This window comes from Taudactylus pleione, unplaced genomic scaffold (assembly GCF_031769625.1).
Source record: "Taudactylus pleione unplaced genomic scaffold, aTauple2 ptg000069l, whole genome shotgun sequence".
In the NCBI taxonomy this organism is placed as follows: Eukaryota; Metazoa; Chordata; class Amphibia; order Anura; family Myobatrachidae; genus Taudactylus; species Taudactylus pleione.
In genome coordinates this window covers 12,663,180-12,735,268 of record NW_028284471.1, presented here as the reverse complement: position 1 = coordinate 12,735,268, position 72,089 = coordinate 12,663,180, and the positions used below count along the sequence as shown (strand labels likewise).

At 46.9% G+C, this 72,089-nt stretch overlaps 1 long non-coding RNA gene across 1 annotated transcript; it reads left to right on the top strand.

Annotated features, from left to right (window-relative positions):
* The first annotated feature begins 24,925 nt into the window (after positions 1-24,925).
* Positions 24,926-25,940, top strand: LOC148534325 (uncharacterized). Its single transcript, XR_015877675.1, has 2 exons — positions 24,926-25,274; positions 25,440-25,940. It is a non-coding gene; the product is annotated as an uncharacterized LOC148534325 (long non-coding RNA).
* The last annotated feature ends 46,149 nt before the right edge of the window (positions 25,941-72,089 follow it).

Sequence of the window (72,089 nt, the reverse complement as noted above, 5' to 3'; positions counted from 1 at the left end):
CAGCATCCCGGCTGTCAGGACTGCGGCGTCGGCATCTCCACTACTGTCGGTATTCCGGCACCGGTCTTCTGGCCGGGTAGTGGCATTCCGGCGCCAGAATTTCATCAGCTGGGATGCCGGATGTAGGTATAATAACTGCATTCTTATCAATCATATCGGTGGTCAAGTGTACAATGGTGGTGTATTTGCAGGCATACAGTGAGGCATTGCAGACTCTTAGGTGGTGAGAGTCTCCTGGTCCGACCTGTCCACATGGACGCTGGGGAGAAAAGACGTGTGAAAAGGTTGCGCGTGTGCTGTAGCACGTCTCTCTTAGCAGTGCTTCGGCGCATCCTAGCAACTGCCAACTGTATCCTACCTGTACAGTGCTGCAGGGAGGCAGCACAGGAGCATTATCTTTCCAACATTACCAAGCTCTGAAAAGCTTAGCAGTAGCAATTGCATCCTAAAGGCTGCATTTTTTTGCAGGATACCTCATCGGCATCCTGGAGTGTGCGCACACCCAGTGCAAATACCGCCTTCACTCCTGTGATAAGCACAGAGTGCAGGAGGTTTGGATGATGGAAAGTCAGATTTCTATTGGTTGCACTGTCCCAGCATGACCTTAATGATATACAGTGTAGCCACCAAAGGCGTAACCGGGTCTGGTGACCCCCTTTGCACACTCTGGATATTCAACACGCGCAGGAGGCGCATCTGACCTAAAAGGAGCATGGTCTAAATAAAGGGGATGTGACCTCACAGGGGATCTGGATAACACTACTCCGGGGGCAGCCCATCATCACCGGAGATACTGGGCTGCCCGCGGAGATTGGGTGGTCTGCACTGTCGGCTCCTCTTCTATGACAAGAGACGGGTGCTGCAGCAGAATGTCACACTGCAGCACCCGGCCTCTGTCACTGCAGAGGAGCCGGCATTTTGGTGTCACCCCCTCCGAGTGGGACACCCTCATGACGCCACTTATAGTCACATTAATTAATAACTTCTCTCTGTTAATAGCAACCAACTATAGCTGATATTAAATAACCTACCAAAAACACGGTCATTGATAAATGAGTGCCTGTATATTAAGTGGGATTATAGGATTACAGTACCACTGATCTTGCATGGGGCAGCCTAGTTATAAAGCATCACAGTGTTACTTAGGGGTACATTTACTAAGAATCAAGTCTGGGAGAGTTTTTTTTTTTTTTTTCAACTTGATTAGCTTCACCTAAACTCGGGTGATTTGAAGCTCCTGAGACTCTCGAATTTACAAAGAAGGGAGTTTAGCTGAGAGTGAGATGGCCAATGGTGAAGCAGAACGAGATTTCTATGCCGAGTAGCAGGGTTTGCAGGAGATTTCTCCCCCAAGTAGCAGGATGTGCAGATTACTCACCCGAGATTGCAGCGTCTTCTCTCTGCAAAACTCTCCCGAGCAAGCAGCCTGCACATATCAGTGAGATATTTGTAAGCTGCTTGTGTTGTACCTGTTAAACAACGGGTTAGAAGTGTTGTGAAAAAAAGTGACTTAGCTCCCCCCCCCCCAAAATCTTAACAAGCCCCAGGCTTGCCAGCCTGTCCTGTTTTCTAAGATTACGGGGAACAAAATGTGTAGGGTTCCCACGTAATTTAGAAACCAACACCAGGCTGCAGGGCCAGTCCTGATTTTAAATATAGGGGGGAAAAAATTGCGTAGGGTCCCCCCTGTTTAAAACCAGCACCAGACCCAAAACGGCCGGGCTTAATGCCACAGCCCGGAGACCCTTTCACCGAGGCTCTGGGTCCAAAGCATTATCAGCCCAAGCCAGGGATCTCAGGGGAGGTGGGGACCCCCCCAAAAAAGGGGTCCCCCCTCTCACTTAACCCCAGGCTTGGTCTGAAGCCTGGGGCTCTTTCCCGCACCCCTGGAGCGTTGGGTACGGGGGTAATAAAGTGGGGAAATTTAAGTAAACTATTGTATTTTACAGTGGGACTACAGGTGCCAGCATGCCTGCCTTTTGGCACTTGTGGAACTACAAGTGCCAGCAGACGGACGGCACCTGTACCCCCACTGTAAAATAAATAGTTAAATGAAGACAAAACACACACACCGTGATTAGTAAAGCTTTATTACACACACCTACCCATTCACACATACTTACCTATGCCAGATGCTTCTGTCCCCTTCTCCAGTAGATTACGTATTGACTAGCCCTACAAAAAAGATTTCATACTCACCTATATCCTGGCGCTGGTCTCCGCAGTAATCCATGGCCTTTGTAAAACAAAAAACGAATTTACCGATCCACGCACCGGGTATCAGTATGTGTGTTGCCACACATACTGATACCTCCCGAATGCCAGCTGACGGGATTGCACAGGGTTTGCATGTCCCACAAGCCAATCAGCGGCCGCGCTGACTGTAGAGCGGCCGCTGATTGGCTCCGGCAAGTTGCGATTGCATGGTAAGACATTAGTACGCACACTATGTGTTAGCGTGCGACGGCAGTGCTATCGCAAGCCAGCCTAATGACACCCCCTTTCCCTTCACAGCACGCGTCATCTCCAGGAAGTGTATGTAATTTCAGTAACAGAGCACCATCGGACCCGCTCGCAGCACTTGTCGTTGACCATACCCCGCCGCAGGCACTGCGATCGCTGCAGTGTGAAACACAGCCAGGTGACGTGTACAATGACGCTCCATGTTAAATATACACGCCCATGAAACGTTGTTAGAACGCACAGGCACACCTGCGTTCACACATCCACATCCCCGTTTCATTGACCTTCCCGTCATCACCCACAAACGGCTCGTCCTGTCATTCAATGTTGTGAGCTGTCTAAACTTAACTTGCGATCACCTCCCTATCGCAGTGACTGGCTTGCGCACATGCACTGCAATACGTACGCATGCGCAGATAACAAAAATCGTCCAGCTGCGTGCGAACACAGCCTAGCGAGTGGGTCTGAATAAGGCCCTTTAGCTGCAACCCGCCAACAATCCAATTGTATATATAAACCAATATATCTAACATAGATAGAATATTATATATAAGGAAAAAATGATACAGAAACAACATTTTTTAGAGTAAAAAAATATATACCAAAGATATATAGATAAACCTTGTACAGAAAAAAATTACAATGAGAGCACATTACATCAGAATCTATATGCTTCAAAATTAATAAGCATACAGGACCTCATTCAGAGGCGGTCGTTAGATGCAAGCGGTCGCTCTGAATGAGGGCGGCCGCTTGCATCTTGTAGTGCCGCCTCTTGGTCGATCGCTAAGCTGTGGGTTACCACCCACAGCTCTAGCGACCGACCAGGGTGATGGTCGCGATGGTCAAGACCATCACGACCATCGGGGCTTGCGACGAGCCCCTAAGGTTGGGTCTCGGCACTCGCAAGCCCCAGGGAGCTTCCTGCTCTGATCGAGCAGGAAGCTCCCCACTGACATTACTGCTGATCTCAGTGGGGCCGCCCCCAAACGGCAAGCGTTCCTTCGGGAATGCCTCCGTTTGGCCAGCCACGACTCCCAAATGGGGCTAGCTGTCACTCACCATCGACAGCTCACCCCCTTTGGTGCGAGACCCCTAGCGGCGGAGCGCCGTCGCTAGCCAGGTCTCGCGCATGCGCATGTCGGAGCCGGCTCCGACGTGCGCATGCCCAGTGGGGGAACATCGACCCGGTTGCGAGCGCTCAGTGCTTGCGACCAGGTCTGAATGACCCCCACCTTTCCAATTGATCTTATTGTTTAGATGCTTAGGACTAATGGTGTCCAAACGTAAGATCCATTGTGATTCCTTAATAAACAGACTCTTTGCTCTATCACCCCCACGAAGTGAGGGGGTATATGGTCAATAATTAAATATTTCAGAGGCCAAAGTGTGACCTCGTTCATTAAAGTGTTTAATGACCGGCTGGATACTATCGATGTTTCAGAACCAGTGTTTAGGACTAAACAATGTTTTGTATCCAATGTTAAAAACATTGATACTTCCAATGTTTTCAGTTGATGTCCCTCCCGCACAGTGCAGAACAAACATTGACATTATGGGCCTGATTCAGAAAGGATCGCAGTTGCTAATACACACGCAATCGGACGATTGTTGTGTTCTGCATATGCGTATGCATCACAGTGCGCAAGCGTGAATCATTCACTGCGATCGCAGAGGCTACGCAGACCCATCGCCATGTGAGTGACAGGAAGTACCGTTTGAGGGTGGTGATTGGTTGAGTGAACGCAGGCGTGCCAGTGCATTTCACCGTTGTTGCATGGGTGTGCATAAATTATCCACAGCGATACCATATGCAGCATGAGGCCTCATACAGTGCGCTGAAAGTTAGCAATTCCTGAATGAGGCCTGACCTGCCGTAACTGTGCGTATGGGTCCGATGTTACATTTCACTATGTTGCTAAAATGTGATGATGTAAGGGGAAGTGGGCGTCCTTATGTTAAGCTGCGATCTCAATGCAAATGTAATTATTTGCATATCACCGCTGATATTAGCAACTGCGTTGTATGCGTATTAGCAGAATAGCGATCCTTGCACTGCAGCTGTACAGGAGGGGTGGTTACCTCTCCTTAGGTATGGACATCGAACAACAAGAGATATAGGGCCTGATTCAGACCCACTCGCGAGCGGCTGTCCGCTCGCAAATGGGTCGATGTTCTGGACTGAGCATGCGCGCGACGGAGGGAGCTCCGTCGTGCGCATGCGCCAGACGCGACGAGCGAAGGAAAGTCCTTCGCTCGTTGTGTCTGATCAACGGGGGCGTGCTGTCGATGTTGATTGACAGCACGCCCCCTTTGGTAGGCGTGCCGGGGGCGTGCCTCCCTGCCGGGGGCGTTCCCATGGGAACGCCTCCCGTCAGAAGCCGGCCCACTGACATCACTAGTGATGTCAGTGGGAGTGATTTTGGCTCTGATAGAGCCAAAATCACTCCGGAGCTTGCGGTTGAAAACCTCAACCGCAGGCTCCGGCTCGCAGTTTCGATGGTCGCGATGGTCAAGACCATCGCGGCCATCAAACTGCACGCTCGTATAGCCTGTGGGTGGTGACCCACAGCTATACGAGCGTCCAGGAGGACGCTCCATTTTCATGGAGGCCGGCCCTCATTCAGAGCGTGCGCTCTGCTCAGAGCGTACGGCTCTGAATGAGGGCCATGGTAAGAACTTACCTTTGTTATCTCTGTTTCTACGAAGTCCTTAGGGTCCACAGGGATACCTTGGGGTATTGGCATGGGCTTGTCCATGGGCACCGCACAGTTAAAGCTGTCATCCCAGGATGCACTGGGCCCCCTCCTATACCCCGCCCCCAGGCCAAGGCACCTCAGGTTTAGTAGCAAGCCATAGGCCGGAAGGAGGAGAAAAAGGAAGAACAACATCTGGAACACACAGGAATCACAGTCTCACAGAAAAAAAGACAGAAACGGGTGACCAGAATAACACCCTACAGAAGCACAGGGCATCAGGGCGGGCGCCCTGTGGATCCTAAGGACTTCGTAGAAACAGAGATAACAAAGGTAAGTTCTTACCATATCTCTTGTTTTCTACTCCAGGGTCCTTAGGTATCCACAGGCATACCTTGGGGATGTCCCAAACCAGTATCCTTCAAGGGTGGGGACGCTCCTGTGCAGGAAGGAGAACCTGCCGCCCGAAGGAAGCATCCTGAGAAGCAAATGTGTCAAAGGCGTAATGCCTGACAAAAGCATTGACAGATGACCACGTGGCTGCCTTGCAAAGCTAAACAGCTGAGGCGCCACGGTGAGCTGCCCACGAAGGACCCACAGACCTCGTAGAATGCGCCTTCACAGAGGGTGGCACTGGCAGATTCTCTTGAGCGTAAGCCTCAGAGATCACCAGGTGAATCCACCACGCCAAAGACTGCTTATTGGCACACCAACCCCTCCTTTGAAAGTCATACAGGACAAAGAGTCAGATTTTCGTAAAGAAGTAGTACGGTCCACATAAATCCGCAGCGCCCGTTCCACATCCAATGAGGCCTCACTGGCCGAGAGATCCAAGGAATTAAATGCAGGGACCACAATTTTCTCATTACTATGGAAACTAGACACCACTTTAGGAAGGAAACCAGGGTGGGTCCGAAGAACCGCCAGGTCTGAATGAAAAATCAGGAGAGAGCCACCAGATCCGACACTCTTCTGGCCGAAGCAATAGCCAGAAGGAACACTGTCTTTGTTGTAAGCCATTTCAAATCCACCGAACCAAAAGGTTCGAATGGAGGACCTTGGAGCGCCCTCAGAACCACAGCCAAATCCCAAGGAGCCACCGGAGGGACAAAGGGAGGCTGGATGCGAAGGACACCCTGCACAAAGGTGTGGATATCAGGCAACATAGAAATCATACGCTGAAACCAAACCGACAGGGCAGAGACATACACCTTCAGTGAGGTGAGGCGTAGACCTAGATCCAAGCCCGCCTGTAGGAAAGCCAGCACTCTGGGTATCCGAAACCCCTGAGGATCGTAGCCTCTAGGGCGACACCACTCAAAATAAGTATGCCACACCCTGTGGTAAATTCTAGCCGAAGCAGAAGAGGGAGAAACCCTTAGACCCCTTAGAGTCTCAAGAGCCACTCAGGTTAGGGTAGAGGCAAGGACCTTGAGACAACAGGCTCGGGCATTGAGGCAACAGCAATGGAGTGTCGATGGACAGACACTGAAGATCCGAGTACCAATTCCATCTGGGCCATGCAGGAGCCACCAGCAGGATCTTGCCTCCTTCCTGTTTGAACTTTCAAAGTACACGAGGCAGAAGGGAGAACGGAGGAAAGAGGTACGCGAACTGGAAGGTCAATCGTACCGACAGAGCGTCCACCAGAAGAGCCCCTATGTCTCTTGTTCGGGATCCGTATGCCCACAGCTTGCTGTTGTTTCTGGAGGCCATTAGGTCTATTTTGGGAAGGCCCCACTTGTCCACCAGGAGTTGAAACACCTCCTGGTGAAGAAACCATTCCCCCGGATGTACATCGTGATGGCTGAGGAAGTCCGCTTCCCAGTTGAGCACTCCCGGTATGATCTCAGCCGAAATGGCTGGGAGATTGCCTTCCGCCCAAGTCAGAATGCGGGGTACCTCCCTTAGCGCCGCTTGACTTCGAATTCCACCTTGACGGTTTAGGTAAGCCACCATGGTGGCGTTGTCTGATTGAACCTGCACGGGTTTCCCCTGCAGGAAAAGCCTTGCTTGTTGCAGCGCTCTGAACACTGGGCCTGATTCAGACCCGCTCGTAAGCGCATAGTGCACGCAAGAAGGGTCGTTGGTGGTCCAGTGCGCACACGAGCCCCGGAGCGAGCGCAAAAAGCACTCGCTCCGTGGCTCACTACAAAAGGGGCAGCTGTCGATGTTGATCGACAGCTCGCCCCGTTTTGTAGGCGGCCCCACTGACATCACCAGTGATGTCAGTGAGAGAGCTTCCGGCTCTATTAGAGCCAGAAGCTCTCTGGTGCTTGCGGCCACGAGACCCTACCACAAGGGTCTCGTCGCAAGCCTGCGATGGTCAAGAGCATCGTGACCATCATCCTGGCCGCTCGCAATAGCTGTAGGCGGTCACCCACAGCTATGCGAGTGGCCAGGAGGCCGCAACTAAAAAAAACAGCTCCCACCCTGAGTCAGAGAGCGCTCACTTTTTGCGAGCGCCTCTGAATCAGGCCCACTGCACGAACCTCCAATATATTGATTTCCTCTGACGTCCACCGGCCCTGAAAGACGTGCCCATCACAGCGCCCCAGCCCCGAAGGTAGCCATCCATTGTTAGAAGGACCCAATCCGAAATCCAAAACGGACGTCCCCTGCTGAGATGGGACTTCTGTAACCACCAGGTCAGGGACAGGCGCACCTCTGGAGAGAGCCTGATCATCTGTGTCTTTATCCGACGGGGAATTCTGTCCCATCTGGAGAGGATCAACATCTGCAGAGGCCTGGAATGGAACTGGGCATACTCCACCATGTCTAATGTTGACACCATGGAACCCAGTAACCTCATTGCTGAGAGAAGAGACACTCGGCGACTCTTTAGACCATTGCGTATCCTGGACTGCAACAGGGCTATCTTTTCTTCCATCAAGAAGATCCTCTGCTGCTGAGAGTCCAACAATACTCCGAGATGGACCATCCCGAGAAGGAATTCGAGGATTTCTGCCAATTCACTAGCCATCCGTGAGCCTGCAACACTGATATTGTCAGTTGCAAAGGACCTGTGGCACCGTGCCAACAACAGAAGGTTGTCCAAATAAGGTAACAGGTGAACCCCCTGCAACCGCAGAAAGGCCAAACTGTAGAGCTTGAAACTGGTAATGGTGGCCCAACACCGCAAATCTGAGGTAACGCTGATGAGCCCTGGCAATGGGGATATGTAGGTAAGCATCCTGAATATCCAGGGACACCATAACATCCCCAGGCTGCATAGCTAAAACAATAGAATGCAGAGTCTCCATTCGGAACCGAGGGACCCATAAAAACTTGTTCAGGGACTTGAGGCTGAGGATAGGTCGGAATGATACATTTGGTTTTTGAACCAGAAAGAGGTTGGAGTAATATCCCGTCCCCCTTAGGGGAAACAGAACAGGCACTATGACTCCCATATGGAGCATAGAGCGCACCATCTCCTGGATCGCTAGAGCCTTCATTGGATCTGAAGGAAGGCCTGCTGCCGAGAACTGAGGAGGAGGCCGTCTGCGGAAGGAGAGGGCATATCCCTGAGATACCACCTCCCTTACCCTAGTGTCTGTGGTGGTCTGAAACCAGCACTGGGCATATTGCAGAAGTCGGCCTCCCACCTTCGGGTCCTCCAAGGGGAAGCCCAGCTCGTCAGGCTGAGGGCTTGTCGTCTGGCTTGACGGCCAAGCCTGTTTCTAGGGTTTGGCGGTCTTTTTGGGGCCAGAAGGTCTCGGGAAGGACTGCACCTTAGATTTGCCCTGTGGGCGATAGGGACGAAAGGACGGGTTCTTAGACCCTGACAGAGTCGGGGCCGAAGGCAGACATGCCGATTTCGCTGCCACCAGCGTGTCCACAATTTTGTCCAAAGCAGAATCTGACCATTATAAGGTAAGCCTTCCAAACCCTTTTTGGATTCAGCATATGCCCTCCAAGAACGTAACCATAAGGAGCAGCGAGTGGACACTGCCGCCGCAGAAATCCTAGAAGTCAGAAGACTAAGGGCCTGATTAAGAGCCGGACGCTCTGACCAGAGCGCTCGCTCTGAATCAGGGCCCTCCTACATGAAAATGGAGCGGCCTTATGGATGCTCGTATAGCTGTGGGTTACCACCCACAGCTTATGCGAGCGTCCATGATGATGGTCGCGATGGTCAAGACCATCGCGACCATCGGGCTTGCGATGGAGACCCTGCGGTAGGGTCTCGCTGCCGCAAGCCCTGGAGTGATTTTGGCTCTATCAGAGCCAAAATCACTCCCACTGACATCACTAGTGATGTCAGTGGGCCCGGCTTCAGACGGTAGGCGTTCCCATGGGAACGCCTCCGTCTGGCAGCCACGCCCCCTTTTGTGGGCGTGCTCTCAATCAACTTCGACAGCACGCCCCCTTTGGTGCGAGACCCGGAGCGACGGAGAGCCCGTCGCTATCCGGGTCTCGCACATGCGCACGACGGAGCTCCCTCCGTCGTGCGCATGCGCAGTGGGGCAACATCGACCTGCTTGCGAGCATCCTGCGCTCGCGAGTGGGTCTGAATGACCCCCTAAGGGCCTGATTCAGAGCCCTCGCTCTGAATCAGGCGGCCGCTTTATTTTGACAAACCCGGCCTCCTGGCCGCTCGCTAAGCTGTGGGTGAACACCCACAGCTTTTGCGAGTGGCCAGGTGATGGTCACGATGGTCGCGACCATCGGGCTTGCGACGAGACCCTTGTGGAAGGATCTCATCTGCAGCAAGCCGCGGTGAACTTCCGGCTCTAATAGAGCCGGATGCTCACTACTGAGATCACTCGTGATGTCAGTAGAGCCACCCCCAAACGGCAGGCGTTCCTTCGGGAATGCCTCCGTTTGGCCAGCCACCCCCCCCCCCCCCCGCCTACAAAACATTTGTAGCAAGCCCCGGAGCGAGAGAATTTCTCTCGCTCCGGGGCTTGCGCACTGCCCGCCCATCGACCCGCTTGCGAGTGGGTCTGAATCAGGCCCTAAGATCCAAGGCTGCTTTGTTAATGTACGTAGCAGAATCCCGGAGATTACACAGTAACACAACCTGTTCCCTGGTAACTTCCAAAGCAAATGATGCTTCCAATGCGTCTGCCCATCCTTCCATAGCCTGGGCCACCCAGCAGACTGCCATAGCTGGCCTGAATGCTACTCCAGCGAGGGAATAGATGGATTTAAGGCACAGGGTCTCATTCAGACCCGCTCGCGAGCGCAGGACGCTCGCAAGCGGGTCGATGTTACCCAAATGCGCATGCGCACGATGGAGGGAGCTCCGTCGCGCACATGCGCGAGACCCGGACAGCGACAGCCAAGCTGTCGCTCCGGGTCTCGCACCAAAGGGGGCGTGCTGTCGATGTTGATTGACAGCACGCCCACTTTGGTGGGCGTGCCGGGGGCGTTGCCACCAGACAGAGGCGTTCCCATGGGAACGCCTGCCGTCTGAAGCCGGCCCCACTGACATCAGTAGTGATGTCAGTGGGAGTGATTTTGGCTCTGATAGAGCCAAAATCACTCCAGGGCTTGCGGCAGCGAGACCCTACCGCAGGGTCTGTCGCAAGCCCGATGGTCGTGATGGTCTTGACCATCGCGACCATCATCATGGATGCTCGCATAAGCTGTGGGTGGTAACCCACAGCTATGCGAGCGTCCATAAGGCCGCTCCAAGTTGAGGTAGGAGGGCCCTGATTCAGAGCGAGCGCTCTGGTCAGAGCGTCCTGCTCTGAATCAGGCCCACAGTTCCACCTTATGGTCTGTAGCGTCTGTCAGAGAAGACATTGGCCCTCATTCAGAGCCGTACGCTCTGAGCAGAGCGCACGCTCTGAATGGGGGCCGCCCTCCATAAAAATGGAGCATCCTCCTGGACGCTCGTATAGCTGTGGGTCACCACCCACAGCCTATACGAGCGTGCAGTTTGATGGCCGCGATGGTCTTGACCATCGCAACTGCGAGCCGGAGCCTGCGGTTGAGGTTTTCAACCGCTAGCTCCGGAGTGATTTTGACTCTATCAGAGCCAAAATCACTCCCACTGACATCACTAGTGATGTCAGTGGGCCGGCTTCTGACGGGAGGCGTTCCCGTGGGAACGCCCCCGTCAGGGAGGCACGCCCACCAAAGGGGGCGTGCTGTCAATCACCATCGACAGCACGCCCCCTTTGATCAGACACAACGAGCGAAGGACTTTCCTTCGCTCGTCGCGTCTGGCGCATGCGCACGACGGAGCTCCTTCCGTCGTGCGCATGCTCAGTGCAGAACATCGACCCACTTGCGAGCGGACAGCCGCTCGCGAATGGGTCTGAATCAGGCCCATTGATGGCATAGGTAGAGTCGCGCTCTTTACTAAGCGCGTCACATGAGAATCCACCTGAGGGGGAGATTCCCATTTAGTGAAATAATCCTCCGCAAAGGGGTATGCACGTGCCAGACATTTTTGAGACTGAAACCTCTTACCTGGAAATTTCCACGCCTCACCAAGTGATCCACTAGCTGACCAGATAGAGGAAAAACTGCTGCAGCACCCCTAAATTCCTTAAAATAAGCATGTGCAGGTGCTACAGGTAGGTTGTTGTCAGTAACCACCCGTATGAGACCTGGAATATATATTTTGGACTTAACCTCCGCCCCTAATTGAGGAGCGTCAGTGTCCGACAAATCCAAAAGTTCGCCATCATCAGACGACCCGTCATCATTATCTAGTTGTGTAGATGGAAATGAAAGTAGCGGTCTTTTAGTAGGTGTTGGGTCCTGCTCTGCAATATTCTGCTCCGTAGCAGACACAGGGCCTGATTCAGGGCCGCTCGTTCGCTCCGAGCGATGTTTGCTCAACTGCGCATGCGTACGGATCGTTATACGCATGCGCAAACCAGTCAGTGCGGTCGAAATTCATGTGCTCGCAAAATAGCGAATGCCTGATAATTTGAGTGACAGAATGAGGCGTATGTGGGTGGTAACAGGGGAAGGTGCTTGAAAACGGGGAGTGGAGATCCGAACGCAGGCGTGCTTAAAGGTCAAAACGGGCGTTTTATGGGTGTGCATAATTAAAACAGCAGCGTCACTGACCACGTCACTGGGTTATTTTATATCCAGAACTGCTCGCAAGATTGTGGTAGCAAAAACCAACCACAAGAATAGCGAGCAGTTCATACGCTGGTCGATGTACTCGATTAATCTAATAAATAGCGGACATGACGTAGGATGCGAGCGGCCAGGGGGCGTATTGATCCAAAAAACGACCGCAAGTTTTGTTCGCTCGTTCAGACCTAGAGGCGTGAACAGACCGCAAAGAGTGAACGGTTCATTTGAATAGCTACCCTTATTTTCTGGACGAGCGAGCGCTAATTGCGTCCGGCTCTGAATCAGGCCCACAGAGTATGCTCAAACAGGTTCCCCCGGAGGAAGAACCTACTGAGGGGGACACTGAGCCACCACCATCTGTCCCGGACCCCCTAATACGGGAGAAGGGACAACCGCCTGCTGTGCAAACCCTAATTGGGAAAAAACACAGGGGGGCTGTTAACCTATTCACAAGGATATTCAAGGCTTGTGCAAAGGAAGCCCATGGGGGTTCCTGTGAGGTGCTGGGTACAGCAGAGGTACCAGGAAGGGTCAAACATGTAGTACATATACCAACCTGAAGTACCATCCCATCACCCACACCTGCTCTACACCTAGAGCAGGAAAACAGGAGAGGTGCACCCAGAGACACAGAGGCCCTGATTCAGAGACTGACGCTCTGAAAGAGCGCTCGCTCTGAATCAGGGCGTTTTTTTTTTTTTTGTGCTTCCTCCTGGCCGCTCACATAGCGAGCTTGCAGCCACGAGACTCTACCACAAGGGTCTCGTCGCAAGCCCGATGGTCGCGATGGTCTTGACCATGGCTAGCTGGAACCCCCAAGAGCCTGCCAAGTTCCCCGGATCGCTACCGGAGGTCAGCGTCGGTGGGGGTGTCAGATTGGCAGAACGGACGTCCGCTGGACTGTCCGAGCTTCCACTCTTAAAGTTCTTTCCAGCTCTTCAGGGGCTGTGAAACCGACCCGAGTCCTGCCGGGCACCAACTGAAACTGAGGTGCCTTGGCCTCGGGGCAGGGTATAGGCCCCCAGTGCATCCTGGGATGACAGCTTTAACTGTGTGGTGCCCATGGACAAGCCCATGCCAATACCCCAAGGTATCCCTGTGGACCCTAAGGACCCTGGAGTAGAAATAGATGGTTGTTAACCATCAATGTTTTTGATCCGATAGATGTTTTTACATTCAATCGTAGCCTTCCGATGTTTGTCACCATCAAAAGGTAATCATCTGATGCTGTTCCGATGGTGTCTTTTTTTCTAGCTATGCTTCTCCCCTTGCCCTTTCCTGGCTGCTGTGTGCAGTGTCAGCATCAAAGAATCTTCATGCTGGGTTCATTGGAGGCTACTTCAGAGACGTGACCCTCAGTCCCTCCCTCCCCTCTTTAGGCTGCTGCTAGCTCTGATTGGCTCTCACTGACTCAGGGAGCCAATCAGTGTGCAGCTCTCACCCTGCAGCAAAAGTCACTCACACAGCAGCACAGACACACACATACTCTTATGGTGCATACACATGGTACGACTTTTATATCGTTCACTTTTTTGCAGTCACCAACCTGACAATGAACAACGATGTGCGTTCCTGCATGAACGATAATATCTATGGTCTTTCATGCATGCATGCATACACACGGAGCAATCAGCCAGCGATATGATATCGCTGGCTGATCATCCTGCACTCACCCTGGTGTGCTGGATGATTGATATCGATCATCCAGCACACCACCAACTTACCAGCGACTATAGCGACCCGCGATTAACGATCGTGGGTCCCTATAGGAACCTGCTTGATATCGAGCAGGTTAGCCAGCATGAACGGCCGATGGACGGTATCGTCCATACGTGCCTGCGCATCGCTGTTCATTGTTGGGACCAAAAAATTAACGATTTGAACAATAACGATATGCACAATATCGTTATCGTTCGAATTGTGCATATAAATCACTACGTGTGTACGCATCATTAGTCCCGGGTGCTGCTGCTGCTGCACTGTGTCAGCTGTGACACAGCAGCAGCAGGGGCAGTGTCTCTCCGTCCTCCGAGTCCTCTCTGCCTGGCTCAGCTGGATGTAATGTAACACACTAGGGATGGGAATCATTTGTTGTTTCATCGGAAACATCGGGCAGATGGTTCCAATGTTTGATGTTTAACCCTGCGATGTTTAGGATCCAATGTTCCATTACCATCGCTAGATTTCTCCCCTGATGTTTTTCCCTGCTTTCCAATGATTTTTTTTTTTTTTGTGACACTGGGCCTGATTCAGAGCCGAACGCTCTTGGAGAGCGCATGCTCTGAATCAGGGCGTCCCTTTTTTTTTTTTTTAAAGACGGCCTCCTGGCCGTTTGCATAGCTGTGGGTGACCACCCACAGCTTATGCGAGCGGCCAGGTGATGGTCAAGACCATCGCGACCATCGGGCTTGTGACGAGACCCTTGTGGTAGGGTCTCGTGGCCGCAAGCCCCAGTGGACTTCCTGCACCAAAAGAGCAGGAAGTCCACTTACTGACATCACGAGTGATGTCAGTAGGGACGCCCACAAACGGCAGGCTTTCCTGCAGGAACGCCTCTGTTTGCCCAGCCACCCCCCCCTGTCGGTCTCCAAAACAGGGCAAGCTGTCAATCACCATCGATAGCTGCCCCGCTTTGGTGAAACCCCCGCTTTGGTGCAAGACCCGCTGCGGGGGTTTCTAGTTTTTTCTGGGGGGAAGTCGGGAGTGTCGCAGGGTCCATGAGGCTTGCCTGCCTTTCCAGGGGGCCGGGAGTGGCACCCAAAAATCGTGAGGCTCCCGGCCAAATCGGGAGGGTAGGCAAGCCTGCATTCCTGTCCACAGCCCACTGCCACTGGTGCGGCTTTCAGTGAACACTGGTTGGCTGCTGGGGTGTCTGGCTGCTGCAGCTCTTGGTAAGAAGCAGAGAAATGTTTCATGAAAGTTTTATTAGACAAGGCATCACTTTCATTTCTTCAATAACAAGTTTATTACCACAAAACATGTTTTACTTCTAATGGTGCATACACACGGTCAGATTTTTCCTTCAGATCTGAACGATAACGATTTAAAAATCGTTCAGTCGTTCATATCTGAAGGAAAATCTGACATATCTGACATGCCTGAACGATGGACGATGAACGATGCGCGTTCCCGTTTGTCAGATAACGATATCTGACATCTGATGTGTTTGCAGTCAGACTTGGACGATTCCATTCATTTTAATGCAGTAAAAAATCATTCAATCGTTCAAAACTTTTGTTAAATCGTTCATCTGACAAATCTGACCGTGTGTATGCTCCATAAAAATGCATTCATCCTTGTAATTTTTGCACCACTTTTGTGTATACATATATATACTGTTTGCCTCCATGAAGATAGACATTGTATAATAATTATTTTAAAAGTCTTAGAGGGGTATTCAATATGGGAGCGAAAAGTCCATGCTGGACTTTTCGCTCCACATCGGAGCTTTTCCTGGGATAAAGTATCGGGCGCTCGCCCGCTATATCCCCGTATTTAATTAAAAAGCTACGAAAACAGGAACCGGCGAAATAGGATTGGCCAAAAAAAAACTGGATTTACCTGGAATAAATTGTAGGACCCCCCTAAAGCTGTCAAAACATGGGGGATCACTATGGGTACCCCGTTTTAGCCTGCGAATGAAAGTCGGGGTTTTAAATAGCTGCGGCAGGTGTTTTTTTTCCGACATTGAAGAAGTGATGCAGAAGAGCACTTAGGTTATTATTTTTCGGTTTTTTAAGTGGTCACATCAAATTTGGGGTACATGAAAATGGGTACTAGCATATTTTTAAGTCCCTAAAGTGTTTTTATTTCAAATTTTGCAAAAATGCACCTGCCGCTAATAGCCTATTCTAGAAAGCATCTGCCGCATACTAGCAGAATAGCCCAGAACCTATTTCCTTATTTTTAAACACTTTTTTTTTTTTTTTCACCCCAAATTTTTTTTATTAATTTTTTGGGGTGTCCCTATTTTTTTTTTTTTTAACTTTTTTTGACACAGTTATTTTTTAAATGTCATTCCCAGGGGTGCAGGCTATTTTTTTTAAGCCTGCACCCCTAAACCCCAATTCTGCACTTTTTTTCGCCACCTATTCAGTGGTGAAAAGTTATCCCCGTTTTTTTTCAAAGACTTTTCGAACCTGCGAAAAGTCTTTGAAGTTGAATAATGGGATAATTGAAATCGGAGAAAATGACGTCATCTGCGATAATTTATCGCTGATTCCGTAATTTACGCTCCAAATTGAATACCCCCGCTAGTCTATTAATGTACAAAGTTTGCTTACAAAAATACAGAAACATCGGTTAACATCGGTTCCAGAGAACCAATGTTTTTATCTAAATTATGTTTTGTATTCAATGTTAAAAACATCGGTACTTCCACACTTTTCTTTCGATGTCCCATAAACACACTGACTCGACTGCAGCGAGCAACCTCCTATGTCGCTTGTGTTTGGCATGCTGGAAATGGGCCGGGCTGTCACTGTATAAATCTGTTACTATGTATATATAAAAGCGTACTGAATACCTGCCGCCCAATCCCCAAAGCACATAGAGATCACAGACAGTGATAGTATGTATGCTTTTGCTACGGAGCGGGCTCTGCCCCTGATCCCATCCCCCCCCCCCAATTACGTCCCTTACCATCCGCGCTGCCGGGAAACTTGCGCATGCGCACATCAAATAAATAGTTTTTACCATCGAATTCTTTTGATGCGATGGCTAGTTACCATCGCATCGAAAGATTCAATGGTGGAAGCCCAGCCATCATTTGATGGTGAGCTTCCAAAGCCATCCCTACCTGTCCTCCTGATCTATGCGTGTCACGTTGCCTGTGAGACCGCCCCCATCGCGTGACGTCAGAGGGGGAACTGGCCGCTTCCCTCTACAGTACAAATATTCCCGTGACTTCCGCCCGCGCTTTACTGTCGTGAGGAAGAGAAGCTACTCTCGTGCTCAGCTACCCGGAAGTGACGTACAATCTCGGAAGCGGCGCCTGGTGTGCGAGGAGGAGACCCGGCCGTGTTGGAGCCTGTGCTGGGGAGACTGACATGGATGTGATCCGCCGCCGGCCTCCATCAAGTCGGACAAGTAAGCCTATTGTGGTGGGGCGGGAGATGAAGACAAGCCGCGGGTGACAAGCCGGCGGCTGCGGTACGGAGTTGATGCTGATCGGCTATCACACTGTAACTAATGTACAGTGGCATCCAGCTGAAGAGAATGGTACAATTCCTGAACATGATTGCAGTAACACACTCCACCTTATACCAGTCCCTGCCCGCGTACATAGTTATGTAACATTACACACTAACCGTTACTGACAAGTGTATACAATATATGTAACTGTTCACCTGTCTCTATCATTGGTCATAGGATATTATGCTGCACAAATTACTCCATGCTCATTAATTACTGAGCCCCACAAGGAGTAGGGTTAGGACTAGACTACAGCGCAGATGGACCTGTGATGTCACTCCCACGTGACCCTGTCTGAAAGAGGGAGGGGCGGGGATGCTAACGGGGGACCAAAACTGTCCCCTCGAAGGCTCGCCACGCTTCGGGCACGGTGGCTCACTGCGCTCGCCACAATTATTTATTCCCCCTCTATGCCCTAGTGCAGGGGTTCCCAACCACGGTCCTCAAGGCACACTAACAGTCCAGGTTTTAGGTATAGCCATACGTCAGCACAAGTGACTAAATTAGTACCGTATATACTCGAGTATAAGCCGAGTTTTTCAGCACAAAAAATGTGCTGAAAAAGTCCCCCTCGGCTTATACTCGAGTCAAGTGTAGCGCTGACCGGACGGAGTTCGGTCAGCGCTACACACTGCCAAACACATAGCCGCCGGAGCCGGCAGCTATGTGTTTGCTGTAATCAGCAGCCGCTGAGAGTCTGTCAGACTCTCAGCGGCTGCTGCTGCTCCCACTGCGGGAGCCATCTTCCAGCTCCCGCAGTGGGTGATGGGAGACACGTCGTCATGACGACGTCTCTCCCATGCAAAGCGGCCGGAGGAGCGGACAGCGGCGGGACCAGGAGCGGACAGCGGCGGGACCATGAGCGGGAGTTTCAGGTAAGTGTTTATTTATTTTTTTTATTGTTATCACGTCTCTCTCTACAAGGGGGGGGGGGGGACTGCAGGGGGCACAACCAGGGGGCATTATCAGGGGACGATTACTACAGGGGGCACTTAAAGGGGGGAACTACCAGGGGGGGATTACTACAGGGGGCACTAAAAGGGGGGATTACTACAGGGGGCACTACCAGGGGGGATTACTACTGGGGATACAACCAGGGGGAATTACTACTGGGGGCACTACCAGCTGTTGCCATTTCCCACACTAGGCTTATACTCGAGTCAGTAAGTTTTCCCAGTTTTTTGGGGTAAAAGTAGGTACCTCGGCTTATATTCGGGTCGACTTATACTCGAGTATATACGGTACATCAGTTATTTTGATTTAATCATCTGTGCACAATCATGGATATCACTAAAACCAGGACTGGTAGTGTGCCTTGAGGACCGAGGTCGGGAATCGCTGTCCTAGTGCATGGTAATGCAGGAGCGGTCTAGCCTCCTGCAGCGGTCACGTGGTGGATATGTCACAGAGGTCCTTTCTCCAACTACGACATAGCAGCAACCCAAGGAGTAGATCTACTAAATAAATATGCTTTATGCCCAATATTGCCTTCTGTCATTTACTAAGAATCAATATCCTTCCATTAAAGTTAAGAAACACTGTTGTACTGATTACCTGTCTGCAAACAAGTGCATATAGTCTATTATATATGGCAGTGTAGTTATATCCGCTATATGATATGGGGAAATATTGTCCTACACAGATCACTTTATTAGCACTAACCAATGGAATGATATAAAGGTTCATATCTGCAGTACTGAAATTAACTGACCTGAATCACAGATCTGATACATTTGCACAGTGCTAGATATGTCGCCCGTTTACTTGAACAGGCAATATATCTATTACCACTTTCAGACATACGACCCAGGAATTTCCCTGCTCAGACCCAGGTTTTTCACCTCGACAATAGCCCGGGTTTTTGCTTGAGACCCCCTTTCACACTACACCTGAGACCGGGGAAATTCCAGGGTCGAATACGCTCACACCTAGGTCCGCCCTGGAATTTGATGTGGTTTTAAAGGGGATACATATTTTTTTTTTGTTCACAGTAATGACGTAATATAAAAATTTGCATTTTTACAGTAAATACCAGTTTATTTCCATTTTTTTTTTTTTAGTGAACACCAATAAGTTTACATTATAAGAAAATTGTGACTATAGCCTCTAGAAGATTGCGATCTATACAAAGACAAAATTTTCACATAAAAAAAAGTTAAGCCAAAAAATAATACACACTTAAATTCCAGGTGCATGGAGCAGCCAATGAGAAGGTTTTCTAAAAACCTGGGTTGGATGCATTCACACTAGAGGCTACCTAGGTTTCACCCGGGAAAACCCCTGTTATAAAGCAGGGTCATGGACCCGGGGCGTTTCTCTTCGACGCAACGAAATACAGGCTGTAGATAGAAATATGGTTCTAAACAAACAGAATTTAAAACTTCTCTCATCTATAATATTGTATAGAGAGATGAACGTGTTTTCCAAAATATGTTTGCTGTGTGCCCAGACAGGAGTACTCACTCCAGGGTGTCTACTCCAATATAATAAAAATAACCAATGGTCTGGCACTTCAAATAGCTGACTGTAGCTGCTGCCGGTGCCCTCACTTGGTAAAATGTATATGGCAAAAGGTTTGTCACTCGGAATAGTAAACAGAAATTCTCCGTCTGAGACATGATGTAAACGCATCCTGATATGTTGCCATCACCAAGGTTACCACTAGTAAACAAACATTAATGTTATGTACAAATGCATCACAACAAAGCCATACATCTATCTCTATAAGACACAATAGAGGCACTGGTTTTTATATGTAATTGTTTTTTTAATATACATTTCATTTTTATGCACTTATTCTTGAACTATATTTTAAACACATTTTGCCATGGTTTTCCTTTTTAGTCATATATTTAACATATTCAATAAAGGTAAATTTTTGTTTAATGTGCACCATATACAAACTTCTTTCCCTCTCCTTGTATATTTTGCTGTTTAGATTTTACCTTTGTACCATTTCAGGTTATTCACTGGACGTAAATTTCTTAAGGTGCCTACACAATAGACATCGTCCAGCGATTGCAAACACGCGATATAGCGCATATTTTACCCCGTATTAAGGGCTGAGGACTCTTACAAAAAAATAAAATAAAAAAAACAAAAAACTGATCCCTGGGGACGCGGTGTGCCGCTGCCATTTCCTGTCGGGGATTGGCCACGGCACAGCGCGTCTCCGGTGACACGGGCCAGTCGCCCTGCATGCATTGCTAACAGTACCGCTGTCAACCAAATAGGCGCTGGTCATGAGCCAATTAAAGCTCACAGTCCGCGAACTTCGATTTACTCGCGCGCGACAGCAGCGCTATTTTCAAGGGCTGCACTGAGTGGCGCAGGGGGCCAGGGAGCAGGTGAGGTCTGCTATAAGGCCACTGAGGCTGCTGGGGAAGGGGGATGCGTCCCCCCTAAAACTTAGTATGGTGTGGCGTGTCATAATGCTGTATGTTTCCTGCCTGTAGGGTGTTGTACCAATTATTTACAATTGGCAGTGTTATATTTTCAGTAGAAACTTTCTTTCCCTCCTAGAATTACTGCACTTCTCATTCCAGCAGCTACTCTAATGAACATTGAGGTTTTTGGATACCTGAAAGAAAATGATTTGCTTCATCCATTGGCAGTGGTACAAGCGGAAACCAGTGTCTTCAAACAGCTTGGATATTATAGATGGCTTTGTGGTGGACATTACAGGAGTTTATCAGGATACAGTGCTGCAGACTATTGAGCCTATGAAGCTACCAGACAAGACGCTTACTGACGACTATCCAGAGGCAATGATATCCTGTATTCATTGTAAGTAATTGGCTTGCTTTAATATCTTAATAGGTTACATCCAACAATACAAACTATATTTTCATTCTCTATAAAACTACTTTGGCTTTATGCTGTGAGGTGCTGTGACGTAAGGTGCCGTGCGACATGTCATCCTACAGTATGGTGCTTTGTGGTTATCACTCTCATATCCTTTTTTCTTTTTCTTTAATGTCTTCTTTTCTCTCAAATGTTGCGATTCGATGGGTCCGGTCTATGCAGCAGTGAGTCTCTATAGCAGTGTTAGTCTGCATTCCCAGTAGTTGGTTCCAGAACTGAGTTCCGCTACGAACGGTTGCAGACCTTCACGGCTAAGACTCCAGTTCTGTATATCTTCGTCATGCTGAGAGATGCTGTGAGGTGCTGTGCTGTGTGGTGTTGTGTCGTAAGGTGCCGTGCGACATGTCATCCTACAGTATGGTGCTTTGTGGTTATCACTCTCATATCCTTCTTTCTTTTTCTTTAATGTCTTCTTTTCTCTCAAATGTTGCGATTCGATGGTTCCGGTCTATGCAGCAGTGAGTCTCTATAGCAGTGTTAGTCTGCGTTCCCAGTAGTTGGTTCCAGGACTGAGTTCCGCTACGAACGGTTGCAGATCTTCACGGCTAAGACTCCAGTTCTGTATATCTTCGTCATGCTGAGAGATGCTGTGAGGTGCTGTGCTGTGTGGTGTTGTGCCGTAAGGTGCCGTGCGACATGTCATCCTACAGTATGGTGCTTTGTGGTTATCACTCTCATATCCTTCTTTCTTTTTCTTTAATGTCTTCTTTTCTCTCAAATGTTGCGATTCGATGGTTCCGGTCTATGCAGCAGTGAGTCTCTATAGCAGTGTTAGTCTGCATTCCCAGTAGTTGGTTCCAGAACTGAGTTCCGCTACGAACGGTTGCAGACCCTCACGGCTAAGACTCCAGTTCTGTATATCTTCGTCATGCTGAGAGATGCTGTGAGGTGCTGTGCTGTGTGGTGTTGTGCCGTAAGGTGCCGTGCGACATGTCATCCTACAGTATGGTGCTTTGTGGTTATCACTCTCATATCCTTCTTTCTTTTTCTTTAATGTCTTCTTTTCTCTCAAATGTTGCGATTCGATGGTTCCGGTCTATGCAGCATTGAGTCTCTATAGCAGTGTTAGTCTGCATTCCCAGTAGTTGGTTCCAGAACTGAGTTCCGCTACGAACGGTTGCAGATCTTCACGGCTAAGACTCCAGTTCTGTATATCTTCGTCATGCTGAGAGATGCTGTGAGGTGCTGTGCTGTGTGGTGTTGTGCCGTAAGGTGCCGTGCGACATGTCATCCTACAGTATGGTGCTTTGTGGTTGTCACTCTCATATCCTTCTTTCATTTTTTTTTCATGTCTTCATAGTTTATTGTTGATTGTAACCTTTTTGTCTCTCATTGTCCCTATTTACAGTTGGCAGGTTTGTTTTGAGTATACATTTTCTTTACTTCCTAGAATTTCTGCACTTCTCACTTGAGCAGCTACTCTAATGAACATTGAGGGTTTTGGATACGTGAAAGAAAATGGTTTGCTTCAATGTTACAAGGGGAAACTGGTGTCTTCAAACATGGTGGATATTATAGACTGGTTTGTGTGTGGCCATATCAAGAGGCCATCAGGATACAGTGCTGCAGACTATTGAGTTTCTAAAGCTACCAGACAAGATTCTTACGAACTTCCATGCCCAGGTAATGCTTGTTTTAATATCCTAATAGTCTGTATTGTTTAGTTTAACCTAATTTAATTATCCTTAAAACTTAAAATGGCATCATACTGTGTGGTGCTGTTCTGTAAGGCACCGTATGGAGTGGCATTATATAGTATGGATGCTTGCTTTTAGTATCTTAATAGTATGCATTATTGCATTTAACCTAGTGTAATTGTTCTACTAACTGTTAGTATAGCATCATGCTGTGTAGTGCTGTTCCGTAAGGCACCGTATGGAGTGGCATTATATAGTTTGGATGCTTCCTGTTGAATATTTTGCTTGCTTTTAGTATCTTAATAGTATGCATTATTGCATTTAACCTAGTGTAATTGTTCTACTAACTGTTAGTATAGCATCATGCTGTGTAGTGCTGTTCTGTAAGGCACCGTATGGAGTGGCATTATATAGTATGGATGCTTCCTGTTGAATATTTTGCTTGCTTTTAGTATCTTAATAGTATGCATTATTGCATTTAACCTAGTGTAATTGTTCTACCGACTGTTAGTATAGCATCATGCTGTGTAGTGCTGTTCCGTAAGGCACCGTATGGAGTGGCATTATATAGTATGGATGCTTGCTTTTAGTATCTTAATAGTATGCATTATTGCATTTAACCTAGTGTAATTGTTCTACCGACTGTTAGTATAGCATCATGCTGTGTAGTGCTGTTCTGTAAGGCACCGTATGGAGTGGCATTATATAGTATGGATGCTTCCTGTTGAATATTTTGCTTGCTTTTAGTATCTTCATAGTTTACATTATTGCATTTAACCTAGTGTAATTGTCCTTAAAAGTTTAAATAGCATCATGCTGTGTAGTGCTGTTCCGTATGGAGTGGGATAAAGTATGGTTGTTTTTAGTTAGTATTTTTAATACTATGCATTATTGCATTTAACCTAGTTTGTGTCCTTAAAACTGTTATACAGCATGTGTGGTGCTGTTCCGTAATGGTGCGTATCCACATTGCAATTTAAATCGCACATGTATCGTGCACATTTTGGTCAAACTACCAGTGATGCGTGCGCCAGCAGGTCGGTTCCGACATCTATCATCGCCCGTACATGCTGGTCAACCTGACAATCACGTTAGGTTCCGCATGTACGGCGATGATGAATGTGTGTGCTACACTGAACGTTCAGTGTAGGCACATTACAGACATGGAAACGACATCACGATTACAATGTCGTAATCGTGCTGTCATTTCCATGTCTGGTAGTGGATACGCACCTTTAGGCAGCGTATGGAGTGGCATTATAAATTATGGTTGCTTTTAGTTATAATCGTAATAGTATATATTATTGAATTTAACCTAGTTTAATTGTCCTTAACTGTTAGTATAGCATCATGCTATGTGGTGCTGTTCCGTATGGAGTGGCATTCTATAGTATGGTTGCTTCCTGTTAGTAGCATATCCCGCTTGCTTTTAGGTAATATATTAATAGGTTACACTTAACAAATACAAACTATATTTATTGCCCCTAAAACTTAGTATGGTGTGGCGTGTCATAATGCTGTATATTTCCTGCCTGTAGGGTGTTGTACCAATTATTTACAATTGGCAGTGTTATATTTTCAGTAGAAACTTTCTTTACCTCCTAGAATTACTGCACTTCTCATTCCAGCAGCTACTCTAATGAACATTGAGGTTTTTGGATACCTTAAAGAAAATGATTTGCTTCATCCATTGGCAGTGGTACAAGCGGAAACCAGTGTCTTCAAACAGCTTGGATATTATAGATGGCTTTGTGGTGGACATTACAGGAGTTTATCAGGATACAGTGCTGCAGACTATTGAGCCTATGAAGATACCAGACAAGACGCTTACTGACGACTATCCAGAGGCAATGATATCCTGTATTCATTGTAAGTAATTGGCTTGCTTTAATATCTTAATAGGTTACATCCAACAATACAAACTATATTTTCATTCTCTATAAAACTACTTTGGCTTTATGCTGTGAGGTGCTGTGACGTAAGGTGCTGTGCGACATGTCATCCTACAGTATGGTGCTTTGTGGTTGTCACTCTCATATCCTTCTTTCATTTTTTTTTCATGTCTTCATAGTTTATTGTTGATTGTAACTTTTTTGTCTCTCATTGTCCCTATTTACAGTTGGCAGGTTTGTTTTGAGTATACATTTTCTTTACTTCCTAGAATTTCTGCACTTCTCACTTGAGCAGCTACTCTAATGAACATTGAGGGTTTTGGATACGTGAAAGAAAATGGTTTGCTTCAATGTTACAAGAGGAAACTGGTGTCTTCAATCATAGTCGTGCAGATTTCATTCTTGCAAATACATTGCAGTAGGAAGTACAAGTTTATTAGCTCACATGGGGTCATTATTTGCAGTTGTCAAGCCAATGGTTTGTAAGAATGCATTTCCTTACATAGTAAATTACATTGTGTGAAACATTTTGTGATCAACTACAACTTGTTAGGTCTGTAGATCTCTTGGCGCATGTATAGATTGATGGAGTTAAATAAAAATGGTGTATATATTGCTTGATTAAATTGTTGATGTTTGTTCTGCAGCTAAACTCTTCAGTGACCCAAAGTGATGATGAGATAACCACAATAAGTGCTGAGAAGGGAGAATGTGGATATAAAGAGAAATCTCATGAACTATGTCTTTGATGGCGCCACACATCCTGCAACATGACCAACATCAGCCTTGTTCTAATTTGTTTACGTTCAGACCTAACATCATGTTATATGTTGGATGTCACTCTGTCCGAACCGTTTAATGTCTGATATTGCTCCAAGATCATGAAAACCTCATCTGATATTGCCCTATCCCCCCCTCCCTGTGACTATACTGTGCTTCACACTTTTCTCTACATTATCCAATGAAATACCTGTATTATACTGTTCCTGTAAACTTCTATCTGTAAATGATTCTGTAATCATGTGTATAAGATGCTCTGTCTTTCTGTGACAAATTCAGAGATCTAATTTACTTCTCATTACTCTGTGTCACTCTGCAGAAAAGTGGAAATGTTTCCCTAAATAAATTATATTTGCTTTACCACAAAAGACTATGTAATTAATATTTTGCTTTATCAAGATCTTCATCGATATATGCTGTTTTTTTTTATTATTTAACAAAGTACTTCTTAAGGGTTTTCTATGCGTCTATATCCTGGCAATATAGAGACCTCATTTTTGCTGGGAGAAGAAGACTGTACCTGTAGGTAATTACTCCTGAGATGCAACATCCAGGGACCAAAGTTCTTTAGGAAGGTTGTCTAAAAATTTGAGAAATTTAATCACTTTTTACTTAATGTTTAGCACATTTTGGAGCTCCATAACACACTCAGAGGTTTCTTGTAATAAGTTTTAATATTTACTTTTTTGTTTAAATGTGTTATTTCTCTTTAAAGTGTATCCATAGTTATTCAGTTTCTCTTTTTTCTGCATTAAACAATGGTATTTCAGTGCATTCCCCCATGTAATATAGTTCATTGAAACAAGATTTAATCTAAATCAAATTTAATTCTAAACTCAGGATCCCAAAGTTAGGTCAGTTTACATATAAACTACTCTTCTTCATAAACTAATTGATTACAAAACACAATATTGTAGTCCTTTTCTTTCTCAGAAAAATCTAGCTAGCAGCACCAGTTTAATTCGTATCACACAAAACACAGATTTGTACTAATTAGGGTAATTCAATGTAAAAAACTGTTTTAAGTAAACTGTTACTAATCTTTTCTAATACCTAGATTACTAAGCAAAAATAAAGTTACTAGCAGCATAAGCCGGTCTTGGAGGACTTCAATGACTAGTGGTTTTCCATGTCTCCTTCCACTGTCATTCGTGACATCCCCTAGGGCCTTTGCAAAAATGTCAGTCACTTATGGCTACTTTTAAAAATGTGTAGCTGATGATGCTTTTGCCTTACATTAGCCACGGTTTTTGTCCTGCTACAAATGTTCTACTACAAAATGCAAGCTCATTTGGTCAGGGCCATCTGTAACTTTGGTTTTATATGCATAGGAGGTGGCTGGTTATGAATGGAAGTGTCCTGTTCCGCTTCATGTTTAATAACCTGGGGGTATATTTACAATGCTTTGGTTTTGTTTTTTGTTCGATTTTGGATAGGTTTTTTTTTTTTTTAATGAAAGGAGTTACTAAAGCCCAAAAACATAAAATGAGCACAAAATCGAACTTCAAATCCCTAAATAAATAGAATAATGATTTGAGCTTCTAAACACCATTCTATTGACTGGAAATTGATTGTGATGCCTTTAAAAGTTCCCAAAAGCATGTGGGGCAGCCTGGCTGTAGGAATGGCTGCTCAAGGATATGCTATGCTGTGCACCTACATGCGGTAACTCTTTGAAGGCCCCATAGCCAAGGTGCATACAGGTTTCCCCCACCATGGTGGGGTTCGGCCGACCTAGCCAGACGAACCAAAAAATGTTTCCCGTCTCCTCTGAGAGTGTGGTTCTCGTGTGTACCAGTCTTCCTTCACTCTTATCCTCCTCCGGGTATAAGTAGGATTGACCAGTGCATCCTGGGAGTTGAAAGCTTGAACTGCGTGGGGCCTGGATCCAGATCCATAACCTACACACCAAGGTCTCCCTGTGGACCCAATGGGCTTCGAAGAAAGAGTTAACAAAGGTAAGTTCTTACCATAACTCATTTTTCAAACACATCCTGTAATAATGAGTTAGAAGCTGAGTGGTTGGTACTTGTACTCTCTCTACCTTCTCTCTCCAAGGATTGATAAATATCCCCCTAAATGAATGAGAAACTTGCCAGAATAAATATTTACACATACTGTATAATTTTTATATCAATCATTAAATAAATTATATTTAAATTTTAAATAAATGAATACAACTGTTTAGCTGTTTAGTTTTAATTATTGATAAAAATTTTAGGATTAGGTAAAAAAAATACTGCAGACCAGTTTTTCTCCTGACAGCACCCTGCAGCAGCTAAACAAAGACGAGCTAAAAGAATAAGATCAGGACACAGGTATGAATAGCTTGCTGCTTCCTGACACAACTGATAGATGATAATGCATGTTGGATACACTTTCCCATCTGCTTGATCAACAAATGAAAGCTTAATCAGCAGTGTAGTGCCTAGTTGCTGCTGTGAGTGGATCTTCATCCCAGGAAGAAGACTACTTTTAGTAGTTTAACATAACAATTGACTGTCAAACAATCCTTTGCAAGGGGGACAAGTATGACAGCAGTCGCCCAATTGCACAATGGATCACTGACGCCATAACAAAACTCAGGGAAGTCATTGCAAAATGGCTTGCCCCGCTTGGACTCCCCTCAGGATTTGTGATTTCTGACAACGCCATCAATATTGTGAGAACATTACAGATGGGTGAATTCCAACACATCCAATGTCTTGCTCACACAATCAACTTGGTGGTGCATTTTTTTTTTTTTAAATGACACGGTCGTGCAGGAGATGCTCTCCGTGGCCCGCAAAATATCTGGACATTTTTGCAATTCAGGTGCATGTAGAAGATTGCAGCACCTGCAAGAAATGTTGAATTTCCCCTGTCACCAGATAGTTATGAGGTGGAACTCCACCCTTTTATATGCTACAGCGGATGGTGGAACAGCAAAATGCCATCCAAAGCTACACAATGAACTTGACGTAGGAAGAGGAGGGGGAATGTACCTTACTCAAGCTCAGTGGAAAATACTTTCTTTGTTGTGCAAAGTGCTAAAACCTTTCAAAGTATCCACCTGTGAAGTGAGTTCAGATACTGCCAGCTTGAGTCAGGTAATTCCCCTCATTAGACTGTTTGAAAAGCAACTTGAGAAACTGAAGGAGGAGCTGAAACAAAGCGATTCCGCTAAGCTTGTCAGATTTGTAGATCAAATCCTTTTATTTGCTTTGCCAGGATCCAAGGTTTGACAAGATCTTACAATTTTGGTGACCGTGCTGGATCCTAGGTTGAAGTCATATGTCGTGTCTTCCCAGCGGACACAGATCTGAAGAGATGTAAAGAGCGGTTGGTAAGGAAATTGTCAGCTTAAGTGACACGTGATGCAGCAAAAGCTCCTCCTTCCATTTCTCCAGCAAGTGCGGCTGCCAGGAAAAAACTAAACTTTCGGAAAAAAAAGACCCACTGGTGATGCAGATGTGTCACCACAACCAAGTTTTGACATCTGGGAGTAGATTTACTAAAGTTTGATTTTGTTTTCTGTTCGATTTGTTTTAACTTTTTTATGAAAGAACTTACTAAAGGCAAAATCGAATGTCAAATCGACATGGGTGAGGGGTGCTTTGTAGTGAGGGAAGAGGGGTGCTGTGAAGGGAGAGCCTGGTGTGCTGTGATGGGAGAACAGTAGTTAATCTACATTAAATTGATTTGTATTCAAAATAATTGGGTTTGAAAGGAAATTCTAAGGAATTAATTGGAGTGCAAATTTTCATATTGAATGCAACATTACGCTGTATGGTGGCATTATCTGCTAGGGGGCACCAGACAAGTTCTTGCCTAAGGCACCAAATTGGTTACAGCCGACAGCAATGCTGCCTCCTAATAGTTAAACAGTGCTCTCTGTGTTCATAGATAGCAGCAAGGTATTTACAGTAAGCACATTTTAATATAAGAAATTAGTGATAATAGCCTTGTCATAGGTGTTAAATTGGGTCCTATGTATCTAAATCAATATTGTATGCTATTATCTTGCTGTACTATGATATCCATTATGTCATGTTTATGAAGTTTAAACAGAATATGTTTTATATGAATATATAATCTACATTAATGTTGTTTTTTAAAGCTTACAAAATAAGAATATATGGTAGGAATTGTGTGTAATATGAGGAATAAGTAAAATTGTCCTGTGTTGATGGTCATTACAAAATGGAAAAAATTAAATATTTCCGGAGACAAATATTTAACCCTAAAATTCAGCATAGTTGACAATCACTCAATTGTGGTCTCCAATATACACCTTTTAAAACTGTATTAACGTGCATTAATAATAAATGAAGACCAATGTTTAAAAGAAAAGATATAGCTGATCCAATGATTTTTGTTTTCTCTCAACACTGCACAAGATAGTGAGATGCATTACTGGCATTTCAAAGAGTCCCCTGATAATACAATATGCAACACACAAAAAAACAAATGCATAAAAGCTGATGTTTCTATCTAAACCTGGCAACAAAATAGAGTTTCTTATCCATTGAATCGTCTGCCATTGGAATTTCAAATATACGTCCTTAGATAAAAAATATTTTATTAAAATCTTTCCAGTTTGGCCAGATATCAATTCTCATTTAGCATCAAAATGATTTCTTAATCAAAACTTAATTACAAGTCACTTATCTTTGCAAATTATTATTTTTGTGGCAGACTGTAAGAAAGAGAGTAATAATAATAATAACTGTAGCATTTTGGATGTCATTTACGAAGTGTCCATAGGAAATACTTTTGTATGTAAATGTAACCCCATGCTGCTGGGTACCTCAATGTACCTATAGGGGAAGGAGGTGGAAAAAATCTCAATGTCAAGGTAATATCTCTCAATTTCTCAAACACAATGGACCTGATTCAGACCCGCTCGCTAAGGCGCGATCGCTCGCTCTGAGTGATTTTCGCCCATCTGCGCATGCGTATAATTCGCAGTACGCGTGCGCAAGCCATTCGTTGTGATCTGATTTTGGTAGCTCGTAAGCCACTATCAGGTCGCTGCTTTGAGTGACAGATAGTGCCGCTTGTGGGTGGTAACAGGGGAAGGTGCTTGTGAACGGGGGAGTGGATGTTCGAATGCAGGCTTGTCTGGCCGCCAAAACGCCGTTTAAAGGGCGTGCATAATTAGCAAAGCAGCGTCATTGTACACATCACCTGCATGTATTTCAGCCAGCGCTGATCGCTGTGCTTGCGGCAGGCTACGGCAACCCCAAGGGCTACGAGCAGCTCCGATGGCTCACGATGGTCCCGATTAATCCTTCATTTCCCGGAGATGACGTGTGGTAGCGAGTGGCAAGGGGGTGTCTTCAGACATTTGCGAGGGCACTTTGCCGTAGCTATCCAAAACATAGTGGGTGTCCTTACGCGATGCAGTGCGAGAGCTTACTTTAAATATCTGGCTCCTTTTTGCCAGCGAGCGATCGCATCTTGCGAACGGGTCTGAATGAGCTCCAATGTCTTCACCCAAGTCATGTTTTTTCTTGAAGGTAGTATATTATTGTCACGAACCCGGGCTGACTCGCAGATACAACAATCGGGGTCAGCTGGTTGTGACGCCGGCGCACCACGGTCACTTACCCAAATACACGGTTCTTCTGCCACCACGCAAATTTTTCTGGAGTTCTGCGATCTCCGAACAGATTATTAATAAATCACATTCAATTACACACAGATGTAGTATGAGCCTCTCCAGGCACGCAAGGTCAATAAGAATCACGGAGAATATGCTAGATTAAATGTGTTCAATCCAAAAAATATTTTCAAGGATTAGTTACAAAAATATTAATAAAATGGCAAACAGATTATAATTCAAATATTTCCTAAATATAAAAGAGAAATAATTCAGAGTTCCTAAGATAACTTACACTAAAGTTCTTAGCACTGCTGATGGGGCGGGTGATTTCCCCCACAAGAATCTTCTGGTGCACTCCTCTCCCAGCATGTCCGTCTGATCCCCAATGAGTGAACATTGAATGCTGGATAGCATTCCTTTTTTAAACATCCCTAATTCTTTGTTCATACTTAAGAGGGTCTCCCTATCAGGTCAGCAGGTATTGAGGTCAATAGATTTCCAATACAGGGTTACCTTGCCAAACTAACAGGGTCCCTGCTTTAAAGAGATGTAACAATATAACTCACTCTTCGACTTCCCCGTTCCAGATCTATAGTAAATACCAGAATCCTTATCTCAGCCTCTATAGCAGAACAAGAATCTTTAGAAATAGGGCACTGGAGTAAAAGGAGGTCTGGTTCTGGGATTACGATCTAGGACACTGACTTTAGGGGTCATAAAAAGGGAGAGGTCTAGATGTTCACACATGACCTCACACTGTGAGGAATATACATTCTTTTGTTATCTGCAAGCCATCCACTTTATTTCAAATTCACCTTTTGCTAATTCCAGTCCTTGCTGACCTGCACACCGAATAGCAATTGACATATCATGTTTATACAGAAAATAAAATGACAGAACATCACACATCATACAATATCATAATTTGGGCCTATTCACCACAATTATGTCTCTGTTTACAATGTCGATATTCATTAAGTCAACATAAGAATGTCGACATGTTCATAATGTCAACAGTGACCATGCCAACGCTGATGTAATATCAACAGTTTCTTTTTACTGTGTCTATCCCTAACCCTAATGGTAACCCTAACCTTAAACATAACGCTATCTCTATCTCTAATGGTAACCCTAACCGAAATCACAAATAGAAATAAATATACCATCGGCCAAGCTTGCAAGTACTTTCCATAGACAGGAATGCAACATGGGAATTTACCAAGAATCTTGTTTTTAATCACGGGTGTAAATTAAGCAAACTCGGTCCAAATTAGAAGTTTAAGATAGCCCCCTGAGCTGCGTGTTCTGCAGAATCATCCACAGATCAGTGTGATCCATGTATGTTTCTACCTGTTTGTAAGCAAATAAATGGTTAAAATAAAATAAAAAATGATATGGGGTCCCCCCCCCTCAGAATAACCAGCACCAAGCTCTTTGAGCCGATGCTGGTTCACAAAATATAAAGGGACAAAAAACGTAGGAGTCCCCCGTATTTCATGTTCTAGCCATGGGCTCTTGGCCCTGATGCTAGTAGTAAAAATATGTGAAAAAATGGCATAGGGGTCTCTGTATTTTTACTACTAGCACCGGGCTCCACTAGCCGGGGTGTAATGCCACAGCCACAGTATCCTTTCACTGGCTCATCCAGCCAAAGCATTAACACCCCAACATAGTCAGCCTAGGCCGGGGATCCCAGAGGAGGTGGGGATCCCCCCAATACAGGGGTCCACCCACTTCTGAGTATCCCCGGCCTTGACTGAAGCCTGCGGCTATGCTCCGCACCCCTGGCTGGTGGGTACGGAGTTCATGGGGTAAATAATGTTGTAATAAATAATATTGTCTTTTACAGAGGGGTTGTGGTGCCAGCAAGCCTCCCCCTCATGATGGTACTTGTGTAACTACAAGTACCAGCATGCAGGCATTAAGTGCGCGCTGGTGCCGCTGACCTTCCTGTAAAAGAAATATTAAACAAAAGACAGGACACACACCATAGGATTTAATCTTTTATTACACATTCACTCACTCACACTCACCTGCACAGGTGCAAAAGTTTGTTTGAGAGCTATATTAATCATTTGATTGTCTCTAAAGTGTCACGGTCTGTGCAGTCCTCTCTCCCCTGTCTGGGGTGTCGCTCTCTTCCCTGGTGCTTCAGCACTCTGGTCTAGTATCAACTGAGCAATTAGTTGATGCAGCAGCTGTGAGCTGCACCTGAACTTCCTATATAGACCAGCCACACAAGTTCCCTGGTGCCAGTTCATTAAGTCAAAGACTGCCTCAGTGTCTGCACTCCGGATTATGGGCCTGATTCAGAGCTGAACGCTCTGACCAGAGCGCTCGCTCTGAATCAGGGCCCTCCTACCTGTTTTTGGAGCGTCCTCATGGACGCTCGCATAGCTGTGGGTTACCACCCACAGCTTATGCGAGCGTCCATGATGATGGTTGCGATGAGACCCTGCGGTAGGGTCTCGCTGCCGCAAGCCCAGGAGTGATTTTGGCTCTATCAGAGCCAAAGTCACTCCCACTGACATCATTACTGATGTCAGTGGGGCCGGACTCAGACGGTAGGCGTTCCCATGGGAACGCCTCCGTCTGGCCGCCACGCCCCCGGCACGCCCACCAAAGGGGGCGTGCTGTCAGTCACCATCGACAGCACGCCCCCTTTGGTGCGAGACCCCGAGCGACGTATTTGTCGTCGCTCGCCGGGTCTCGCGCATGCGCACGACGGAGCTCCCTCCGTCGTGCGCATGCACATTCGCCAAACCGACCCGCTTGCGAGCGAACTTCCCTCGCGAGCAGGTCTGAATGACCCCCTTTGCTACCAGCTAGAATTCTTTGTGTTTCCTGTTGTCTCTAAAGCCTGGTTTCTGCAACCTGATACCCTCTTGTGTCTCATGCAGGCTTGCCTACCTTCCCGATTTGGTCGGGAGCCTCCTGAATATTGGGTACCGCTCCCGACCCCCCGGAAAGGTAGGCAAGCCTCCCGGCGTCCACCAACCCTCCCGACCTCCGCCCAGAACAAACTAGAAATCCCCGCAGCGGGGGGCCAGTGACGCGATTTGCGCTGAATTGCATCATCGAGGCCCTGCTCCATAATGCCGAAAATAACGGCAGTGTGAAGAGGGGGCCGGGCCACAATGACGCAATCATGTGGCCCCGCCTCCGCCTCCAATGTGTCATAACTGTCCGGACACGCCCCCCGCTGTTAGCCAACAATCAGCTCTCTCCCGGAAGGAGGGAGCTGATTGTTGGCAAGTATGGTCTCATGTAAGTCGTCTGGAACATTTCTCTGCTTCACCAGAGCTCCACTATCCTGGACTTGTCCAGTTATTGTTTTAGCTGCTTGACAATCTGCACTTACAATCCGGGACTGTGTTGTGTTATTATCCAGTGTGTTAGTGAAGGCATATTCTTCAGAACCACTAGTGCCTTTCAGATTCTCTGCACTACTCTGCAGCATTCTAAATCAGAGCCTCCTATCATCTGCTGTCACCTGTGCATTCTGGTTAATCAAATCCTAGTGTACCTGTACTTTATAATATATTCTGGACATTTCAGTCAACACTGCTATTTATTTGTCAAACAGGACTTTGTGTATCCATTTACTTCATCCAGCATTTGTCTTCATCCTAAAGTCTGTGTCTATTCCCTGCATTATCCTGGACTGTATTACCATTGCATACCAGTTACTCAGAAATGCCTATGTGAACATTGTTACCTGTTGCTTATCTTCCTGCTTAAATATTGCACCACCCTGTATGATGATAAATCTTAAGGTGCCCATACATCTGCGACGGATTGTCGCAATGCAGGGATGCGATTGGAAACTTCCGACCGCCCATCAGAAATTTCCGATCGCCCACCATCGATGTTCAGCGATCCGTCGCCAGATCACTGACATTTGACATGTTAAATGTCCCCGATTTGACGATTGCGATCGTCAAATCGTCAAAATCCAACATGTTGGATTTCTGCGATCCTGCGATGCCGGGTTGCAGGATGGGGGAGCCGGTGACGCATAGAACGGGACTGAGGAGCCCGTTAACCCTGCGTAAAATGAAAAAATTAACGAAAATCATTTACTAAAATCGTTCATTTACTAAATCGTTGTGTGTGTATGCAGCTTAAGCTATACAGAAATAATTGCAATAGTAAACTCAATTATTCCTGTGTAATTCCTTACAATATTGAACCCTTGATCATAAGGGTTAAAAGGGCATATTCAATTGGGCACGAGGTAAAAAATCTTGCGCCACTCGCTTTCAATTTTAGAATACCACGGGTATGCACGCTCCAGATCCCCGCGGTATCCAATTTAAAAAAAAGTGGTTGTGGGGTTTTCAGCTCTGAAAACCCTGCGCTGCGTTTAAAAAAAAAAAACAATTCTGCACTTAGCTGCCCGGGGGTCTCCGCGGCTCCCGGGGCCTTTTATTTAGTCTCTCATGTTCTTTATTAGAGAGGAGCTCTTGAACACTTAAACTCTGTTACACCACGTGGGAGTCTTATCACAGACTCACATTACACATTAAAGCCCTCCTGGGTTTTACTGGCATGTTCTCAATCAGACATATGTATCACATTTAGACAAGGTAAGAAGTAGCAAGGCAGGCCGCAGGACCGATGCAGCATTTCTCTTATGGCTTTATCAAGGCCCTTAAGCCCAGATCACACTCCTACCAATGCTGCAGGATACACATATCCTTCTATAGGAGAAAGTGTAATGTTGGGTAAATATTATATATCACATTCCAGCCCTAATTAATGAGGATTAAAGTGTGAGAACATTGATTATATTGAATATACAAGGAATTCATACTCACTATGAGGCATGCTTGCCTACCCTCTCGATTTGGCCGGGAGCCTCCCGATTTTCAGGTGCCGCTCCCGGCCCCCCGGAAAGGCAGGCAAGCCTCCCGGAAGCCGGCATCCCTCCCTACTCCCCCGCAGAGTTAATATCAAAACCCCCGCAGCGGGTTCCGCCCCGGCTCCGACCCCAAATGCGATGTCATGGCTGGGCACGCCCCCCGCTGTTAGCCGACAATCAGCTCCCTCCCGGAAGGAGGGAACTGATTGTCGGCAAGTATGCTATCAGGGTAATAGCAATTTGGGACAACTACTTATTAACAATCTATGAATAACAACTGTGTTTAAAAATAGATATGCTCATGGTATAATAATTAGTGGGTTCCTACATATTGAACTCAAAAACATATAGATCCTTGTCATTCGTAGGGGCATATTCAATTGGGTGCGAGTAAAGCAAACAAATGGCACCTGCGAGGTTTTTCCTGCAGGTGCGGGTTACTTGCTATTCAATTTGCTGCGTTTTTTTTTTTTTTTTTTCTATTTTGCGCTTCGGGAGATTTTTGTACTCTGACCTCCAGAGCAGGTGTGATTTTTTTTTTTCTCTAATATCTGTCATTTTAGGAAAAAACAGTGGGACTTGTTCTGGGACCCTGGTGGCACCGCGCCTAATGACTAATTAAGCTTTTGGAAGTTTCCAATTAGCTTAATTAGTCAGTAATTGCTCACCTTCTGAACTGTTGTCTTCTGCATCCAGTGTCGGGGCCCAGTCTCCTGCAGCAGTGGTGAGTATGTAGTGTGTGTGCATAAGTGTGTGTGTGTGACCCCTGGTGTATGTGTCCCCCCCCCCCCCCCCAGTGTCAGTGGGCTCCTGGAGAATGGGCGCCTGGAGAACTACATCTCCCAGCAGCCCCCAGGACTCCCAGCAGCCCTCTATCCAGTGAGACGATAGAGGGGAGACCCCCGGGCAGGTAAGTGCAGAATTTTTTTTTTCAGCTCTGAAAACCCGCGCCAACTTTTTTTTAAATTGGATACCGCGGGTATTGGGAGCGCACATACCAAAATTGGGGGCGAGGGGCGCAAGATTTTTTACCTCGCTAAACCTCGCGCCCAATTGAATATGTCCCTTATGATCAAGGGTTCAACATTGTAAGGAATTACACAGGAATAATTGAGTTTACTATTGCAATTATTTCTGTATAGCTGTCAACTTTGAGCACAGTCTAATAAATACTGGCTCATCTATCAAATACATAGAGCCGTATTCAATTTGAGTGGACCGACGATACTTTTTCGCCTCACCGGACTTTTTGCCTACTTCGCCTGTTTTGCAGGCGGAAATGTATCGCACGCGTGCCCGCGTATCGCCGTATTCAATTTGAAAGTAGTCGAAAACGGGACCCGGTGAAACTTAAACAAGCGGAAAGTACTGTCAGATTTGGGGAAATCATCCTGACAACCCCCCAAAAGATGCTCTGACATGGGGGTTACCTATGGTACCCCACAATTTGGCTTGCTGAAGGTATTTGTTGTTTTTAAATGGGCTCAATAGCTGCTAAATAGTGTTTTTGTATAAGTGGTGCAGAATAGTATTCAGGAGTTTTTTTTTAAGATAATAACTTATCCCAGCAAATTTGGGGTACTTGAAAATGGGGGTCAGCATATTTTAAGTTGCTAAAGTTAAGTTTAAAAAATCGTGAAAAATCCACCTGCCGCAAGCCCCTGCAATGAAAAAAACACCTGGGGCATACTTGGGGACCCCCCCAGAGTCAAGTACGATAGTTTTTAACTTTGCCCCCCAACATTTTCTTCCCCCCAAATTCAAAGTGCTTTTTTGGAGTGTTCTAAAGTGTTTTTTTTTTTTTAAATTTTGACACAGATTACCTTTGGGGGACTGTCTGAAGGCTGCAGGGGGGTTCCCGCAACGTTGCACCCCAAAACCCCAATTCTGCACTTTTTTCAACCTGCTATTCATAGGCGAAACTTTCCCGCCTATTACATTGCATTAACTTTCCGCCTAGGTGAAAAGTCTTCCAAATTGAATACGGAGTAAAATCAAAACAGGCGAAAATGACGTCATCGGCGAAAACGGCTTTTCGCCTCAAATTGAATACGGGCCCATAATCTGTCAATAAGAAGCACTATGATTATTTTTTGCCCAGTCATAGAAGGTCTAATTTATTAGTTCATGTGAGATACAGACAGAGATTATATAGATATAATAACGCCATATAACTGACGCTGATATGACATTTGGTGGAATAGCAAGGGCGCTGCAACAATTTTAAACACATTTCGTACTTTGCCACATTCTTTATATTTTCTAACGTATTTTCGCTGTTTTTTCGTTATCATTTGTATTATTATCCGAGTAACAATAAAAGTTATGTTTTAATATTGGGATTCTCTAGTGCACCACCTCTGGACACTTCACTTCTTTTCTTTGCTTCTTTGATATTCATATATCCCCTCTCTCTCTTTAATTATGGAAACAGATATTGTGGGGAATTTCAGAAATAGATATTAGGCTGGCCATACACGGTAAGATTTTTTATACGATGTGCACAATTTCAATCGATCCCAATGATCAATCGTGCACATCGTGTGTGGTTTGGCATGCTGTACGACGGCGATGCACGTGCCTGCCATCGTACATCGGAATCTCAGATCTCATGGAAAAACCATAAGATCTGCGATCTGTCATGCTGTTAAATAGGTAAATGAAGCATCTTGTAAGATGCATCGTTTACCATTCACAGCAGCATGCGATGCATCGGGCTGAATTTGATAACGTACCGAGGTGTCGTGCGTTTACAAATCGCCCCGTGTTTGGCCGGCATTAGACTCTATAATTCTTGTGCGACTGTTTGTTGAAACAGGCCTGGACATGCTCTCTTGTGTTTAATCTATTTAAATACAAATAATTTCAATCTCAGTTAGAGTTAGTATATGTACTTTTCATCTGATGCCAATCTGTAAACTTGGCTGATCTCCTGGTTCTTATATTCTGCTAACTCTTCCTTTGTGTTATTCATACTATAATGATTTTTTGACTAACCAATTTGTAGAAACTGTTGTTCTGCAAAGTTTTCATTAATAGTATTTAATAGCCCATTAAATAAGAGAAAAGTCCCTCAGACACTCATTGTCTAATTAATAATAAAAAAATAAAAAACTACCTCTAAAATAAATGAGAAGTCAGTACAGGTTAGCAATCATGTAGGCTAAATGCCACGATAATGTGTCTCTGTTCCTGGCAGGTAACATAGATGAGTGAAGATGCTCTAATCCATTTATAGACAGATGCTCATTAGTTTGGGGCAAGTTATTGTACAATGTAAACAGACCTTCCACTGAGCATTTGTGCTCAGATCCCAGACTTGTCACTTTATTTAGAAAGGGATTTAATGTATCTGTGCTTTATTGAGTTTGAATAAAGTGAGAAAAGCAGGAGCATAGCATTAATGGGATTCTAATGGAAGATCTGAACATTCCGCAAGGAAAACTTTAGAAACATTAAAAACCGTAATGTTTTCTTTCATTTGACCAATGAGCAGGCCCGTAGAGAGCCGGTATTTTGCAAGCTGAACAGGGGATGCTGTGAGCCCCTCAGCAAGGGACAAATAAATCCAGGGAGTGTGGTCAGTGTGATCACTTACCTCTGCATAGGCAGAGGATACTGTTGATGCTGACAGGTATGAGGGAGGGCCATACTTGCCTACTTTTGAAAAAGCATTTCAGGGAGATTATGAAAGCAGGGACTATGAGCGCGGCGGTAAAGTGGGCGTTTTCTGCTACATCTGGGAGGTGTGTCATCAAATTGATTTACATCAAAATGTAAATGAGCCCCAAAGCAATTAGTAAGTTCTACTTGTTGATGAAAACACACTGATACTTTTCAGAAAATGCATGCAGCCATAGGGGTCACTGTGCCTTATAACCAATGCAGGGAAATTATACTAATGATTCCATTTGAATGTATTTTTTTTTAACATATAACAGCTTTATAATGGGGGTAAAGTAAAATCAGGGAGATTGCTACAGTAGACTCTTCAGGGAATCAGGGAGATTGCTACTATTTCAGGGAGTCTCCCTGACAATCAGGGAGAGTTGGTAAGTATGGGGAGGGGGTTCATCTAATTACCCAGGCCCCTCCAACAAGCCTGGGCCGGGGAAATTAGTACCCACCACTCCTCCCCACTATTAATAAAATGAGGGGTGTGGTACAAAATGTTAACATTTAGAATTCCAACAGCAAAATGTCAACATGGTTTTAATGTCAGAATGTCAACATTGTGAATGTCATCAGTTGATAAAGCAGTTTTCTATAGACTGATTAAATAACCCTAACCTTCTGTCCATGTCAACATTATGAGTGTCAAAATAATGAATGTATACTGTTGCTGAGGAAGTTTGTTCTTATTAGCACTGTAAATATTTATCCAACCTGTCTATAAAAGGATTAAAACATCTATCACACAAAGAACTTCATAGTGCTGTACATAGAATTATTCTTATGAAATGTTCTTGCCCCTAGAGGTAACCACCTGAACTTTGGTACCTGGTACATTGACAGATAAATGATTTGTACAAGGTCTGAGAGATTCAAATTAAACCTCTAACAAAATATGATCAGTTCGGGTTTTGATTGCTCATTCAGATATGGGTTCTCGATTCGCGCTGAATGACGTAATCATAGACCTGCCCTCTACTTTACATGTATAGCAGGGGTGGGGTCATCATGACACGATCGAGCTTTACATGTATAGCGATGCCATGCCCCCCTACTGTGACAAGGCAGCCAACTTCACTAACGAGGGGGCAGCCAAAAAGACGGCAAGCATGCATAAATTGTTATGCAAAATACAATGCAGTTTTAATGAGTCTGCTTTAATTAATTTCCCCTGATTTCCAGCACAGACAATGCATAGTTACTTTCAGACTTTGGGGTAAACTTTTCTCTGGGCAGGCCCAGAAAAATGCCTCCTGAAAGCTGAAGAGCTCAACAGCCCTAAGCTCAACTACATCCCACCTGTTTGAAGTGTATAATATAATTCTACTTGTAATTACAATTTAGGCCCGTATTCAATTGCCGGCGAAAAGCCGCGATCGGCGGAAAAGATTCGCCGGTGACGTCATTTCGACAGGCGAGAACTTATCCTCTTTTCAATTCCAAAGACTTTTCGCCGGTGCCAAAAGTCTGCGCCTTGTAACTAGCGGAAAAGATTCGCCTTTGAATGGAGGCGGAAAAAAGTGCAGGTTTGGGGTGCAAAGTTGTGGGAATACCCCTGCAGTCTTGGGAAAGCCCCTCAAAGGTAAACTGCATCAAAAAAAGTTGAAAAAATACTTTAGATCACCCCAAAAAAGTACTTTCGTTTTGGGGGCAAAAAAAAACCAAAGTTGGGGGACAAACTTAAAAACTAGCGAAATAAACTCCAGGGCGTCCCCCAAGTATGCCCAAGCTGTTTTTTAAAAACTCACTTTAGCGATTTTTAACCATGCTTCCACCCATTTTCATGTACCGCAAATTTGCTGGGACTACCTGCTAAATGCTATTCTTCACCACTTGTGCAGAGATGCTAAATAGCACCTATTGGGACCATTCAAGTACCCCAAATACCTTCAGCAGGGCTATTCGGGGGTATCCATAGTGATCCCTCATGTCAGTGCACCTTTTGGGGGGTGTCAGGCTGATTTCCCCAAATCTGACAGCAGTTTTCGCCTATTTGAGTTTCGCTGGGATGCGTTTTCGCGTCCTTTGTAATTGAATAGGGCGAATAGCGGGGACGAACACAATACTTTTCCGGAGCCCAAACCAGCGATGACGGCAGAAAGTGTACTATGTGTCCAGGACTTTTCGCCGGCAATTGAATATGGGCCTTAATTTCCATTTTTATGCTGATTGGTGTTTTTCTTACACACATGAAGTACTGTACATATACATATAAAATAATTAATAACATAAATAAGATACATTAAGAACATACTTGCCTACCCTCCCGATTTTCCCGGGAGCCTCCCGAAAATCAGTTGTCTGCTCCCGGCCCCCTAGGAAGGCAGGCAAGTCTCCTGGCAGACGTCAACCCACACAACCCCTCTGAAGTAACACTAGAAACCCCCGCAGTGGGGTGGGGGGTGACATGATTCACGCTGAATCGCATCGTCATGGCCCGCCCCTGCTTCACACAATGCTGTTAATATCAGCATTGTGAAGAGCGGGCAGAGCCACGATGATGCGATTGCACGGTCACGCCCCATGCTCATACTTGCCGACTATCTGGCTGCTCCTTCCGGGAGGGAACAGCCAGATCGGCAGAACAGGGGGCGTGGCCGGATGGGCTGAGGGCAGTGTGCGGATGTGACATGCATGCGTCATTTTGGCCCCGCCCCCGCTACACAATGCCGAAAAAACAGGCATTGTGAAGCAGGGGGCTGGGCCAAAATGACGCGAATCGCATTACTGTCCCCCCCTGCTGCGGGGGTTTAACAGGTACTGGCGGGGGGGGAGATGGGGGATCAGCGCCAGGCGGGAGGCTTGCCTGCCTTTCCGGGGGGGGCGGGAGCTGCACCAGTTTATCGGGAGGCTCCTGCCCGAATGCTCCACCCCCAATGCTGCATCATCACAGTGCCACGCCCCCTTTTTGCCATGACATGTCCCCCGCCATGGAAGCTGGACAGAGGGAGGGAGCTGAAAGTCGACAGGTATGATTAAGAAACACATGGAACAAATAAGTGTTAAGGAGATGACAATAAAAAACCCTTTTTACATTTGGAAAGTGTGACAGTCAAGCTAAAAATGGGACAGTTGTGAGGTAACTATCAACAAATCATATGTCATAGTTATGTATATTTAAAGGCATAATATGAGATATGGTAAGAACTTACCCTTGTTATCTCTATTTCTACGAAGTCCATAGGGTTCCACAGGATACCTTGGGGTATAGGCGATGGCGGCAGATATCCAGGCACCACAGAGTTAAATTTTCAGCCTCCCAGGATGCACTGGGGTCCCTCTCCTATACCCCGCCCCCGAGCCTCAGGCCACTCAGTTTCGTTACAAGCCATAGGCCGGAGCAGGAGCAAAAAAGAGAGAGAAGACAGTCTGGAACACACAAGAATCACATTCTCACCAGAAGGAGACGGAGAAACCGGTGACCAGATCAAAGCCCATCTGCAGTACAGGTGCGACAGGGCGGGAGTCCTGTGGAACCCTATGGACTTCGTAGAAATAGAGATAACAAGGGTAAGTTCTTACCATATCTCATATTTTCTACTTCAGGGTCCATAGGGTATCCCCAGGATACCTTGGGGATGTCCCAAAGCAGTATCCTTTAAGGGTGGGGACGCTCCTGTGCTGTAAGGAGAATCCGCCACCGAAAGGAAGCATCCTGAGAGGCGAAGGTATCAAAAACATAATACCTTACAAAAATATGGACAGATGACCACGTGGCTGCCAATCACCGCTGAGGCGCCACGTCGAGCTGCCCACGAAGGACCCACAGACCTAGTGGAAGAGCTTTAATAGAGGATGGAACAGGAAGACCTGTGAATCCATCCTGCCAAAGTTAGCGTAGTGGCAGGCCAACCCTTTTTATGGAAACCAGAAAGGACAAAACCGAGAGTCTGATTTCCTAAATGGACTGGTACGGTCAACTTAAATTCTTAGCGCCCGTACCACAGCCAAATAGGCCTCACCAGCAGACAGGACTGGGGAAGTAAAGGCAAGCACTGCCCTGTTCCTAGGAAAGATGAGAAAAAGGGAGGTCTACATGACAGAGCCTCCCATTCTGAGATCCTACTGGCCAAATTAAGAGCCAGAAGGAATACAGTCCTAGCAGTAAGCCATTTGAAATCCACTGAGCCCAGTGGATCAAATGGCGGTCCTCAGAGAGCCCTAAGGACCACAGCCAAATCCCAAGGAGCCACAGGTGGAACAAAGGGATGCTGAATATAACGTACACCCTGCACAAAGGTGCGGACATCAGGAAGAGTAGCAATCCTACACTGAAACCGTACTAACAGGGCAGAAACCTGCACCTTCAGGTAAGCAAGGCGAAGACCGTTATCTAAGCCCACCTGTAGGAAAGCCAACCTCTGGATATCCGGAATACCCGAGGAGCCTAGCCGCTAGGGCGACACCTGAAAGAAAGTATACCATACCTAATGGTAAATTCTTGCAGATAAAAACTTCCGAGCTCTGTTAACTATAGAGCTGGAAAAACTCCTAGACCTTAAGAGGGCAGTCTCCACCGCCACACCGTCAAGGACAGACAACCCAGGTCTGGGTATCAGCCAGGATCCTGAGACAACAGGTCCGGGCGTAGAGGCAACAGCTTCGGAGTGTTAACTGAGAGGCTCCGAAGATCTGAGTAATAGTGCCATCTGGCCTACGCTGGAGCTATCAGCAGGAGCGTGCCTCCTTCTTGCTATTACTGGAGGAAGAAGGGATAACGGAGGGACGAGGTACACAACTTGGAAGGTCCACTGGACCTACCTACGTCTATCAGAAGAGTCTCATCTCTGAAAGGCTCCACTTGTTCACCAGAAGATTGAACACCTCCTGATAAAGAGGACATTTCCCTGAATGCACGTCTTGACGGCTGAGAAAGCCTGCTTTCCATCTGAGGATTCCTGAATGAACACTGCCGATGACGGCAGGGATATAGCCTTCCACCCAAGCCAGAATTCGGGACACCACTGTTAGTGTCGCCTGACTTCGGGAACCTCCTAGGTGGTTTACATAAGCCATCATGATGGCGTTGTCAGACTGTACCTGCACGGTATTTCCGTGGAGGACCTGTCCTGCATGCTGGAGAACTTTGAATACTGCTCAGAGTTCTCAGGTGTTTATGGGAAGCGCAAAAACTACTGGTGTCCCCCTGCCCTGGAACAAGTGTGGACCCGTCACTGCTTCCCAGCCACGGATACTGGCGTCCGTCGTCAGAAGGACCCTGTCCGCAATCCCAAAGGGGGTGCCCCTTGTTTAGGTGAGCTTTCTGCAGCCACCAGGCCAGAGAGAGACAAACCTCTGGGGAAAGCCTATTGACTTTATCCTATGGGGCAACCCATCCCATCCGGAGAGGATCAAGTTCTTTAGAGTGAAGCTGGGTACTCTCCACCATGTCGAACAGCGACACCCTGGAACTCAGGAACCACATTGCCAAGTGAATAGACACTCGGCGACTCTGCAGGCAACTGCGTACCTTTGCCTGTAATGCAGAGATCTTTTCCTCAATCACAAAGATCCTCAGATGTTGGGATATGGAGCATCCTCTGTGAAGAATCAGAGAGGACCATTTCCAGTTTATCAGTCAGCCCTAACGTAGCAACACAGATATTGTCCGTTGCATATGGCACTGAAGTATCTCTGGAGACCGTGGTAACAACAGGAGGTCACTCGGATAGGGTAACAAGCGGACCCCCTGCATCCGCAGGTGGGCTGCCATAACTACCATGACCCTGGTAAACCGTGAGGCCAGACCAAGGGGCAATGCCAGAAACTGGAAATGCTTATCGACCACTGTGAACCTGAGGAAAACACTGGTGTGCTAAGAAAAGAGGGATATTCAGGTAGTCACCCTGAATATATCCAACGACACCACAAAATTCCCAGGCTCCATTGAATGATGGAATGCAGGGTCCCCCTCCCAAACCGAGGAACCCTTAAGAATTTGTTGAAGGATTCGAGGTTGAGAATGTCCTGGTAAGACCCATTGGGTGTCTGTACCAGAAAGAGGATGGAGTAATACCTCGTTCCCCTTTGGGGCAACGGAATAGGTACTATAACTCATGCCTGGAGCATAGAGTGTAACACCCTCAAAAATTACAGGGCCTTGTCCTGAATTGACAGAAGACCTGTAACGAAAAACCGTCTGGGAGGCGTTTTTACCGGGAGGAGAGGACATACCTTCAAGAAAATACTTCTCTTACCCCAGTGTCCGTGGTGGTCAGACACCAGCACTGGGCGAACTGGAGAAGCCGGCCTCCAACTCTGGGGGCTCCCGAGAGGAGGCCCGTCCCGTGAGGCTGAAGGCTTCTAGTCCAACTTGGGAGTAGGACGTCTTGTACTCCAAGCCTGTTCTTATGGCTGAGCAGATTTCCTGGCTACTGACTGTCTTGGAAAGCTGTATTTTAGACTTACCCTGGCCTCACAGGGCCCAAAAGACAAAGCTCCAGACCCTGATGGGACTGTAGCCGATGGCAGACACGCAGACGTAGCTGCTGCCTGCAGGGCCACAATTGCGTCCAGACGAGGGCCAAACAGGACTTGTCCCGTAAAAGGCAAAGCATTCCAAATGGAATCTGCGTCCGCTTTCCAAGAGCGCAACCACAGGGAGCGGCAAGCCGCTACTGCTGCCGAGGAGATTATGGAAAGGAGTAGGCTATATGTAAGACCGTCTCATTATGAACGTGGCAAAGTCTCGGAGAATTTGCCACTATCCACCTGCTCTGCTGGAGAGCCAGTGTGCAGAGATCCAGTTACCTACTCAGTGTTCCACGGCTCTGGCCCCCCAGCACACGGCCATAGCCGGCCTGGAAGCCCCTCCAGCAAGGGAATATTGGATTTTAGATATATTTGCACCTTGCAATCTGGAACCTCCTTCAAAGAGGACCTGGAGGGCATGGGCAACGTAGCACTCCTCACTAAGCGTGTAACATGAGAATCTACCCGTAAAGGTAACTCCCATTCGGAAATGTAATTATCCGCAAAAGGGGTATGCAAAAGGTCAACCGTTTTTGAGGCTGGAACCGCTTACCCGGATTTTTCACGCCTCCTCTAAATGATCCACCTGACCAGATAGAGGAATTACAGTGGCAACACCCTTATCCTTAAAGAAGGCATATTTGGATTTAGCCACGGGGGATATGTAATAACCAAAGCCGCACGGACTGCCCGTAGAAGGCCAGGTATATAGACTTTAGACGCAGACTACGCCTCCTTTGCACTAAGGGGCTCGTGTCTGAAAAAGTCAATAATGTCACCGTCATCAGACGTCATGTCTTTACCCGTCTGAGACCCGAAAGGCCGTTTAGAAGGCCAAAATGGTGACTCCCCCTGTAAAACGTCCATCAGGTGCTATACCATTTGGACAATAAATTCACCCACACAGGCTCCTGCGAGACCTGGGGGGGGCGAAAAACAGGATACACTGGGGTACCATCAACTGTCCAGGGACCCCTGCATGTGATGAGACCACCATAAAGGCTGTAAGCATCTTAGCCAGCCGAGGGCGGTCCCCTTTTTTTTTTTTTTTTTTTGTGCAGGCACAGTGACAGAAATGGGGCGTGATATATAATACAACATGCCCTCCATAAACCCTCAGCGTCTACATATCCCTCCGCTAACTGCACATGATATCAGTACATTATAGCTGGAAGAGGATATCCTCGTTCACTTTCCGACATGAGGAGTGTGAACGGAGCGTATGTGACCTCCCACACAGAAAAACCACGTTTACTGTGAGGTAATAAACACCCTGCAACACCGCACCGCAAGGGCTGTAGCAGAAGAACAGGGATAGGAAAAGGCTGACAGTCAGAAATGAAAGTACAGGCAAACAGTGCTAGCATTTAAGTCACATACAATGCACAGATAACATCCTGCATTACAAGCACTGCGATCAACTACACAGACCAGAGCCTGGTAGGAAACAGTGCTGCATACACTGACCTTAATTGAAGGAGAGGTATGCGGGGGGACCCGGACCGCAATGGCATCTGTATCAGCTTCCAGCAGCGTTTGCCATCCCCAGCACATGTAGTGAGAAAATGGCCACCGAGGAGCAGAGAGAAGGCAGGGCCCGGGGGAGGAGCGCTGACACAGCCCGCTCAGACCGCTGTGGAATGGCACTGTGCAGCGGGGGAGACGCCGGCTGTGAGACAGGGAAGGCGTTCTCCCCTGGCGTGCTATTAACCCCTGGGACGACGCGCTGTACCGCACATGCTGCGGCCCGCTGTCCCTGGTGGTCTAGTGGAAGGCGCAGGATCAGTACCTGGCCCCACACGCAGCCGGTCCCCAGGGAGCCCCCTGCCTGGGGACCAAACAGGACTGTGTTACCGGCGGGTGCCCACCGCGGGACCCCGCCGCTTACCTTGTTCCCCGTGCATCCGGCCACAGTCCAGGTAGCCGGGGATCACCGCTAGCTGTGACCCCAGCTACCTACCAGCATCCCCGGATCAGTACCGGCGTTCTGGTACCGGCGGGGTGTAGGAGTGACAGCATGGACGTCAATACTGACTGTCCTATGCTGGAGCACTCTAGTTGTGCAGCCACAGCTGCGAAGAAATATTCAGGGGCCTTAAAAAGACCCCCCTCTGTACGGTGCGACTGGTCCGGCCAGGCGCTTACGAAAACTGAGTGGCCTGAGGCTCGGGGGCGGGGTATAGGAGAGGGACCCCAGTGCATCCTGGGAGGCTGAAAATTTAACTCTGTGGTGCCTGGATGTCTGCCGCCATCGCCTATACCCCAAGGTATCCTGTGGATACCCTATGGACCCTGAAGTAGAAAAAAGGAATACACCAATAACATCAATGTTGCACTATACCATGAAACAAAAAGTGAGATGGGCCTGCTCAGTAAAACTTGCTATCTAAAGGAGATGCAGGTATGGCACAATGTACAAGTGTTTTTGTGCACAGTGATCTATTCACATATCCACAAGAACATTTTGTCAGGCTTTGCAGATGGATGACCTCTAGCTCTATGCCACATCGCTGTCATTTCTGCAAGTTATGCAAATTGATGCACTCTGTTAAAAGCAGCCGTCTCCATTAATGCTTGGTAAAACATTTGCTCAATAGAGGCAGTGCCTAATAGATGTAGATATGAAGAGGGACAATGGGCATGGTTAAACAAGGATCACAAATGCGATTACGCACGCAATTGGCCGTTTGTTCCTTTCTGCGCAAGCGCGAACATGCCACTGCATTCGGGACTGCGATCACAGTCACTACACAGACCCATCATAGAGTGATTGACAGGAAGTACCGTTTGGGGGTGGTGGCAGGGGGGTGGTCAGCGAAACGCAGGTGTGCCAGTGCGTTTGAACGCCGTTGCATGGGCGTGCATAAATTGTCCACTGCGATGCCATACGCAGCTTGTGTACTCACAGCGTGCGATGAAGTTAGCAATTCCTGAGTAAGGTCAGAGCTTGTGCAAGTGTGCGTGAGGCTGCGATGGTACTCTATGTTACCAATGGTGTCGCAGTCTTGCTAAGGATTACGGATGTGTGTAAGGTAAGGTGGGTGTCCTTATGTTGTGCAGTGATGGCATAGCGATTGCAGTGGATTAGCATATCATCGCAGTGAGACTACATGCGTAATCATAGTTGCGATCCGTTCTAAATCAGGCCCAATGTTTTCTGTGCTTAAGAGCACATAGCTAGTATTATTATATTACGGTCACTGGCCCTCATTCAGACCCACTCGCAAGCGGGCGCACGTACGTTAGGCGTACGTACAAAAATATTTAAATTCAAGGGCTCGCTCGTATTTTCGCTCGCATCTAAAAATCCTCCCCAAACTCAGACGACCCCTCCTCTAACTAACGAGCGTGCGAAATAGCGAGCGTGCATCCCCGAAATGGCTTGAAGGGAACGCACGCACAAGTATAAACCGGAAGTGGCCATGTCAGATGTCGATTACCTGCTCCTTTATTCTGCCTACCTCCATCAATCGTATCATGCCAATCAATGTATCAATTAGCTTAATTGTTTTTTTTTTTTCAACACAATGCAAGAAACTTTACTCTTGTCCGTGTTTTTGTTTACCCGCAGACTACGTACGGCTTAAACATTTGCTTTTATTGCTCAAAAAACATGTTAGCCACAATGAAACAATTGTTCTATTGCTGTGGATCCCCGCATATTTCCCGGGGTTCATTTCTTTATTTAAATTTGCTTACGCATGTCACTGCATCAAGCCTATCATAACTCTCCAGAGATTTCTGGCCCTGTCGAACACATGACTCATACACTAACCAATAAAATTGCTCCTGTTAATTTCCAAGATACATTAGCCAATCAGAAATTTTGGGCACACTTTGTCAAAAATGTTTTTTAAGAAAAACACCATTGCCATCATGAGAGCCTCCGCATTCACCAGGCGCGAGCTGCTGGTGCTAACGGAGGTGATGGATCGGCGTATCACCAGCCAGCCTCCACCCATCACCAACCGGCAGAAGCGTTCCGCGTATGTGGAGGCACGGGCCCGCCTGCGCTCCTTCGGCTCACGCCGCAACATCGGCCAGCTGGAGCGCAGGTGGTCTGACCTGCAACGGCGAACGCCCCGCTTGCTGGCATGCTTTCGCATGCAGATAGTGGAAAGTAAGTGTTATGTATTGTGGTTTTCATGTTTGTCTTTGTGGGGCAAACTGCGTGTGCATGTTTTCATGTCTGTCCTATTTTTTCATTCTCATCATATCTGCGTGTGCATGTTTTCCCTCTATTTCTGATATATTCATTCTACTCATATTTGCATGTTTTTTGTTGGTGGTGGGTGATTTTAAAATGTTATTTGGCCAGGATTTGGCCAGAAACTAACCACAATTTGTTTGACATCTTTTAGGGGGACAGGCAAGACTACGCCGTCACCGTCCGGCCAGACGGCGGTCCCGCCCACTCTCACCCACCCCCAGCCAACACTCCACCCCAAATAATTCCCCTATTCCCCCCTCCTCCCAAGCCTTCCAAGACCCTCTCCCGGAACTGTCGGGCCTCCTTCCCCTCCGTCCCCCTTCCCCCTCTCCTCCAACCACCCCTCTTCCAATTACCCCCTCCACGGAGTCCGTGATAACCCCGCCCCGTTCTTTGGGGAATGAAGGCTCCTCCGAGGATGAAGATGGAGGGACTTCGGGATCTGCCGTTTTGGCTACCGGTATGTTTTTCTTTCGCGTTTTTTTTAACCACAAACTGTTTGTATGTAATCGTGATTTTTGGGTTGTTTTTTGGTGATTTAGCAGTTTGCCTTTACCTCTTCCTGCTGATTTCAACATACACATATCACACCTGTGGGTATTTCTACATAGGCCTTGTAATTTTTGCAGCACCCCTTTTTTTTTAATTTTGGTTTTGGAGTGATTTCGTTGTGTTTTTGTTTTTTTAATGTGGATTCCCTATTGTTTGATTAATCCACACACTTTTCTCACCCACAGAGGAACAGAGGCGTCGGCAAGAGGTCGAAGATTGTGTGGCACACATGCGCCAAAATGTAATTGGGGTGCTTGTGGCCCTTGACCGGCTGTCTGGCATCCTTCGGCAGTAGTTTTTTTTTGTTTTTATCTTTTTCTAAATAAATTGTTTATTTCTAATATACGTTCTGCCTCAATCGTTTTTTCAAAACCAAAGATAGTTAACCCTGACATAAGTAGACTGTTCCTGCAAGGTTTTGCATTTTTTTAAAAATTAGATTGGGTTTTGTATTTGTATGTAAAACACCCTCAAGAAACACATAACAGTAACAATGTCATTTCCCTTTTTGTGTGTAGTGTCAATTAGATATTTCTACATTTTACAGGTTCCTAGTTGGTGGGCAAGCTGCTTAGGCGAATCTTACAAAGCCAAATGATTGGACAGGCTTCCTTTTGGTGTGGGTTGGGAACCTGAAAACATATTTCATTTTTGCTCAACTGGCGTCAGTACTGGATTACCCCTTAGTCAAATGTAAGGTGTGTTAACCTGGTTAAACTTGCTGGTAACGTCCAAAAAAAGGACGAACATTTAACTCTCCAAACATTTATTCACAACATAACTGAGAAATCAAAGTGGTCACTCATAAAAAAAAACACACAGTGATAATCTCAAATACAACACATACCAATAAAAAAAAAACAAAAAAAAACAAATCAAGAACTGGTTGAGGAAGGACCATGCCAAAATGATTCCACAAACATGGCGTTGCGATATGGGTTCCAGAATATATTCCCACAAATGACCAGATCCAGGTTTGGTTAAGGGTAGCATGAAGTAGTGAGCGTTGTAGTGCCAAAGATTATGTGAACAAACCGAAGATGGTGAAAAAAAGAAAACAAAATTAGATGTTCGCAAACAAACACAAACACATTAGGTTTAAACACTGTTTTGTTAAAACTTACCTAAAAAATCTGGCCACCACATCATCGCGTATGGCCCCCCCACATACTGACCTCCGACCACCCTCGGGGGGGTCATCCTCAGGTAAGGCATCCTCTGGCTGCATTGGGACACCACTCCTTATGGCGATGTTGTGAAATATCCCACACAGGACGACAATTTTCGACACCATATCCGGCAAATACATGAGCTCGCCACCAGAGTGGTGGAGGCATCTGAATCGGCCTTTTAAAAGGCCGATACAGCACTCCACCACTTGCCTGGTGGCTGTAAGTGCGGAATTAAACGCACTTTGTGGGCCTGGTGTGGGAGCCAAATAAGGAGTGAGCAGCCAGGACATGCAAGGATATCCACTGTCTCCTATGGAAAAGAATTGACAACATCAGGAACACTGTGTATCAAGCTTAACATTGTTATGTACTAAAGCTCTCCACTTACCCAGAAGCCACGCATCACCAGCTTGTAGGTTGGTTAATTTGTGCCATATCCCTGATTGCCGGATGACGAAGGAGTCATGTGCACTTCCGGGTAATTTAGCATTCAGGGACAGGATCTGGAGGGAGGCATCACATACCACCATTACATTCAGGGAGTGATAGTGTTTCCTGTTTCGAAATATGGCCTCCAGCCGTGCTGGAGGCTGAAGTGGTATGTGAGTACCATCCACAACCCCTATGATGTGTGGGAAGGCAGCTATTTGGTAAAAAATTGGCCTGGGCCACACTAAGGGCACCCATATCCAAAGGCATTTGAATAAAATGATGGAGGTGCTTGAAAAGTGCCTCCATCACTGCCCTCAGGATCCGGGAAAAGGAGGATTGGGAGATGCCCGCCACTATTCCCACCGTTGTTTGAAACGATCCTGAGGCACAGAAATGTAACACCGCCATAAATTGCGTAAGTGGTGGTATTGCTGTTGGACTGTCAATTTGCCGCTCAAGATCACTTTCTATTAATGAGAGAGTGTCTATGATGATTTTGGGAGGTAGACGGTAGCGTCTTAAAACCTCATCATCGGGCATTCCAAAAAGGGTGACACGTGTTCGAAATATCTGGGGCCTTGCATGCCTACGATGCCTACGCCTGGGACGAGATTGAGGTTGGTCGGCTTCCGGGAGCATGGCCAGAACAATCTGCCCCAGATCAACCTGAAATTCAAAGATTTCAAAGTAAGGCTTTTGACCCACCCCAAAACTATATTAAAACAACTTAGCTTGATGATACCATCCATTGCTGCTTACATGCCGGGGTATTGTCATGATACGTCCAAACTGAAAATAAACACCAAAATTACTTGACACATTTCACTCTGTGCATTTTTGTTTAAAAATTTTGTGCTAGACCAAAGTTAAAATATGCCAAACACCCATTTAGCAAAACAGCAAAGCGACATTTAACACAGTACATCAAAATGGGTCGAAATGTTGGCACAAAAAGCGAAAGAGAAACCACCAAAAAGTTAGAATGATTATTAAGCTGTTAAAAATGCGCAAATTAGTTACCTAATACAAGTCACAAGAGTAACTACTAAAAATGCGCTAATTCGTTCGCTAATACAAGTGTCAAGAGTAACTACTAAAAATGCGCTAATTAGTTCGCAAATACAAGATAAAAAATGGACTTACCAAGAGCAAATATATAAGAGTCAAAATCAAAAGGTCTTTTGGGTCGAAAATAAACAAAATCTAAAATAGAAGAAATTATGGATCCAAAAATTACAAAAAATAAGAAACACAATGAAACAACAATTGAACAAAAGTTAGACTTCACAAAACTCACCAAATCAAGAAACGAGGTCCCAAAAATATAAACCAACAAAGATAACGGAAAAAAAAACCGCAAATCTAACCAACAAACGAATCTCCAACCGCCAACTCCTTTCTACGCAATCAATAAACTCCAGCCAAGATAACCTCCAACAATCCAAAAACGCCACCTCGACTTGAGACACACCAAGCCATAAATAGTGTTTCGTTTCCCGCACAAATTAAGGAGGGATCATAGGGCCGCACAATCAATGATGCGGCCGCAAAATAAGGACGCATGTATAAATACGTCACGAAAACACATTCAAATTCTGGTGTATTTCTTGTTTGGACCTCAGACATGGCGACAGACCAGGGAAAAAATGCCCAAGAGTCAGGCGGTAAGTCTTTCATGCATTTTGTATCAATGATTAATTTGAAACATAAGATTAGGCAAGTTGTGATTTTGTGAATTCTGTAAATTTACACAAATAGATGAGGAGGATGACATGGAAGAGGCTGCTGGGCCCAGTATTCCGGCCAAAGCGGCCAAAAAAAAAGGCAGCCACATTTCACAAGAAAGGAGATGGAGGTTTTGATCCAGAAGTGTGTGGACATCCTGCCACAGGCAGACAGGAATATGAGTCTAAGCCAGAAGTGGAGAATGTGGGAAGAGGTAGCCGTTGCTGTCAATAGGGTGGGTGATTATGTCCGTCTAGCCCGGGATGTCAAACGGCGGTAAGTAAACCCTTGCCCCCCCTAAAAACAAACCCCATTTTAAACCAAAGGATAATGGCTTCCATTTTTCCCCACAGATGGGGCGACTTCAAATATCGCCTAAAGCAAAAACTCGCGGACATTGCTAGGCATGCAAGGGGGACAGGTGGGGGTCCCACCCCTGTGTCATTGGAGTTGACGGATTTAGAAGAGCTGGCACAGGGGTGTGTGCAGCCTGTGGAGGTGTTTGGCGTGTCCAACATGGATACGGACATGCCAGACTTTGCGGCTCCTCATGTTGTCCCAGGTAAATCTTTGGATGTCATCAACTCTGAAATGTTATTGTGCCAATATGTAGATTGTAATGTGAGGCTTTTCTCTTTTTTCCTAACAGAGACACAGGCGGATGAGTCTGCTCCAGAGGGGAGCCTTGGCCGCCGAATTTCTGCTGGCTCTGCAGGGGAGGAACCAGTACATCCGGCTGAGGACCCTGCAGAAGCCAGTCCAGGACAATCCCCCTCGCAGGTAGTGGCCCTCCTCACAGAACTCAATTTCAAATCGGATTCCCATACGGAGATTCTGCAGAGGATGGACGCCAGTCTGCTACGGGTGGCTGAGGCCCTGGAGCAAAATGCTGCGGCCAACGTGACCATTGGTCAGGCCCTGGCGGAAAATACCAGGGCCAACATCCGCATCGCCAATGCCCTGGAGCAGCTCGTTCGCCAGCACATGGTGGAGCCGACCTCCCTTCCTGCCGGAACATCAGGATCCTCCACCTCTGGCACAACATCAGCCAATCCTCCAAATGTGCCTAGCCCTGTGCCTAGTCCAGAGGCCACAACATCTGCCTCTGGACAGGCCAGCCCGATGACATCCCGGACCCGGTCGGGCGCCCTCCCTCCCCCATCCAAACGGGTGAAAAAACGGTGACAGCAATGGTGACTTTTCCCACAATCCTTCTGTGCTTGGCTCCTATTCCTTTCTGGTCAAAACTTCCCTCTCCTTTCTTGTGAAATGTTTTTATTTTTTTGTTGTATGTTTATGTCAACAGTTATGTTGGGCCAATTTGTTTGATTTGGGAACATATCTTTGGGCAAAAAAGATGTCCCCAAAATTTTAAAAATAAGTTTTTTTGTTTGAACAATAAATTGGAAATTAAACAATGACATTGGATTGTGAAATTATTGTACAAATGGGTTACATTTAATCCTGGGCCAAAAGGCAAAAACTCGGCCAAAACAAAAGAAAAAAAAAAAAAGGGCTCTTTAAGGAACGTTTAAAAAATCATATAATTCGACAAATTCAAGAGGCACAAATAAAATGGTGCGAAACTGAAAACATGATGACATTATTGTTACAATAGGCCCTAACCACCAAATTGCTGCCCAAATAAACCCCCCCAAATGTACGCAAATTGATTGTGTCATCCTGACATTAGCAGCTCTGAGTTCCACCTGCGTACGGTTTTGTGCTATCCCAAAAAACTGATGTCAAAACACATACCAAGCCGGGTCTCAATCCAACACTAATTGCTTTTCTGCCCTCCCGCGATTAATCGCAACAACATCGTGGAGTCCCGGGACGGAGGAGAAGGCCATCGCCAATGTGGTCGAGTAATCCAGACCCTAAGCTGTGCGAGCATTTGGAAGGGAAAGAGGATCATCCAGTGACGTAGGAGTCGGTCCGTACACATTTTACACTCGCATCTGCTAATGTATGTACGCCCCAAAAACGCCTCGCCACGCCTGCGTTTTTCCATCTCCACCCTCGTCAACACCCTAAAACGCCCTGTTCTGTCAATCACATTTGACATGTCACTTCCTGTACGCTATTTTAGGAACGAGTCCAAAAAAACTCGCAATCTGCAGTACGCACATGCGCAGTGTTACACCGACGCATGCGCGGTTATTCAACATCGGAACGCAACGAGCGTACTGCTGTTAATGAGCGGCTCTGAATGAGGGCCATTATCCTTTAAATAGCACTTACATAGGACCTGATTCAGCAAGGATCGCAACTGCAAAGCTGCACGCAGGCAGCTTTGTAAAACGATCCTTGCAAGCATGCAAATGCAGCAGGAGGTGTATGACACCCCCTGCTGAATTTGCAATCCCAGCATTGCGATGGAGGTCGATGTGCTGAGATCACCATCATGACCATCGGTTCTCAATGGTCGCGATGGTGGACGGAGCCGGGCGGCCGGCCAGCTGAGTAAGCTGGCTGGCTTGTGAGCCCAGCAAACTACGTACGTTCTCGCAGTCTCTGGGCTGGCCACTCCTGGAAACTGGGGCGGATGCACCCCGTTTCCAGGAACGGCGGCCGCCCCGCCCCCGCACCGCCACTTTAATGCCTCTGCCTGTCAATCAGGCAGAGTCATTCAATGACTAGCTCGTGTGCGGTAGCAGGACCCATTCTGCACACTTGCAGAATGGGTCCTGCGCATGCGCAGATTCCCGATGATCATGAATCTGCGTTCAGCAGTGCACTTGCAGGCACTGCTGAATTAGCCCCATTGTGCGGTATCAATCGGCTAATTATTTTTTTCCATTAAGGTAAAAACAAACACACAAATACTAGGGATTATGAAGCTACTACTAAAGGTACCCACAGAAATAACGATGTGCACACGATCAGCCAATGTATACGATTTCCCTTGAAACTCTCCCCGGCAGCTCTGCACACGATTTGCATATGATTTTGGTATCCAATCTCCATATGATCTCTCCTGCATCCAGACTTTTTACAGTGCATCGTGTCCTAGATTGTCAGATCTGCCCTACTGCATGACAGATCTGACAATGCGATGTGCGACCACATCGTGATCGTGAGTGGGGACTCACGATTTACTCAGGATTTGGCCATATTTTACACGATCTGTCGTTCCAATGTGTCGGAATTGGCCAGGTCGGGTAAAATATCGCTATGTGTGTGGGCAGCTTACGTCTTTGAACAATGGAAGAAAACTTTTCGATATATGTTAGTTTGTAGATGAAACCTATACAACCATAATGTTTGACCAAGAAAAGTTGAAAAACTGGTTGGGCTGGACTGAGCGTCTTCTGGCTTGACTGTAATCTTAACCGAGTTTGCAGGTATAGTGTTCGTTTTTTTTTTCTATTTATTGCTGTGTACGAGTAATGTCATGTATAATTTGTGTACGAGAAATGTATTATTGTCTCATTGAGGTATATATTATGAATAAAATGCTGTTTTACTTTGAAATAAGACTGAATTGCATTGATATTTTCATTGTTGCTTTGGGAATTCCTAACCGAAGTTATTGGATTTTAACTGTCTCAGTCTCATCGCCCATTCTTCGCAACCATATGGTTATTCAGCAGTCCGATAATTGACTGATCTGTGACAGAGCTGCATCTTTGTATACAGTCATTTGGATTTGCGAAGCTGCTGGTGGTCCTCTCAATATAAATCCCTGTTGGCTGTGACATTTGAATACTTTCGCCCAGTCAATGTATAGCGTATATCTCTGAATCAGGCACCTGGACCCACCTAGCGTACATCAATGTGCTCAGTATTATTATTACGCTAAGTAAATTGTGATTATGTATCATCCTTATGTTCTGTTATGTGCTGGTGAACATGGTTGCACTTGTTTGTTCATTTATTTTATATTTGGTAGCCACCACCGCTGGTATTGCCTATTACATTAACTAAAACATATTTCTTTTGGGAATGGACCACAACCCATGCCAATTTTGTGACGAGTGGCTTAAATTAATAACAGGAATTATCAGACATGTGGAAAATTTATGTGGGGGGAAGTTTTTTTATTACATTGCTCAGAATGCAGCTAGAAATGCAACTGAAGCTAAATGGATTACAGATGAAGAACCAGACCACCTGTCCCTTCAGGAAGCAGCCAGATCGGCAGGGCAGGGGCTTGGCCGGCGCAAGGGGACTTGGCCGAGCAGCTCACTGTCATTTTGGCCCCAACCCCCCAAAACAATGCTGATATTACAGGCATTGTGATGCAGGGGGCGGGGCCAAAATGACACAATTCAGCATGAATTGCTCCACCCCCCACCCCCTCGGGGGTTTCTCAGGTTATCGCGGGGGGAGGCTTGTCTGCCTTTCCGGGAGCGGCACCCGATTTTCTGGAGGCTCCCAAATCAGGAGGGTAGGGAAGTATGGTCCAACTTGATATCTCACTTACAAAATCACAGTCTGCAAAATGATATTTCTGCACTGCTCTGTAACACTAAGTGCACAAGGTCTGTACTTTGGAAAGAATGTCATCATTCCACTCTGATTTGTCGCTGTGCAAATAGTTGTTCCTATACAAACACTCTACTCTCCATCTCCTAATGTTGTAATTTGACAGAAAACTATGTGCAAGTCAAGGCTCTTGGAGTCACCAAATCAAATACATGGCAAACATTTTGCATTTCATAAATGATCTACTGCATGTGCTATTTTGTTTCATGCTCTTAAATAAATATTACTATCCTCACCATGATTACATTCTGCAAGCAAGTTCACAGTTCTTATCATTCTCTTTATGCTAAGCTCTATTCCATAGCCAGTATATTTCTGTTACATGAGATAGTTAATTCCTTAACTTGTTTTTCTGCATAAATTCAAACATTTAACATTGTTGCTCAGCTGACTTACCTGGTTAGGTAAGTATGGCTTAATGCAGGTCATGACTTCAGTTAACCACCCACTGTCTGATTAGCCAGAGTTGTAGAGATGGGAGATCCACACATGCCACATTCACTGTAAAGCTTCTTGGTCTCTCTGTCCAGTTACTTCCTTGTGTAATCAAATTTCTCTTCAACTTCCTTGTTCTTTAGGATTTTTTTTTTTAAATCAAAAGAACAAATATTATCTCAATACTCAGTGATTTCTTATTGGTTTTACTTTGCTACTATAAACCCCTTAAAGGGACAATAGACTATTTAATAAGTTTCAGCTTCATCCCATATGTAACGTCTTATTTCAGTCCATGCCATGCAGTGGCTGCAGAGTTGAGGTTTTATTTCACCATAAATTTCTTCCCCACATACTTTCCTACTTTACGGACTGCTACAGGAACACATTTTCAGTGGGACGTTTGAGGTATATGTGAAGGATGAGTCCCACTTGTCCTTAGCACTGAAGGGGTTAAAAAATTTCAAGCATACATGGAAAGTAATTGCAGGGCAGCATGTTTATTTCATGTGTGTCTGGATTTACATGGCTGATCTAGTGACTCTAGTGGTCAACTCTAGTAGACAATACATATATTAGAGATGAACCGAGCCCACCTGAACTTCCGGGATCCGAGACACAGCTTGAATCTACCCGCCTGCTCCGGATCTCTATCCAAGGCTGTTGGATCGCAGTTCTGCCTCGGGTACCAATTATCAAAGTCCCATTGAATTCACTGGTCTTACCGCTGATTGGCTGAGAGAGCCATCTGTCACGCTTGCCCATAGACTTCAATGGACATAGGAGGGAAGATACTGGCCATCCCACCCACACTGACACTGCTGCCTTCTCTTTCAACACCGCCGCCCCCCTGCACTGCTGTGACAGCCGGCACCCCCCCACGCACCTCCCGCTTCCAACTACATCAGCAACCCTGCACTGTCGAGGCAGCCGGAAACACCCTCCACACTGCCGACACCGCCAGCACCCCCTCACTGCTGACACCACTGGCAACTCCGCACTGAAGACACCGATGTCACAGTAAGTGCATTATTGGTGTATCCAACCCACACTGTATCTGACCTGCATTGTAACCCGCACTGTTTCCGACCTGCACTGTATCCGACCCACACTGTATCCGATCTGCACTATAAACTGCACTGTATCCAACGCACACTGTATCCGACCCGCACTGTATCCAACCTGCACTATAAACTGCACTGTATCCAACTCACACTGTATACCGCACTGTATAAAAACCACACTGTATATCACACTGTATCTGACCTGCACTGTGTTCAACCCATACTGTATACGACTCGCACTGTATCTGTCCCACACTGTATCTGACCTACACTGTATCCCGCACTGTATCCAACCTGCACTATGAACTGCACTATATCCGACCCGCGCTGTATCCAACCCGCAGGGCCGGCTCCAGGGGTCGGAGCACCCTGTGCCGGCCCCCTCCAGAGCGCCCTATCTTCGCGCGTGGCTTCAAAATGGGGGCGTGGCCTAATTATCATAGGCCACCTCCCTATGTGACGTTATTAGGAGGCGTATCCGCCTCCAAATAACGTGAGGCTGGGGGGAGCCTCACCAACTGGGCTTCCCCCAGCCCTCTCCCGTCACTGAATGGATGACGCCCGCATGCGCGCAAGCATCCATTCACAGTCTCCGGGGTCCGGCACAGCTGTGGCAGTGGGGGGTCCCGATCCTCCTGATTTAACCACCCGTGGGCCACTTCAGCCCACAGGTGGAACAGCGGGACCGTAATGTCCCGCTGAAATCGGGATATTGGGGAGGGGTGCGCCCTCTATGGGTGGCGCCCATGTGCGACCGCTCAGGTCGAACACCCCTAGAGCCGGCCCTGACAACCCGCACTGTGGGCCTGATTCAGAGTTGGGAATAGAGTGAGTTATCTCTCTCAACTGATCATCTTGGTGAAACCATGCTGCACTGCAGGTGGGGCAGATTTAAAATGTGCAGAGAGATTTAGATTTGGGAGGGAGGTGTCCAAACTGACATCTAAAGTGTAGAGTAATTATAAAGCTGTGCAGTATTTGTGGGCTACATGTAAAAGCAGCCAGTATTTACCCCACATGCCAAAATAAATTATGTATCTAATTGCACGCCTTGCATTGCAACATGGTTTGTCCAGGTACACAGTTAAGTGCTATCTCTCTCTCTGGGCCTAATTCAGAGCCGGACGCTCTGACCAGAGCGCTCGCTCTGAATCAGTGCCCTCCTACCTAAAAATGGAGCGGCCTCCTGGCCGCTCGCATAGCTGTGGGTGACTACCCACAGCATATGCGAGCAGCCAAAAAGATGGTCACGATGGTCAAGACCATCGCGACCATCGGGCTTGCGACGAGACCCTTGTGGTAGGGTCTCGTGGGCGCAAGCCCTGGAGTGATTTTGGCTCTATCAGAGCCAAAATCACTCCCACTGACATCACTAGTGATGTCAGTGGGGCCGGACCCAGACGGTAGGCGTTCCCATGGGATCGCCTCCGTCTGGCAGCCACGCCCAACAAAGGGGGCGTGCTGTCAGTCACCATCGACAGCATGCCCCCTTTGGTGCGAGACCCGGAGCGACAGCTTGGCTGTCGCTGTCCGGGTCTTGCGCATGCGCATGACGGAGCTCCCTCCGTCGTGCGCATGCGCATTGGGGTAACATCGACCCACTTGCGAGCGGGTCTGAATGACCCCCTCTATTCCCAACTCTGAATCAGGCCCTGTGTCCGACCTGCACTGTATTTAACCCACACTGTAACCGACTCTGAGATGTCGGATACAGCCTGGCGTCCTTCTGCGTGCAGGAAATCTCTCAACTCCTGCGTCAGGGTCAGGTCTAACTTTAGTCTGCGTGTGGCTCCGATGTTAAACGAAGTTCCCGATATTTTCTATGCCTTGCGCATCAGTACGGATGATAGCGGAGGGTAAAGGGGCAGCATTACGTAGTGTTGGGCGTTTGCATCTTTGTGCTGCGATTGCAGTGTGTTAGCACATTCTCGCAGCGGCCGGGTGCGTGCGTCTGCATCTATGCCTTTCCTGCTGAATCAGGCCCTGTATCCGACCCGCACTATATCCAACCACACTGTTTCTGACCTGCACTATCAACTGCACTGTATCCAGCCCGCATTGTAGCTGACTCGCACTGTGGGCCTGATTCAGACCCGCTTGCGAGCGCTTAGCGCTCGCAAGCGGGTCGATGGTTGACCATTGCGCACGCGAAGAATGTGCGAGCCCCAGAGCGAGTGAGAAATCACTCGCTCCGGGGCTCGCTGCAAGACGGGGCAGCTGTCGATGTTGATCGACAGCTCACCCCGTTCTGTAGGCAGGTCGGGGGGTGGCTGCACAAACGGAGGCGTTCCCTTAGGAACGCCTGCCGTTTCTGGGCGGCTCTACTGACATCCACGTGATGTCAGAAGTGAACTTCCTACCACAAGGGTCTCGTCGCAAGCCCGATTGTCGCGAAGGTCTTGACCATCGCGACCATCATCCTGGCTGCTCGCAATAGCTGTGGGTGGTTACCCACAGCTATGCGAGCGGCAAGGAGGCCGCAACTAAAAAATCAGCGCCCGCCCTGATTCAGAGCGAGCGCTCGCTTTTTGCGAGTGCCTCTGAATCAGGCCCTGTATCCGACCTGCACTGTATTCAACCCACACTGAATCCCGCACTGTACTCGACCTGCACTGTATCCAACCCGCACTGTAAACTGCTCTTTATCTAACCTGCACTGTAACCGACCCACACTGTAACCGACTCACACCGTATCCAACCCACGCTGTATCCCGCACTGTATCTGACCTGCACTGCATCCAACCCACACTATATCCTGCACTGTATCTGACCTGTACTGCATCTGACTCGCACTGTAACCTGCACGGTTTCTGACCTGCAGGTACGAAATGCTGTTTTTATGGTTGGGGAACTGCTCAACAAAAAGGCTGATTGATAGGGGATTTACATGGACACAGAGTGCCAGTCATCTGTGGTCCAAAACCAAACCACGTGAGGGTGGTTTTGCAAAACCAGAACCAAAGCCAAAACACAAAAGTTAATCCAGATCCAAAACGCAGGGGTCGGCACACATCTCTAATATATATATATATATATATATATATATATATATATATATATATATTTTAGAGATGTGTGGTCCGGTTCTCTAGAAATCCAAATTCACCAGAATTTTGTGAATCCGGACAGATCCAAGTTGCAGTTCTCATCTCCGGAGGAGATCCAGACAGATCCGAGTCGCGGTTCTGATCTTCCCGCGGTAAGGAATTTGAATTTTAAATCCGAATTTAGGGATTTGGATTGCAAAAATTACTTGTTTTCAGTTATTATGCTTTTTGGTAGCAAATTTTTAGTTTCTCTAGTGGACACATTTATTAAACTATGTGGCAAAGCACTGAAACATAGAATTCTTTATTGTTGATTTATTTATATTTTTTTTGGAAGGGGTTGGAGGGCTATTTACCATAGGGAAGACTCCAAAAATTGCCTATCCCAGTTAAAGCTACCACTTTACTTCCGAGTTATGACACCTTCTTAAACTCCTTAAAAACGTCAAATTGTAGTAATTTCTCTTTTTTGAAGTACTGATTGCAATTTTTAGGCCCGTATTCAATTAGACGCGAAAAGTCGGACACTTTTCACCTGTTGTACTTTCCGCATATTCGCCTGTTTGGGAGGCGAATTCAAGGCATGCGTGTCCCCGTGATTCGCCCTATTCAATTGTCAGAGAGGCAAAAAACGCAAATAGGCAAATGCATAACAGGCGGAAAGTACTGAATAGAATGGGAGAATCAGTCTTTCCCCAAAATAAGATGCCCTGTCCCTGAAAATCATTACAGATGTGTACTATTAGCCCTAATTTTGATGAAAAATTATAGAAAACAGTATATTTTGTGGAAAACAAATAGTCCTGTCAAATTTGGGGTACTTGAAAATGGTACTTGTGTTTCTAAAATGCACTTTTAAAAAATGTGAAAAATCCACCTGCACTTGCAATCCAAAAAACACCCGCCCCATCCATACAGCCCCCCAAGAAACCTATTTCACTACTTTTTATCCTTGTCCCCCCACTTTTTTCACTTTTGCTCCAAAAATGACGTCTTTTTTGAAGTGTTCTGAGCTTTTTGTTTTTATTTTTTGGGATGATTTGTCCTTTGGGGGTGTTCAAAGGGTTCTGAATCAATTCCCCACATTTGCACCCCAAAATAGAGATTCTGCACTTTTTTACGCTTGCCATTCATTGGAGAAACTTTTCCGCCTATTCCATTGCATTGAGTTTCCGCTTAGGCGAAAAAATCCTGGAATTGAATTTGGAGATAAGACATAAAACAAAAGAAAAGTGGCAACAGGCGAAACTTTTTCTCCGATTCCGGCTTTTCATGTCTAATTGAATATGAGCCTTAGGGCCTGATTCAGAGCCGCTCGTAAGCGGCCGCTCGTTCGCTCCGAGCGATGTTTGCCCAACTGTGCATGCGTACGGATCGTTATACGCATGCGCGAACCAGTCAGTGCGGTCTAAATTCATGTGCTCACAAAATAGCGAATCCCTGAAAATTTGAGTGACAGAAAGAGGCGTATGTGGGTGGTAACAGGGGAAGGTGCTTGAAAACGGGGAGTGGAGATCCGAACGCAGGCGTGCTTAAAGGTCAAAACGGGCGTTTTATGGGTGTGCATAATTAATACAGCAGCGTCATTGACCACGTCACTGGGTTATTTTATAGCCAGAACTGCTCGCAAGATTGTGGTAGCAAAAACCAACCACAAGAATAGCGAGCAGTTCATACGCTGGTCGATGTACTCGATTAATCTAATAAATAGCGGACATGACGTAGGATGCGAGCGGCCAGGGGGCGTAGTTTTCCAAAAAACGACCGCAAGTTTTGTTCGCTCGTTCAGACCTAGAGGCGTGAACAGACCGCAAAGAGCGAACGGTTCATTTGAATAGCCACCCCTATATTCTGGACGAGCGAGCACTAATTGCGTCCGGCTCTGAATCAGGCCCTTAGTTTGATAAATAGGCACCTGGATTTGAAGACACAGGGGTTTATATTATACACATTGTCAGTTGAAGACCTAATAATTATCACTGTATAAATACCATGCAGAATAATTTTATTTTTACAATAGCTAATGTGAGACAAATTTATACTGAATTCAGGTTATAGCTGTAACTGAGATACAGAATATAACATTTAATATTGTGAAGAATTCTAATGACATCTAGTGGTAATCTAGTGGTAACACAATGCATATAGTATATACCTTTGTAGAATATGCAACATTTTCTAAACTTTTCCAAGTAATATTCACCTCATTTTCTACTTGGCACAAGAATGCTCATTCTTAAACAAAATAAACCACAGAGCTACAGTCATAATTTTATGCAATGAGAATTACCTTTTATTAAATGTTTTTGCTGTTGGTAGCACTTGTTTTCTCTTCAATATATGGGGCCTATTTATCAATCGGAATTGGTATAAAATCCAAGTAGTCGGGATGCCTGCTGTCAATATACCAACAATGGCATCCCGATGCTCAGGATCCCAACAAGGGTTCGGTAAGTATGGTAACCCTCCCCCCTTCTCCCCCCACCCTGCACCCTAACCCTCCCCCTTAGAGCCTAAGCCTAACCCCCCCAGTGGTGCCTAACCCTAACCTCCCCCCCCCTAGCCTAACCCTAGCCCCCGTGATGCCTAAACCTAACCCCCACCTCGCGGCTAAGACCTAACCAGTCCCGCTATACTTGTGATCAGCATCCCGGCTGTCAGGACTGCGGCGTCGGCATCTCCACTACTGTCGGTATTCCGGCACCGGTCTTCTGGCCGGGTAGTGGCATTCCGGCGCCAGAATTTCATCAGCTGGGATGCCGGATGTAGGTATAATAACTGCATTCTTATCAATCATATCGGTGGTCAAGTGTACAATGGTGGTGTATTTGCAGGCATACAGTGAGGCATTGCAGACTCTTAGGTGGTGAGAGTCTCCTGGTCCGACCTGTCCACATGGACGCTGGGGAGAAAAGACGTGTGAAAAGGTTGCGCGTGTGCTGTAGCACGTCTCTCTTAGCAGTGCTTCGGCGCATCCTAGCAACTGCCAACTGTATCCTACCTGTACAGTGCTGCAGGGAGGCAGCACAGGAGCATTATCTTTCCAACATTACCAAGCTCTGAAAAGCTTAGCAGTAGCAATTGCATCCTAAAGGCTGCATTTTTTTGCAGGATACCTCATCGGCATCCTGGAGTGTGCGCACACCCAGTGCAAATACCGCCTTCACTCCTGTGATAAGCACAGAGTGCAGGAGGTTTGGATGATGGAAAGTCAGATTTCTATTGGTTGCACTGTCCCAGCATGACCTTAATGATATACAGTGTAGCCACCAAAGGCGTAACCGGGTCTGGTGACCCCCTTTGCACACTCTGGATATTCAACACGCGCAGGAGGCGCATCTGACCTAAAAGGAGCATGGTCTAAATAAAGGGGATGTGACCTCACAGGGGATCTGGATAACACTACTCCGGGGGCAGCCCATCATCACCGGAGATACTGGGCTGCCCGCGGAGATTGGGTGGTCTGCACTGTCGGCTCCTCTTCTATGACAAGAGACGGGTGCTGCAGCAGAATGTCACACTGCAGCACCCGGCCTCTGTCACTGCAGAGGAGCCGGCATTTTGGTGTCACCCCCTCCGAGTGGGACACCCTCATGACGCCACTTATAGTCACATTAATTAATAACTTCTCTCTGTTAATAGCAACCAACTATAGCTGATATTAAATAACCTACCAAAAACACGGTCATTGATAAATGAGTGCCTGTATATTAAGTGGGATTATAGGATTACAGTACCACTGATCTTGCATGGGGCAGCCTAGTTATAAAGCATCACAGTGTTACTTAGGGGTACATTTACTAAGAATCAAGTCTGGGAGAGTTTTTTTTTTTTTTTCAACTTGATTAGCTTCACCTAAACTCGGGTGATTTGAAGCTCCTGAGACTCTCGAATTTACAAAGAAGGGAGTTTAGCTGAGAGTGAGATGGCCAATGGTGAAGCAGAACGAGATTTCTATGCCGAGTAGCAGGGTTTGCAGGAGATTTCTCCCCCAAGTAGCAGGATGTGCAGATTACTCACCCGAGATTGCAGTGTCTTCTCTCTGCAAAACTCTCCCGAGCAAGCAGCCTGCACATATCAGTGAGATATGTGTAAGCTGCTTGTGTTGTACCTGTTAAACAACGGGTTAGAAGTGTTGTGAAAAAAAGTGACTTAGCTCCCCCCCCCCCAAAATCTTAACAAGCCCCAGGCTTGCCAGCCTGTCCTGTTTTCTAAGATTACGGGGAACAAAATGTGTAGGGTTCCCACGTAATTTAGAAACCAACACCAGGCTGCAGGGCCAGTCCTGATTTTAAATATAGGGGGGAAAAAATTGCGTAGGGTCCCCCCTGTTTAAAACCAGCACCAGACCCAAAACGGCCGGGCTTAATGCCACAGCCCGGAGACCCTTTCACCGAGGCTCTGGGTCCAAAGCATTATCAGCCCAAGCCAGGGATCTCAGGGGAGGTGGGGACCCCCCAAAAAAAGGGGTCCCCCCTCTCACTTAACCCCAGGCTTGGTCTGAAGCCTGGGGCTCTTTCCCGCACCCCTGGAGCGTTGGGTACGGGGGTAATAAAGTGGGGAAATTTAAGTAAACTATTGTATTTTACAGTGGGACTACAGGTGCCAGCATGCCTGCCTTTTGGCACTTGTGGAACTACAAGTGCCAGCAGACGGACGGCACCTGTACCCCCACTGTAAAATAAATAGTTAAATGAAGACAAAACACACACACCGTGATTAGTAAAGCTTTATTACACACACCTACCCATTCACACATACTTACCTATGCCAGATGCTTCTGTCCCCTTCTCCAGTAGATTACGTATTGACTAGCCCTACAAAAAAGATTTCATACTCACCTATATCCTGGCGCTGGTCTCCGCAGTAATCCATGGCCTTTGTAAAACAAAAAACGAATTTACCGATCCACGCACCGGGTATCAGTATGTGTGTTGCCACACATACTGATACCTCCCGAATGCCAGCTGACGGGATTGCACAGGGTTTGCATGTCCCACAAGCCAATCAGCGGCCGCGCTGACTGTAGAGCGGCCGCTGATTGGCTCCGGCAAGTTGCGATTGCATGGTAAGACATTAGTACGCACACTATGTGTTAGCGTGCGACGGCAGTGCTATCGCAAGCCAGCCTAATGACACCCCCTTTCCCTTCACAGCACGCGTCATCTCCAGGAAGTGTATGTAATTTCAGTAACAGAGCACCATCGGACCCGCTCGCAGCACTTGTCGTTGACCATACCCCGCCGCAGGCACTGCGATCGCTGCAGTGTGAAACACAGCCAGGTGACGTGTACAATGACGCTCCATGTTAAATATACACGCCCATGAAACGTTGTTAGAACGCACAGGCACACCTGCGTTCACACATCCACATCCCCGTTTCATTGACCTTCCCGTCATCACCCACAAACGGCTCGTCCTGTCATTCAATGTTGTGAGCTGTCTAAACTTAACTTGCGATCACCTCCCTATCGCAGTGACTGGCTTGCGCACATGCACTGCAATACGTACGCATGCGCAGATAACAAAAATCGTCCAGCTGCGTGCGAACACAGCCTAGCGAGTGGGTCTGAATAAGGCCCTTTAGCTGCAACCCGCCAACAATCCAATTGTATATATAAACCAATATATCTAACATAGATAGAATATTATATATAAGGAAAAAATGATACAGAAACAACATTTTTTTAGAGTAAAAAAATATATACCAAAGATATATAGATAAACCTTGTACAGAAAAAAATTACAATGAGAGCACATTACATCAGAATCTATATGCTTCAAAATTAATAAGCATACAGGACCTCATTCAGAGGCGGTCGTTAGATGCAAGCGGTCGCTCTGAATGAGGGCGGCCGCTTGCATCTTGTAGTGCCGCCTCTTGGTCGATCGCTAAGCTGTGGGTTACCACCCACAGCTCTAGCGACCGACCAGGGTGATGGTCGCGATGGTCAAGACCATCACGACCATCGGGGCTTGCGACGAGCCCCTAAGGTTGGGTCTCGGCACTCGCAAGCCCCAGGGAGCTTCCTGCTCTGATCGAGCAGGAAGCTCCCCACTGACATTACTGCTGATCTCAGTGGGGCCGCCCCCAAACGGCAAGCGTTCCTTCGGGAATGCCTCCGTTTGGCCAGCCACGACTCCCAAATGGGGCTAGCTGTCACTCACCATCGACAGCTCACCCCCTTTGGTGCGAGACCCCTAGCGGCGGAGCGCCGTCGCTAGCCAGGTCTCGCGCATGCGCATGTCGGAGCCGGCTCCGACGTGCGCATGCCCAGTGGGGGAACATCGACCCGGTTGCGAGCGCTCAGTGCTTGCGACCAGGTCTGAATGACCCCCACCTTTCCAATTGATCTTATTGTTTAGATGCTTAGGACTAATGGTGTCCAAACGTAAGATCCATTGTGATTCCTTAATAAACAGACTCTTTGCTCTATCACCCCCACGAAGTGAGGGGGTATATGGTCAATAATTAAATATTTCAGAGGCCAAAGTGTGACCTCGTTCATTAAAGTGTTTAATGACCGGCTGGATACTATCGATGTTTCAGAACCAGTGTTTAGGACTAAACAATGTTTTGTATCCAATGTTAAAAACATTGATACTTCCAATGTTTTCTGTTGATGTCCCTCCCGCACAGTGCAGAACAAACATTGACATTATGGGCCTGATTCAGAAAGGATCGCAGTTGCTAATACACACGCAATCGGACGATTGTTGTGTTCTGCATATGCGTATGCATCACAGTGCGCAAGCGTGAATCATTCACTGCGATCGCAGAGGCTACGCAGACCCATCGCCATGTGAGTGACAGGAAGTACCGTTTGAGGGTGGTGATTGGTTGAGTGAACGCAGGCGTGCCAGTGCATTTCACCGTTGTTGCATGGGTGTGCATAAATTATCCACAGCGATACCATATGCAGCATGAGGCCTCATACAGTGCGCTGAAAGTTAGCAATTCCTGAATGAGGCCTGACCTGCCGTAACTGTGCGTATGGGTCCGATGTTACATTTCACTATGTTGCTAAAATGTGATGATGTAAGGGGAAGTGGGCGTCCTTATGTTAAGCTGCGATCTCAATGCAAATGTAATTATTTGCATATCACCGCTGATATTAGCAACTGCGTTGTATGCGTATTAGCAGAATAGCGATCCTTGCACTGCAGCTGTACAGGAGGGGTGGTTACCTCTCCTTAGGTATGGACATCGAACAACAAGAGAGATAGGGCCTGATTCAGACCCACTCGCGAGCGGCTGTCCGCTCGCAAATGGGTCGATGTTCTGGACTGAGCATGCGCGCGACGGAGGGAGCTCCGTCGTGCGCATGCGCCAGACGCGACGAGCGAAGGAAAGTCCTTCGCTCGTTGTGTCTGATCAAAGGGGGCGTGCTGTCGATGTTGATTGACAGCACGCCCCCTTTGGTAGGCGTGCCGGGGGCGTGCCTCCCTGACGGGGGCGTTCCCATGGGAACGCCTCCCGTCAGAAGCCGGCCCACTGACATCACTAGTGATGTCAGTGGGAGTGATTTTGGCTCTGATAGAGCCAAAATCACTCCGGAGCTTGCGGTTGAAAACCTCAACCGCAGGCTCCGGCTCGCAGTTTCGATGGTCGCGATGGTCAAGACCATCGCGGCCATCAAACTGCACGCTCGTATAGCCTGTGGGTGGTGACCCACAGCTATACGAGCGTCCAGGAGGACGCTCCATTTTCATGGAGGCCGGCCCTCATTCAGAGCGTGCGCTCTGCTCAGAGCGTACGGCTCTGAATGAGGGCCATGGTAAGAACTTACCTTTGTTATCTCTGTTTCTACGAAGTCCTTAGGGTCCACAGGGATACCTTGGGGTATTGGCATGGGCTTGTCCATGGGCACCGCACAGTTAAAGCTGTCATCCCAGGATGCACTGGGCCCCCTCCTATACCCCGCCCCCAGGCCAAGGCACCTCAGGTTTAGTAGCAAGCCATAGGCCGGAAGGAGGAGAAAAAGGAAGAACAACATCTGGAACACACAGGAATCACAGTCTCACAGAAAAAAAGACAGAAACGGGTGACCAGAATAACACCCTACAGAAGCACAGGGCATCAGGGCGGGCGCCCTGTGGATCCTAAGGACTTCGTAGAAACAGAGATAACAAAGGTAAGTTCTTACCATATCTCTTGTTTTCTACCCCAGGGTCCTTAGGTATCCACAGGCATACCTTGGGGATGTCCCAAACCAGTATCCTTCAAGGGTGGGGACGCTCCTGTGCAGGAAGGAGAACCTGCCGCCCGAAGGAAGCATCCTGAGAAGCAAATGTGTCAAAGGCGTAATGCCTGACAAAAGCATTGACAGATGACCACGTGGCTGCCTTGCAAAGCTAAACAGCTGAGGCGCCACGGTGAGCTGCCCACGAAGGACCCACAGACCTCGTAGAATGCGCCTTCACAGAGGGTGGCACTGGCAGACTCTCTTGAGCGTAAGCCTCAGAGATCACCAGGTGAATCCACCACGCCAAAGACTGCTTATTGGCACACCAACCCCTCCTTTGAAAGTCATACAGGACAAAGAGTCAGATTTTCGTAAAGACACATAAATCCGCAGCGCCCGTTCCACATCCAATGAGGCCTCACTGGCCGAGAGATCCAAGGAATTAAATGCAGGGACCACAATTTTCTCATTACTATGGAAACTAGACACCACTTTAGGAAGGAAACCAGGGTGGGTCCGAAGAACCGCCAGGTCTGAATGAAAAATCAGGAGAGAGCCACCAGATCCGACACTCTTCTGGCCGAAGCAATAGCCAGAAGGAACACTGTC